This window comes from Lepus europaeus, chromosome X, assembly GCF_033115175.1.
Source record: "Lepus europaeus isolate LE1 chromosome X, mLepTim1.pri, whole genome shotgun sequence".
Taxonomy (NCBI): domain Eukaryota; kingdom Metazoa; phylum Chordata; class Mammalia; order Lagomorpha; family Leporidae; genus Lepus; species Lepus europaeus.
The window spans coordinates 24,667,476-24,739,564 of record NC_084850.1 but is presented as its reverse complement, the minus strand read 5'-3'; the positions used below and the strand labels follow the sequence as shown (position 1 = coordinate 24,739,564).

The 72,089-nt window shown below is 39.8% G+C and overlaps 1 protein-coding gene and 1 pseudogene across 1 annotated transcript; both read left to right on the top strand.

Annotated features, from left to right (window-relative positions):
- The first annotated feature begins 21,469 nt into the window (after positions 1-21,469).
- On the top strand, positions 21,470-42,922 carry LOC133753067 (coiled-coil domain-containing protein 50-like; annotated as a pseudogene).
- LOC133752517 (olfactory receptor 13H1) lies at positions 26,351-27,424 on the top strand. The gene has a single exon (XM_062183012.1). It carries the CDS (start codon positions 26,351-26,353, stop codon positions 27,275-27,277), a length of 927 nt encoding a protein of 308 aa, XP_062038996.1. The 3' UTR covers positions 27,278-27,424.
- Positions 42,923-72,089: the final 29,167 nt, after the last annotated feature.

Below are 72,089 nucleotides of genomic sequence, written 5' to 3'. Positions count from 1 at the left end.
ATAAATCTTTTAAAAAAAGACATGTATCTTATTTCTAATGTCCAACTGAACATTTTTGCTTTTTGTTTTACTTTTAATGTTATCTTTCTCCAATCAGAATATGATTTGTATTTTTCTACTATTTTGAATTTATTGAACTTTTCTTTGAAGTGAGTTATTACAAATTTACCAAGCTACCCAAAGGAAGTTATATTTTCTGTTTTTAGGATATGTACTTCAATGATTATTTTATTAAATTTGTTGAAATTATGTAAGTCCTCTGCATTATTACCTATTTTATATGTGATTTTTCCTTGGCTGAAGGAAATATGCTAAAAATTCCTAGAAATTAATATATTTCTATTTTACTTTGTGTCTCATATAATTTTTTATTTATTTATTCTGGAAGGGGGAATTAAAGGTTTGTGGGAAGGAGGGAAGTGTGGTTATCTTCTTAGAATTGTATCTAAAAAAAGAATTGTGTTTATGAAATATATGAAATCTGTTCTCTTTATATTAATCATTTTTTAAAAATTCATGAAAATTAGACCTACCTAGTCTTATTTATAGCTTTCTGTCCTAAATTCAAACTTCCATGCTATTATGATGATCCTCCCTTTCAAATTTACGTTTGACTACTGTGTTTTTGATCATCACTTTTAGTTGTCATTTCTATCAGCTGTATTGAGGAATAATTGACATACAATAAACTGAATGTACTGAAGGAATTTAGGACATAATTTACTACACTAGTCCAAATATCCATTTATCCCACCATTCCATCACAAATTTGCTGTTATTTGTTTTAAAATTAAGTATAGTACTTTGATCATTTCGTTGAACTTCACCCTGTGAGGATTTCCATATATGTGTAAATTTAATAAAACCTGTGTGCTTTTCTCTAATTTTTCAGATCATATATTAATTGAGTTCTCGGATCCAGCCAAACACCCAAATATCAAGTAAGGAATGTAAGAGTTGAAATTTCTATCCCCTATAGTATTTAAAGTGTATCATTTCATAGTTTTGAAATACATTTATACATGTATAAATGTATTTTTAACTGTCTATGAAACCAGACAGACAATGAAGATAATGCACATACCCATCATCCACAAAAGTTTCTCACTTTAAGACATTTCCTCTCAACAGGTTATGCACAGGAATAATTTTATGCAAATTACAATGCAAATAATTACACATTAAATTTTTTGTACTCTATTGGTTACCATAGATCAGGGAAAACATGGTATTTCTCTTTTTGGGATTGCTTTATTTCACAAAGTATAATGATTTATCTTATAACCACACAGAAAATATTTAGATATTACAATGTCTTTGGTTCTACTTCATTGAAAGAAATTATGAATGACCAAAATTGACCAAAAATACTGTATATGAGTGAAATGGTTATTTTTCCATTCAAATATTGTTTATAGCCATAGTGTTAACTAGGGTCCTATTCCTTTTTGCCTGTTAAACTTCTACCCTTGCTCTTAGCCAGAAGACCGAGAAGCAATTTCTTGTTAAATTTCTTATTTGGTGAAGTATTAAGGTTTTTTTTTTTTACTGTAATATAAATTTAAAATACATTATCTCAAAATCCAAAAAAAGGTAGAAGGAAGTAGGGTGTAAGGGAGGGAAAGAGGAATGAAGTATCATTATGTTCTTAGACTTGTATCCATAAATCATATTGAATCTGTTAAAATGTAATTAAAATTGGGGCCAGCCCTGAGGCATAGTGGGAAAAGTTGCCACCTACAATGCCAGCATCCCATATGGGTGCTGGTTCATGTCCCAGCTGCTCCATTTCTGATCCAGCTCCCTGTTAATGCACCTGGGAAAACAGCGGAGGGTAGCCCAAACATGTGGGCTCCGATACCCACGTAGGAGACCCAGAAAAAACTCCTGGCTCCTGGCTGCAGTTGTGGCCATTTGGGAAGTGAACCAGGGGATGGAGAACCTTTTTCTCTGTCTCTCAGCCTCTGCTTCTCTATAACTCTGCCTCTCTAATAAATAAATCAACATATTTTTAAAAAGAAGTTTTCTTGTAAAAATGAATTAAAATAAAAATAAAAATGAAAATGAAATGAAAAAGTTTTCTTCTAACCATTGGTAATCTCTCCTTCTATTCTTAAGCCTTCCTTGACCAGTTTATTATTTATTATTTAGTAAAGAATAATATATTGTAGAATTTTATGTAACTAGAATCATACACTATAGTTGACCCTCCATACCCACGTGCATTTTTTTATGGGATGCCAGTGATTTTATTTGCTTATTTGAAAGAGAGAGTTACACAGAGAAGGAGGCAAGATTTCCTTACATGATCACAAAATGTAAATTTTTCCCTTCTACTTTGTTTTTTTTAACTTACATTTAATGAATATAAATTTCCAAAGTACAGCTTATGGATTACAATGGCTTCCCCCCTCCCATAACTTCCCTCCCACACGCAAGCCTCCCCTTTCCCACTCCCTCTCCCCTTCCATTCACATCAAGATTCATTTTCAATTCTCTTTATATACAGAAGATCATTTTAGTATATATTAAGTAAAGATTTCAACAGTTTGCCCCCACATAGCAACACAAAGTGAAAAATACTGTTGGAGTACTAGATATAGCATTACATAACAGTGTACAGCACATTAAGGACAGAGATCCTACATGATATTTATTAAAAATTAATTAATTTTCTATGCAATTTCCAATTTAACACCAGGTTTTTTTTTTTCATTTTCAATTATCTTTATATACAGAAGAACAATTCAGTATATACTAAGCAAAGATTTCATCAGTTTGCACCCACATAGAAACACAAAGTGTAAAAATACTGTTTCAGTACTAGTTATAGCATCAATGCACATTAGACAACACATTAAGAACAGATCCCACATGAGACATTAAGTACACAGTGAATCCTGTTGTTGACTTCACAATTTGACACTCTTGTTTATGGCGTCAGTAATCTCCCTAGGCTCTAGTCATGAGTTGCCAAGGCTATGGAAGCCTTTAGGGTTTACCGACTTTGATCTTATTCCGATAGGGTCATAGTCAAAGTGGAAGTTCTCTCCTCCCTTCAGAGAAAGGTACCTCCTTCTTTGATGGCCCCGTAATTTGCACTGGAATCTCACTCGCTGAGATCTTTAGTTAAGTCTTGTTCTTTTTTTTCCAGAGTGTCTTTTCCTTCCATGCCTACAATACTCTCATGGGCTCTTCAGTCAGATCCAAATGCCTTAAGGGCTGATTCTGAGCCCAGAGTGCTATTTAGGACATCTGCCATTTTATGAGTCTGCTGTGTCTCCCACTTCCCATGTTGGATCGTTGTCTCCCTTTTTGATTTTATGAGTTAGTATTAGCAGACACTAGTCTTGTTTGTGTGATCCCTTTGACTCTTAGACCGATCAGAGCCATCAATTGTGAACTGAAATTGATCACCTGGACTAGTGAGATGGCATTGGTACATGCCACCTTGATGGGATTGTATTGGAATCCCCTGGCACGTTTCTAACTCCATCATTTGGGGCAAGTCCGATTGAGCATGTCCCAAATTGTACATCTCCTCCCTCTCTTTTTTCCCACTATTATATTTAACAGGGATCACTTTTCAGTTAAAATTTAAACACTTAAGAACAATTGTGTGTTAATTACAGAGTTCAAACAATAGTACTAGAACAACAACAACAACAAAAAATACTAAAAAGGATAAAGTATTACATTGTACATCAAGAGTCAGGACAAGAGCTGATCAGGTCATTGTTTCTTATAGTGTCCATTTCACTTCAACAGGTTTCCCCTTTGGTGCTCAGTTAGTTGTCACCGATCAGGGAGAGCATATGATATTTGTCTCTTTGGAACTGGCTTAATTCACTCTGCATGATGTTTTACAGATTCCTCCATCTTGTTGCAAATGACTGGGTTTCATTGTTTCTTACTGCTGTATAGTATTCTATGGAGTACATGTCCCATAATTTCTTTATCCAGTCTACTGTTGATGGGCATTTGGGTTAGTTCCAGGTCTTAGCTATTGTGAATTGAGCTGCAATAAACATTAATGTGCAGGTTTCCAAAGTATAGCTTATGGGTTACAATGGCTTCCCCCCTCCCATAACTTCCCTCCCGCCCGCAACCCTCCCCTTTCCCGCTCCCTTTCCCCTTCCATTCATGTAAAGATTCATTTTCAATTCTCTTTGTATACAGAAGATCAGTTTAGTATATATTAGGTAAAGATTTCAACATTTTGCCCATATTATCAACTGTAATAACACATTAGTGACTACCCATTATGGTAGATTAGAAAACTACTACATAACACTTTTTCCCACTTTAAAACCACACTCAGTTTCTGATTTTAGGGCTTATGTTCATATTATTAGCCATTCTAATGGTTGTCTTTGTGTATATAAATACACAAAATAAAGTTATTTACGCAGCTTTTTAAGCAGCTCCTATGAAAGGTAAGAGAATCATATACTTAAATATTGTCCCCACTTCTGTCCCTGTTTACACCCGCTGATTTAGATCAGAAAGAGCATCAACATTATTATTTCTGTATTTTGTGGCAGAAAGTGAATATGCAACAAATTCTTGCCCTTTCCTAGAAACATAGAAAGTGTACATTCCCCAGTGATTAAGTTACCTCTTGTGAGCAATTAAGCTAAAGGATTATGAACAGAAATGATGCATACAACTTCAAGATCTGGCCCTTGTGAAAGTTTCTCTCTCTCTCTCTCTCTCTCTCTCTCTCTCTCTCTCTCTCCCCTCCCTTCCTCCCTCCCTCTCCCCTCCATGTTTATTTGAAAATGACAGATTCCAAGACCGTGCAGGCACGTGCTGGACAGAGCCCTGTATTTTTGAGGCACTATGTGGATGTGGAAAGTATCCAGACAGAGTAGCCACTTAAGGCAGGCATTTCACCTGCAGCAGACAGTGAGATGAGCAAGAAACAATGCTTTAGTTAGTTAAACCTCTGACTTTCTGATGTTGCCCCTTGTAGGAACAATCATTCTTCTAAATGATATCATTGTTTTTATATTTTGGTCTGTAACCACATTCTATTTCAAAATGTATTCCATGTTTGTCACCCATATTTCTATTAATTTCTTCATGTGTATCTGAGTTGTCATAAAGAACACCTTAGAAATTTTTACTGCATACTTTAATAATACAATGTCCATTTCCAAAAAGTATCCATCACCTAAGCCTGTTGTCCTTAGAATATGCTATATGAAATTGCAGGAGACACTCTCCTAATGAAGTTAAGGTTATTAATCAGCTGACATTAAGATAAGTAAGTTATCCTAGGTTATCCAGGAGTGCCAGATGTAATCACATGAGTCTCTTGAGACTCTAAGCAAAAAACCGAGCCAAGATATGCTCATCTCGACTTTGGAAGTATAGAAACTGGGATCATATATGTATGTTGTTTCAAAGCTTAGAGTGTGTGGTAATTTGTTACAACGAAGACAAATAACTGTTATACCTACACTCTCACACATACCTGTGATCATCATACTTGAGTGAAAGTTTGGCTATTTTCAATTTCTTTTTGGTCTCATTTTTCTCTCTCTCTTAAGACATTTAAGACATTCAATCACTGTTTTCTAGCATTCGCTAGTATAGTGTGGAAGTCTGATGCTAGGCTGATATATTTGCCTTTATAATTAATTTGATGGGAGTAGGAGTCAAGAAGGATGGTCTAGGAACTCATGACAACTTTTAAGTCTATAATTGAAAAGCAGTAACTTTAGTAGACTATGCCTTGGTACAGATACATTATATGACACAAAAGCCCAAACCAAAGGGAAGATGAGGTTTTGTATGGCTAAGAAACTATGAGCAGTTTGTACTCCATCCAAGGTGTATGTTATGAATTTGTGAAAGAAAGAGTGGAATTTGCAAACAGCATTTCTGCTGGACCTTGATTTTCAAGAAGCCTTCTGAAAATTATCAGTCAAGACAGGCTTTTTACCTCTTACACACAGGTTTATATCTTCCTTTATTACTACTTTTTTTGTTTTTTTTTCTTTTTATATTCTCTTCTTCAGAAATATCAACTAAGCATGAGTTTCGTGTCTATTATTTTCCATATTTATCACTTGCTGCCAAGGGTTTTTTAGTTTGCTGCTCTTTCATTTCAACTTGATCGTATTCAAGCCACTGATGTGCATGAGTATACCATGATCCTTATGATATTGTCAGCAGTGCCTAGCTGCTCATTTCTGTTCTTCTTGTACTTTTCATTTCTTCCATATATTTTTATAATTCCCTCTTCTTCAATATCTTTCCAGAGCTCTACCCGTTCATTGGCTATTTCTGGTGTTTTTATTGGTATTTCTTCTTTGAATTTGTATAGGTCATCTTTGAAGTTCTGTTTGAGAAATCTCATATTTTCTTTTAATTTATTTAATTTTATGGAAAAGTCTCTGTTCACCATTTTCTTCTGATTTGCATAATAGTATTTGTTAAAAATTCTCCACCTATCTCTCATTTATTATATTTCATTCCTCACATCCATTATAGTATCTTGGCATACATTACCTGCTGATTACTTTTTGCTAGTTATTCATCTATTAATTGGGACCGATCTTTGGTTAAGAAAATACTTTGAAGATAGGTGCTTGAATAATGAACTTTGACAACTGGAAACTTGTTTATTTTTTGAAGGAGAATGTTAATTTTATTTTAATAACCATTTATTGCAAACCCTATTTTGCATTACTTTGCCAGGGAACCAGTTGTTAAGAGGAATTTTTATATAAAATCAAATATTTATTCCCTGCTGATGATGGGCAGGTAATAGATGATGGCACAAGTGCTTGAGCCCTTGCCACCCATATGGGTGAACAGGTTGGAGTTCCTGGCTCTTGCCTTTGGTTTGGCTCAGATCCAGCTGTTGTGGCCATTCAGGGAGAGAACCAATGGATGGAAGTTTCCTCTCTCTCTCTCTCTCTCTCTCTCTCCCTTTCAAATAAAAAAAGTTTATGGAAAAAGAATGAAATATTTGTACATGAGTTTTCCCCGTTATACACTGTATCTTCTGTTAAATTGCCTTAGAATTATGCAATCATGTGCCTAGACATGAGGGCAAGGGTTGTCTCTTCACATTATACATGAGGATCCCAAAGCCCAAACATGTTACATGTTGTGTTCAGAATCAGTTTAATGGCATGATTTGAATCAAATATCAAGATGCTTATTTTTTTTCCATTCTCAATCCATTATATTCTTTATAAATCCAAGGTATTTTTCAAAAAATTCATGGAAAGTGCATATTATGAAAAGATTTCATGGATTTCAAAATAAACTTATCATTTGATTCTATTTGCTTATAAATTTTTAAAAGATTTATTTGTGTATTCTATCTTACTGTATGATTATTTTAAGGAATTTATTAATACATAAAGAAGAATATAGAAAGAAAGGGAGAAAGAAGAAAAGTGAGAAAGGGAAGTATCATTACATTATTAGAATTATATCCATGAACTACATTGAATCTGTTCTTTTTGTGTTACTATCACATTTACATGAGAATTGCGTTGTAGTAATTATGGATTCACTGGGACTTTGAGACTCTAATGTATAATAGTCTGTATTGATGGGAGAATGCCTGTTCTGAGGAAGCAGTGAATCCATAGCTCACATATTCTACATGTGGTGATTTCATATCCACTTTGTTTTCCATTGGCTTAGATGAAAAAGGAACAGGGTAGATTGCAAACAAATCAATAAATGTATGCCATGTCCATCCTCTGCCCTGTGGTCCTTTCTGAATCCAAGCCTCTGGTAGTTCTGAGCATGAAGTTTTTCCAGGAATTTGCGAAGTATTTTTTTTTAATTTCCCTGTCCTTTCATTTGTGTTTTAAAAGATTTATTTTATTTATTTGAATGGCAGCATGACAGTGAGTGAGAGGGAGAGACAAAGAGAAAGAGATCTTCCTTCTAATGGCTCACTCCCCAAAATGGCCACAATAGGAGGAGTTTGTCCAGGGTGAAGCCAGGCACCTGGAAATCCATCCAAGCCTCCCACATAGATGGCAGAAGCTCAAGTACTTGGGCCATCTTCTGCTGTTTTCCCAGATGTATTATCAAGGAGCTGAATGAGAAGTAGAGCAGCTGGAATTCCAAATCTGCACTCATGTGGGATACAGGTATCAGAGGAGGGAACTTAATCCTCTGCACCACAATGCCGCCCCTCAAATCTCTAAATAATACACGAAGATCCTTACCTCTTTTCACTTTCTTCATTAACACCAGCCCAGATATGGTATTTCCTGAAATGATCTTGAAATCATTTATTCTCTTAACACGTTTACTTCTAAAAAGCTTTATTGTCTTTTCCCTATGGTTAATGCAGATTTATTTCATTTTCACAATTCTGACTTTTGGACAGTATTTTTAAAATATAGTGAGGGTGGGGCCGGTGCTGTGGCGCAGCAGGTTAATGCCCTGGCCTGAAGCGCCGGCATCCCATATGGGCTCCGGTTCTAGTCCTGGATGCTCCTCTTACAATCCAGCTCTCTGCTATGGCCTGGGAAAACAGGAGAAGATGGCCCAAGTCTTTAGGCCCCTGAACCCACGTGGGAGACCTGGAGGAAGCTCCTGGCTCCTGGCTTCAGATCCGTGCAGCTCTGGCCGTTGGGGCCAACTGGAGAGTGAACCATCGGATGGAAGACCTCTCTTTCTCTCTGCCTCTCCTCTCTCTGTGTGACTCTGACTTTCAAATAAATAAACAAATCTTAAAATATAGTGAGGTGTCATCAAGGACTCTACTTGGCTTTCTAATACCAAAGATTCTTTAAACATTTTTAAATAGATTTATTTATTCACTTGAAAGTAAGAGTTGCACAGAAAAAGAGAGAGCTAGATCTTTCATCCACTGCAATTGCTGGGACTGGGCCAATCTGAAGTCAGGAGCCAGGAGCTTCTTTTGGATTTCCCATATGGGTACAGGGACCCAAGCACTTAGGCCATCTTCCACTGCTTTCCCAGGCACATTAGCAGGGAGCTGGATCGGAAGTACAGCAGCTGGGCCTCGAATCGGCACCCATACAGGATGCCGGCATCACAGGTGGTGATTTTACCCATGATGCCACAACACTGGCCCCTGTTTCTACATTTTTAAATCATTTAGCTTACCTGACCCAGAGAAGTCTGTTAATACAGAGGCAAAACTTTTTAATGGGATAGAAAGAGACATTGAAGCAACATGAACCTTTGACCACTCACAATTTCTCAGGAAACATAGATTTTCTCTGAACCAAAAAGCTGTCTTCTCTGCTTTCCAAAAGAAAGGACAACAAAACAGCCCAAACACCTGCTGTGGCAAAGTCTTTTTCATCGGCCTCTGAAATCTCTACTTCACGCTGACTTTCATAAGAAGTATCAAATCTTCCCTACTCCGTTACCTGGGCAGTTACGATGTTAACTGCCCAGCACCTGCGTGACCAAAAAGCAGAAATCCAAGGACAAGAAGAGGCTACATGTGGATAAGCCAGCAAGGGCAGTGGCAGCCCCATCGCAGGCATGCATTGTGAGTTCGCAAGAAGAGTGCAGGGACTGGCAGGTGGTATTTCTCCTGGCCCTTAGTTTGCAGAAGGCTCCCTGCAAACTCACAGCAGAGAAAATGGCAGCAGTGATGAGCCAATTTCCAAAGCCCTTTCCAGCAACCCTCCGATTTCACGCATTCAGATTGCACTTAAAAATATCAGTCAACTCACCAGTCTTTTCAGGAGCCTTCCAAATGGGTCACCTTTCAAAGACATAATTGGAGGCAGGCTGAGAAAACAGCAGGCCCTAGATAATGCTTCTATGAATGAATGAGTCAAGTGAATGAATGTGTGAGGAGGTGAATGAAAAACCTACAAACTTCTAGAGTCTAAATCTGTAAATGACCAGAAAAGTGCATTTCCTGAGGGACCCATTTCATCTCAGTTTGGAAATACTAATTTCTTTTTTAAGATTTATTTATTTGAGGTACCGGCATTGTTGGCACAGCAGGTAAAGCCATCTGCTGCAACACCAGCATCCCATATGGGTGCTAGTTGCCGCCCTGCTGCTCAACTTCTTATCCCGCTGGGAAAGCAGCAGATGATGGCCCATGTGGTTGGACCCGTGATACCCACGTGGAAGACCCAGAGGAAGGTCCTGGCTCCTGGCTCCTGGCTTCAGCCTGGCCTAGCCCTGGCCATTGTGGCCATTTGGGGAATGAACACCAAATGGAAGATCTCTCTGTCTCCCCTTCTTTCTCTGTCACTCTGCCTTTCAAATAAATGAATATATCTTTTTTTTAAAAAAAAAAAGTCTTATTTTTTGAAAGCCAGCATGATAGAGACAGAAGGAGAAAGGAGAGAGAGAGAGAGAGAGAGAGAGAGAGAGAAATGAATTCATCTGCTCAATATCCAAATGGCCTCAAGAGCCAGGATTGAAGCCATGACCATGGAACCCCATCCAGATCTCCCCCATGAGTTACAGGAGCCCATGACTTGGGTTATCTTTTTCTGCATTACCAAGCACATGAGCAGGGAGCTGTATTTGAAATGGAACAGCCAGGACTCAAACTAGTGTACCTATGTGGAATGCTGGCAATTGCAGGCACTGGCTTAACCTACTGGGCCAAAATGTTGGCCCCAGGACACACTGATTGTAGACCTCAGAGTGTCTATGTAGTATATTGTCCCATCTCATCAACTTATATTCTTTTTTTAAATAAAGATTTATTTATTTGAAAGTCAGATACACAGAGAAGGAGAGGCGGAGAGAGAGAGAGAGAGAAAGAGAGAGAGAGACAGAGAGAGACAGAGAGAGAGGTCTTCCATCCACTGGTTCACTCCCCAGATGACTGCAACGGCCAGAACTGGGCCAATCTGAATCCAGGAGCCAGGAGCTTCTTCCCGGTCTCCCACATTGGTGCAGGGGTCCAAGGACTTGGGACATCTTCTCCTGCTTTCCCAGGCCATAGCAAAGAGCTGAATTGGAAGTGCAGCAGCCAGGACTGTAGAACTGGTGCCCATATGGGATGCTGGCACTGCAGGTTGAAGCTTTTCCCACTACGCCACAGTGCCAGCCCCATAAGCTTATATTCTTAAAAATATCTTTACAGATAAAACTCATTATTGGAAAAAGTAAGAATTTGTAACTTTCCATATTTGTGCTATATTGATGTTCAGTCTTTTGGGTGGAGTTTACATTCTTTTGTTTGTCTAGAAGAATTGTTTATACTGCTTCATAAGTTCCAAGCAGTGTTCTAGCCTGTTTAACCCTCACAAAACCCTATGAACTACTATTTTTCCCTTTAACTTATGATGACACAACTGAAACCTAGAGAAGTTAAGAATTATGTCCAAGATCACAAAGCTAATTCTCTTCGGATGATCTCATTTATCTCATTGCTTCAGTTTGCTTTTATGTAGCAATGGACCCTGCATTCATATAATCAGACCGCCACTTGCTTTTGTACTCAAAATGTATGTATCTGAATCTGAGTTTCTATTAGACATGTTCACCCAAATATCTCTCAAAGTGAATACCCGCAAAACTGAAACATTATCTCTTCCTCCAAACTCCTTTTCCGCTTACATTGTCTACATTAGTGAACATAATCAGTCACTTTCTCCTTCTATTTCACACTCCTCCCTCTATTTTTCTACCACTATTATCACTCAAATCCATTGAATGACAAAGTTTGCCAGTTTTGTCTTGAAATATTTTATCTGCTTCCTCATTTCTATCTTTACTGATATATCTTGATTCTAGCCTCCCCTGGACTCCCTCAGAAGCTTTCTAATGAACCTCACTGTCTCCAAACGTAGCCCTCCCATTCCACCTTCCATATGCTTCCAGGGTGACCACTCTAAAACAAAAACTAACCTAATTAGTCTTCATCTTTAAACTGTGCCATGGTTTTTCATTACTTTTAAAACCATGTCCAAATAATCCTTAGTCTGGGAAACAAGGCTTTTCAATTCCTGACCCCTGCCTAACTCTGCAACCTAACAACTTAAGTCAGTTTCTCTTACAGGGTAGGCTTAAGCTACACTGAGCTGCTTATGGTTTTCCAAACTAGGATCGAAGTCTCATATCTATGGGCCTTAATACTCATTTCTCTACAATATTCTTTTCTATTTTCCAAAATTCTTGCTGCTGAGCACCTACTTACCTTAAAGACTGAACTCAATTATTTCTTCCTCTATTACACTTGCCTGGCATCTTCTCATCCCCAGTAAAACTGACTGGTTCCCTTGTGTCTCTCACTATAGCTCATATTCCAATAAAGCATCTCTTATACTTTTTTGCATTAACTTTTAAAAATGCCTGTATCTCCTTTCTAAATAATAAGAACATTGATGTTAAGGATCTGGACTTGTTTATTTCTGAACATTGAACTCCTGTTATATTTCTGAAACCATAGTAGAGTCTATATCTGTTTATTTATTAACCGAACATATGACCAAATTAATAAATCAGTGTATCAAGTAATTTGAGTATTCATGAATAAATTAGTTGACAAATGAATCAACAGATTTAGTAACCTGAATATTGTAGAAAGTTGACTTCTGCATGAAGTTCAATATCCCACCTCTCTACTAGTTTTACTGAGTCCATAAGCTTTCATCAAGTTATGGTCTTCCTAAAGAGATTTTATTGTTAATTACCTGAATATATAAATTACAATATAAAAAAGAATGTGCACAATATTAGCTATCATTTGTTGAGTGTTCATTAAGCTATAGGCACATTGCCTATGACTTGCATATAAGTTACTTCCTTTCTTCAACCTGCTTCTTAATCTATAAAACAAAGATGTTTTATCTATTCTACAGGTCCATTGTGAAATGAAGTTAGCTGTTGTGCTATGCGCTATGTGCTATGGATGCTATCCCCTACCCCAAGTCAGAGCAGGCACAGTGGGTCATATGTTCAACCCAAAATTTAGACCTAATCCTAAATTCTATTGACCTTCTTTGTTTCCATTCGAACCCTGAGTTTAAAATAATCCCACGAACTATATGAGGGTACTTCAAAAAGTTCATGGAAAATGAAATTGAAAGATGAGTAAAATTTTAAAATCCATGCACACAGAGGATCTTCAAAAAGTTCACAAAAATATATATTATGAAAAACTATCCTTGGATTTCAAAAATTTTGACCCAAATAAATTTATCTTTTAATTACATTGTCCACTAAATTTATGTAGTACCCTCATCTCTTCAAGTGTCTCTTGCACTATGTCTGTGACTGACTCCTCACAACAGCCATGTACAGTATCTAAAACAAGGGTCCCTGCTACCTGCTTCTCAAATAGGAAGATGACTACTATAGGCACTCATATATTTGTGACAGAGTCCAAGACTAGAACTCCCCATAGGCCATATGTATTTGTATGTTTGAGGTCATCTGTGATAGACCCATATTCTAAATATGTATCATTTAGATGAGCACATGTGTTATAATTCCCTTGTGTCAAGCTCATACAAAGTTTTTGAAGTTAATTCCCACAGCTTGGCTCCTGTTTGCTTAGAACAATTTTTTTTTCATTGTTTTCAAGTCTTCAACGTTCCTCTACTCTAACCTTAAGGAAGCATTCTACATTTCCCCTACTGTTTATAATTAGTGTGTCATTATGGGACTAGAAGTTTCAGGTAAAGTTCACTGCCAAGTCTGCCAACTTCTTAACAATGCCCAGTGTGGTATCTTTGGAGGTTTGAAAGAAATAGTTTTTAATTGCTCAACTTTGAGCATTACACTGAAGCTAATCATGCCCCTAGAGCCTGGAAGAATCTCTGAGATACAAAGCTATTAGAAGTATTCTGTTTATCTGAGACCCACCCAAAAGAACACAAGCAAGAAGAGTGTTTTTTCCAGCTCAGGCTGGGAACATCATTTTTGAATGTTGAGACAAAGTGCCTTAGACCTCTGCTTAAAGGCTAATAGGACATGTTTGGCTGGTCATTCCTCTCTAGTACCTGATTTTCTTTTTTTTTCATCTGGTTCATGCCTCCTAATCCATGGCTCAGGCCTATTTCATAACATAAGAGACAGATGTCAGAGTTGTCACTTTCTATATTAGAATTAGGAATTTGTACATAACTCCAGACAAATACTCAAAGACAATAACAATGAATTGCCCCAGCCACAGTTAGACTTTTGGAATAAACTTCACACTGTTTCTTTTACACATCTCTTTTGACTAAGCATTTTTGAGTGCATCAGAAACAGAGTTCATGAAGGGGAAGGAGTCTTTCATTGGTCACAGTTTTTCCTAAGAAGCTAAAGATATTTCCATACACTTGGTCCCCAACTCCTACTTCTTTCCCTTTGCTCTCAATAACTCTTGCAATTCAGTGTCCTAAGGTATTTGCTTGACTTTTAGGATACCTCCCCACACCAAGCTACAGAACTCATTAGTATTTACTTCTCCTTTCATCTTAACCCAGATCTTCCCTGGCACCTTTTTACTAGGCCTTAACGATAACTTCCTTAGTTGTCTTCCATATGTAAGAAAAAAATTTATGACCTAATCTCAAAAGGAATGCTTTGAATTGGAACTATTTTTTAGAACCAAGAATGTCATAAATGGAATAAGGCTCAAAGACAGTCTCTATAGTGAAACAAGCTGAGGCCCAGAAATTTGAAGTCACTCACCCAAAGCCAGACAGCTTGTGACCTCTTCATTCTCCTTAGGTCTTTCCTTCTGGCCAACTTGAGAAATTACATATTAGGGATTCATTCAGTAGCCATGAGGCTGACAAAGATAAATTATTCTCAAAGAAACTCATGTCTTAATCTAAATATTACCATGCCATGATTGGCAATGAAACTAACCTCAGCTAAAGACGTGTGTATTAACGTGGTATACATTTCGTGTCACAGTGTGTTATCCAAGGATCCAGACAAAATCTTGCTGAATACAAAGTCTGAGTCATTTCTCTCAAAGCACACATCAAGCAAAAGACCACATGAGTAATTTCTCAAAAAGGCACTGGTTTGAAAGTAAGAAAACCTGAGTTTTCTATCTCTTTTCTAATTGTGTGACCTTTCACCAAAAACGAGATTGCTCTAAGCCTCAGTTGTATCATCTACAAATTGAAAGTATCAATTTGTGTGAATCCATTTGGAAAAGTAAATGTAGCTAACATGTTGGCACTGTTGACACCTATATGTGCTGGGCACTGTTCTAAACATTTTACATTCATAATTTACATACATATATGGATATTTACTCATTACATAAACAAGCAAAATTAGGCTCAAATTCTTTGGATTACTTGGAAAAGTTCAAAACAGAGCTAATAAAACATGAGTACATAGCCTTAACCACTACTCCAACTACCTCCCACTGCCTTGTATTGTACCTTCTACCAGAATCGTCTGTCTTCAGGTGAAGAATCACATAACACAGAAGCACAAAAAAAGTCAAGAGAACTGGGTTGAGCCTTGAAACATACATTAAATAGATTTTGGATTTCCAAAATTAGCACTGTTAGAGGAGTGGCAGAAGACATGAGGGTATTTGTGGAGCAACAGGGAAACTAACCCAGGTGGAGAGGTTATTATTGTTACTGAGAAGGCATGGGGCACACAGGTGGCTGTGGGCATCAATATCACATCCTATATTGAGGTCTGTTCTGCTTGTATAGAACCCATCACGGAGAGCAGCAAGATGGCGTAATAGGAAGGGAGCACTCTATTAGTCCGGGCAAGAGACAGGTTAATAAAAGTGGAGATACTGCATGGTCAAGGAAGAGTAGGGGAAGAAACAGCAGAGGAAACTCTTCTGGAACTAGTGATTCACAGTGGACCTGCGTGGAGAGCATGGGAGCCCAAGTTCGGGACACCAGCGGCAGACTCAACACACCAGCGCTGGAATGTGAGGTAAGCCGAAACTTATAGCCCGAAACACCAGCGGGCAAGCAGAAAGAGGAGACTAGAGGGAACGAGGCTTGAAACTCCGTGGGGAAAAGTTCAACAGGCTAACTAGAAGAGAGAGAGGGAAAAAAAAAAGTGACCGATATGGACACAAGTTTCTCTCTCTCCGCTCACCTCTCAAAGGCAAGCAAGACAAAGAGCAGGCGCCATTTTGGACATACGTCATAAGCAAGGTGATCTCAGGTATGCACCGACCCTGAGCCTAGTAGAAAAACCTGACCCTGGGGGGAGGGGTGAAATAACAGGAGATTAGCATCTAACTTGACAACCCAGTGGGAGACTGCAGGAGAATTGGAGCCCACACTGAGGGCAGCACAGATTCCCTGTGTGGTCCTTGGGAAAGAGCTTCCAATCTCTGGCTCCTGTGGGTATATCATTCGCCTGCTAACTACCTCCAATTACGTTCAGCTGTGCGGAATTACTTCCCTTTTGAATCAAAAAAAGAAAGAGAGATTTACCACACCTAACCTGGGAGTGTCATCTTTGACACACCCTCAACCCTGAGGAACCAAACACAGCTCTCAGTCCACACTCATCTCAAGCCTCTAAGGCTCCAGCGAAAGCAGACAGTCCACTTAATATAGAGCCATAGGGTAACAAGAAAAAACACCACAGTGAAGAAACCAAATATCTCCAACATGCCAAACAACAAACGCAAAAACGGAGGTAACAAGAACAAGGAAGACACTATGACGCCCCCAAATGAAAAAGACACCCCAATTCAAGATTATGAAGATGATCAGATAGAAGAAATGCAAGAAGCGGATCTCAAACAATTGATAAGAACATTAAGAAGTTCTCAAAAACAAATTCTTGAACTACAGAAATCCTTAATGGACAAGATAGAAAATCTCTCTCGTGAAAATGAAATATTAAGGAGGAATCAAAATGAAATGAAACAACTAGTAGAACAAGAAACTGTGATAGTGACAAAAACCACAATGAAATGAAGAACTCAATAGATCAAATGACCAACACATTAGAGAGCCTTAAAAACAGAATGGGCGAAGCAGAAGAGAGAATATCAGACTTAGAAGACAGAGAACAGGAAACAGGCAAACCAAAGAAAAGAAGAAGAAATTAGAAATCTAAAAAATATTGTTGGGAATCTACAGGATACTATTAAAAAACCCAACATTCGGGTTCTAGGAGTTCCTGAAGGCATGGAGAGGGAGAAAGGATAAGAAGGCATTTTCAGTGACATACTAGCAGAAAATTTCCCAGGTTTGGAGAAGGACAGAGGCATCTTAGTACAGGAAGCTTATAGAACCCCTAATAAACATGACCAAAAGAGATCCTCACTACGACACGTCGTAATCAAACTCACCACAGTGAAACATAAATAAAAGATCCTAAAATGTGCAAGAGAGAAACGTCAGATTACTCTGAGAGGATCTCCAATTAGACTCACAGCAGACTTCTCATCAGAAACCCTACAAGCTAGAAAGGAATAGCGAGACATAGCCTAGGTACTAAGAGAAAAACTGCCAGCCCAGAATATTATATCCTGCAAAACTCTCATTTGTGAATGAAGGTGAAATTAAGACTTTTCATAGCAAACAGAAACTGAAAGAATTTGTTGCCACTCATCCTGCCCTGCAAAAGATGCTTAAAGATGTGTTACACACAGAAACACAGAAACATGGTCACCAATATGAAAGAAAGTAAAGGAAGGAAACCTCACAGCAAAAGATCACAGGAAGCTCAATTTCTCTTTGACATAGAATTAAACTCTGATGCTCTGTTAAAGCAATGTGTTCAAGTAATCTATTATGTTCTCTTGATGTCTGTTAAATCCTAATTGTTCAAAAACAGCTGAATTTTTATTAAGAGCTATGGGTTATTTAAATATGTGCTTATTTTCAAAGATTTGAATAATCACCTGTAACAATGAGCAAATTTGGTCTATGTTATGTCATGAATTTAAGGAATCTTATTTCAACCAGATATTTTGGATTTTGAGCCTTCTTGGCATTCTTGACAGGCATTCAAAAAATCAAAGTTTCAAACAATCTGATCTCTAAAATTTCCAGTAAATCCAGGACTTTGGGTTTTCCAGTTTGGACCCAACTGAAAAAATCGAAAGACCTATGTCTCTCATCTTATAGAGACACCAACTAATCAGGCTATTTGGATTATAGAAGTTCTGTCAAGATGTGATGTGGTACCAGACTTTAAGTTTCTATAATGGAAAATGCTATTAATACAAATGTTTGAGAATTAAAAAGTCTAATGATATTGTGTTACTAGACATGATAGTTATATTAATGAGAAAGTCCCAGAGGCCTAAAGGGTTAAATACTTGTAAAATCCTACAGGTGCTTTCAAAAATACTGTGAAGTAAGCAAATACCTCTTGTTGGTTGATGAGTTTATAATTTTAAACATGGCGACTTAAAGTCTTTTGTCATCCACAGTTATATATGATGTGCTGCTCATAAAACTAAAGCGTTGTTGGTTCTGTGTTTAGCTGTCCTCCTATAGGTTCCTATGGACTTTTTCCAGCCACTTCTATTGTATTCAGTACTTAGGGATGGCTCTGTAAACAGATGAAGCCAATAATGTATTAACAGTACCAACTGAGAGAAAGTATGGTTAACTGAGGTTACTAAAAACAAAAAGCAATTCAAATCAATTGGCAATCTACAAAAAGAGTTAAAGATTTTAAAAGCTATATTAAAATTGCTATATTCGTCTATTATGCTATGTTATATGTGTGTACATATTGTATGTCCACATGGGGAAATTTTATTAAGAGTTTTATTTTAAATGGCTTATGGATAAGATTGTCCATAAATTTAAGCTGCTAAAATCAATCAAAGATACATTTCAATTTGTGTGACCTGAATCTGTGTATCATATGTTTTAAACTTGTTGGTAGAAAGAAACTAAAAACATTTTATATGGTTGTGCTTAAGTTTACTGGTTAAACAAAGGACACCATGTTAGATATTTAAGAGGTGTTTTCAAATACATGATTCTTAAAATTTATAGAAGGCATTCGACTTTCTGGTAAATGTTTTCTTAAGTTGTTATCTAATGGTTGAAACTGTTTGCTAAGTATTCATGTGATATTGCTATTGTCAGCAAGCGATCTAGGACTTGCTCCCTCATTTCTCTATTCTAAGCCCAACTTGTTCTTTCATTTCTCTATTCTCCTCAAGGTAGGAAACTAATTCTATTATGAAGGAATCTGTAGGATGCACAATTTAATCTTTAGACCTTATACAAGAGATGGCTAACATTTTTCTGTAATAGCATAGCCAAAATAAGAACTTAAATAATAATCTCATAGCTAGATTCACTTCGCCATCAGCCAAGTATACAGTAAGTAGAAAGAACCTCCCTTTCAGTCCAAAGGGAAAGAAAGTTTTCAAGTGAGAATATAATTTTCCTCATGGGCATTGTCTACCTTAGAAAAACTAGTACAGAACATGCCTGTGAATATAGACTTGTAGTTCAGGCCACCGAAGATTAGAGATGGGACTTGGGTACTCCCTTGACTTGCATCCTCTGGTCTGCTTTAACACAAACCAGGAGGAAAAGAAAGCTCGGCATCAGAAGCAATGGGTGGCAGGCCTATTAATGGCTGCTCTGTACAGTGATCTGCCCTCAAGGAGACCCAACAGGCCAGTCCACTGCAGTGGCTTTCAAAATGGTAAGCCTGGGCTTCAGCAGAAGTCAGCTTGTGAAGAGCCCTGGCAGCTCTGCCAAGAGTTGGATCACTGGAAATGGACCTGCCCTGGAGTCGAAGGATGCCCAGGTCAGAGCCACAGATCTTATTGGCTCTAAGCTGAAAAGCCCTTCACTCAGCCCAACTTCCAAAGTGACCACTGCAGCTGAGGGGATGGTCAAGTAGGGTCAGCAACATTGCAGGCAGAACTGTAAATTTCTTGTTAGAGATGCCCCCTGCCTTTACCTGTCCAGCTCTCCTCCCAGGCCAGCCAAGTAATGAAAGGCAACAGAGTGCCTTCCCCTAGGAGGTTCACACCTCCCTTAGGATGTACCCCACGTGAAGAGATAGATAGGTCTGGGCCTCTTAACTTACAAGGCCTAAAGCCCACCAGATTATTATCAAGCCTCTTCTGTTAGGTTCTATTTGCCTCTCAATCAGAAAACTTCATTGTTGCTTAGACAGCACCTTTCTTAGCTCCTCTAATAATGACTCTGTCCTTTGTTCTAGACCCTGTCTAGCACACTTGGGCCTCATTCCTTTGTAATCATAACCTCTACTCTACCACCAATGGCTCTACTCCCAACATGTGTGTACTGATGGTCCTCTTCCCCACTTAATGCTGTATAATTGTTCAAACCTGGTAAATGCCACTCTTAGGATCATTGGTTACTATCCTCACTCTGTCTTTTATGACCTTGTCTAAATATGATCAGAGTCGGCAAACTTGGAAGGCTTCCATAGCCTTGGCAACTCATGACGAGAGCCTAGGATGGTTGCTGGCGCCATAAACTAGAGTGTCAATTTGTTGGGTCAACAACAGGAATCACTGTGCACTTGCTCCTCATGTGGGATCTCTGTCCTTAATGTGCTGTACATTGTGATTTAATGCTATAACTAGTACTCAAACAGTATGTTTCACTTTGTGTTTCTATGTGGGTGCAAACTGTTGAAATCTTTATACTAAATTGATCTTCTGTATATAAAGAGAATTGAAATGAATCTTGATGTGAATGGAAGGGAAGAGGGAGTGGGAGAGGGGAGGGTTGTGGGTGGGCGGGAAGTTATGGGAGGGGGAAGCCATTGTAATCCATAAGCTGTACACTGGAAATTTATATTCATTAAATAAAAGTTAAAAAAAAAAACCTATCACAGGCCCACACTTATATCTTTGATTGGTTAGTATCAGTTTTCCACACAAAACTGCAAGATCCCTGAAAGTAGGAACACTGTGTCTGGAATTTTCGTGTGTGCCATTGTATCCTCAGTGCCACACATGTTGACTGATGCACTGTGGACATTCATTAAATATTTGTGGAATCGATATAGTCATGTATGAATAAATGAATGAGAAATAACTCAGTGGTCGACCTTTCATGTCGGATGAGGGCATACAGGCTTGAAAAGTTGAAAAAGGAGCCCATGGAGGCTGTTTGAACAGGCTGCAGTGCCGGCAGTGGAACTGGAAAAGCAAGCACAAGGGCTATTTCAATGTGCGGATCAATAACACACGCGTTCTCTGTTGTGCACTCTCCATTCCATCTGTTCCCTAGAGACATTTCTCTCCCAGCTGAAGGCTCAGTCAGGACACCAATTTTATACAGAAAAAAATGTGAGGAAACTATGGACCAAACTAAAGAAAAATTATTTGTTAGTTCTCCGGAACCCAGCAGTGGTACATGAAAGTCCCATGGTCCCAGATGTCTCCTTTCACTTTTCTTTGTTTTCCCTACACAAATGCCACTTTGTTTTTTTTTTTTCTTTCATCAGACAGCTCTGGTTTGGCAATATTTAATTGCATGTTTTGGATGAGGTCCCTGAAGCTCTTAGAAGTTAATTATTTCTTTCTGGTGAAGATCAGAAACTTTGAACTCTACTTGTGAGACAAATGGTCTGGTAGCACTTTGGAACTTCAACTTACTTAAATTACTGAACAGCTCGTCAGCTTACTCCCTGCATGTGCAATTGAATCTGGAAGAGAATCGGACCCCAGACACCATGTACAGGCCAAGGATGTGGGATTTATAGATTAAGTTCAGAGTAAAACAATCTCCCAGAGATAGAGACCTGGTGATAGCGTCCAGGTAAACTTGTAGTTCAGTGGGGTTAAGCTTAGATGGAGAAATGATATGGTACATTTTCTGTAAACCAAACTGCTCAGTGAAAGGCAGATTCTGGTTAGTCATATTTTCTCAATTTTCTGGTTCTGCCAGGTACAATGAATACCATTAGACATCTTTGCTTACCAAGGCATGCGCAGGACCTTGGAGGTATCGGATTGTATGGTGTTATTCTCCGGCAGTGAAAATAGATGATGGAGAAAGAGCAAGAAACCAGGTAAGCTATCTAGAGAGCACCTCTTCTGAAAGTCATTCAATTTAATTTAGAATTCAAGGTGAAGAATATTTTGTTAGTGTGTTATCATTTTCTGTTTTTAAAAATTAGGTGACACTTTGGTTTAGCAGGATTCCAGTTCGTTGAGATAAGATAATAGATGGATAAATATTGCTAACAGGCAAAAGATAGCTAAACCAGCAGGTTGCACATTGAAATAACCTAAAGGAAAGGTCTTGATGCAGAGCATTTAAATGACTCTTCTACATGTTGTAGCTTTTGCAGGGGAGACTGAATGAGGACATGTGTGCATCAAACGTCAGTGCAAAAAATGTTTGCCTAAAAATATGAAAGGCTTTAATTAGCTCTCATCACCCAGGGTTGTAGATCAAAGGGTTTGCCAATTGAGATTTGACCTAACGTAAAATATTTTTTTTTCTTCAGAGATTTCCAGGATTTGGGGAGTTTGCTAAGCTGTAAAGGCTTTTGAAATCCTGTCAGGAAAGTTTGCAAGGAGATCGCCGCAGTTCCAAACCTGGAAATACTTGGAGACGTGTTCTTTTGGACAGTCCCATTCTGCTGCATCTACTAGTACTTGGAAAGGACTTCCAATGGCAAGCAGGTAACAAGAAAAATCTCTAATTTATTTTCTTTTCCCCTGTTCTCCATTTTTTTTGAGAGGAGGGGTGGCTCTGCAGTCATCTAGTTGGCATGGAAAATCTCCAGAAAGGTGAGGGAGGGGGCAGCCATTAGGTAAAAGAAAGTTAGGCTATGTCAGGATACTTCCAAAAGTTTGTGGGAAAATTGAATGAAAGTGTGAGTTTATTTCGGTGCAAATTTTTTTGATAATATGAAGAAAATATGTATTATGTAAAAGCCATGCATGGATTTCCAAAAAAAAAAATGCACCAAAATAAACTCGCATTTGTACTTCTGTTTTTCAGCAAACTTTTTGAAGTGCCCTTGTATAAATAATTGCAGGTAACAGGACTGAGATGGAAAACATGCTGGACACAGTTTGCCAGGAATTTCTTAATGGTAATTCTGGGATGACACAATCAGCACTGTTGTTGGAGGGTGGGGCCCAGGCTAAATGCAAAACAAGTCCCTCAGTTTAAAAGCTGAGTAGCCTTTAAATGTGAGAAGGAAAATGTCATCAATTTTAGTTCTATGGAACCCAACAGTACTAATGGAAGCAAGGTCATGGGTTCAATCCCAATCTCTACCAGTGAACTTAACATCACTTCAAAACAAGTCTGTCTTATGGCCATAAACCGGTCACCAATTATTAGTCAAATGGCACAGCAATTTATTCTCCCGGGCTTGCGAGGGACTGAGTGATAGACTATAAACTTTCCCTCAGTACTGGAGGAACAAAATAGTTTGGGGCTCATTATGGAGAATATCCTATAAGGAGGAGAAACATCTATTTATCGATACTGAATATTTAACATCAGAAGCAGTGTGTTTCATAGAGTACTAGGAGCAACATACACATTTAAATGGTGCATTAATCATCTACCCACTTCTTTGTATAACCAGTTTATCCTCCCATCTAAAGTTTGCCCATCACAGTTTTAGATAAGGTGCATGTGTAGGTAATTGGGAACTGAGCATACTTTCAATTAGTCAAAATATTTTAAGGTATGACTGTGTTAATTTCAAATATAATAGGTTTTTTTTTTCATGTAGCCATTTGACTCTTCTCCTTGCCCATTATCTCTCTGTGGGGGTGATTGTCTCAATTTTCACTGGGAAAGGTGCAGGCAGACCAAGGAATAACCTCTTTGTCAGGGTTTCAAGATAATTGAAAGCAGAAGCAGCATTAAGCCTCTCCAGCTCTGAGGACACTCTTGTGAAGGCAAGTCGCCACCTTTCCATCCCTTATATTCGTCTGCCTCATCACAAGTGGCAAATACTTTCAGCTCCAAGGATTTACCTTTTTGTGTGTACTTTGCCTGTTTTAGAGGCTGAGAAAAGCAGAGAGTGACACACAGGGACAGGACACAGGAGGCCAGGGCAGGAAAGGGGAAAGTAATGGGACCTTCTTTCGTGCAAACTTGTAAAGACAAGTGAGTATCCGATCTCAGAGGTGGTTAGAGAAATGTCATGCCTTAGCCAGACCCCTTCTCTCACCCAGATACTTTCCAACAAAAGAGCAAAATGTAATCGAGTCCCCGTGCTCTGAGTAGTAGAGTTGCTTTCTTTTCATTTTATCTGAAGGAAATCAGAGAATCCTAGGATGTTAGAACTAGTTTTCTGAAGAACAAAAAGTATTTGACCTATAAAGAGCCATGTTGGGGGAAGAGGCAGATGGGAACAACACAAAAGTTGCTTTTCAATATGGAGCAGCTAGAATGGTTCATTCACACCTTCACTCAACAAATAATTGTTGAGCACTTATACCAGACACTCTTCTAGGTTTGGGGTATACAACAATGAACAAACAAGATAAAACTCCCTAACTTGATTGAATGTACATTCTAGTTGAGATAGACAATGAATAAACAGCATTAATAGAAAAGGTATACAGTATACTAGAAATGGTTCTAAGAAGAAAGCAGGCAGAAAAAGAGGATATCCAATATCAGGGGATAGAAATGAACTTCTAGACAGGGTGACCATGGAATGACTCACTGAACAAATGCCCTGTGAATGAAGACCTGAAGGAACTGAGAAGATAAACTAGGCAAGGGTGTGGGTCCCATAATTATGGAGCAACAGGATCAAAGGCTCTGACACAAGGTTGTGGTTTGGGCGTTTGGAGAATAATTAGGAGGCTAGTGTGACCAGAGTGGAGTGAGCAAGGGAACAGGTAGTACGAAATAACAGGGAAACAAGCTTTGAAGGACCTTAATAGGCATAGTAAGAAGACTTGTGCTTAATGAGGTTGAAATGAGAAGCTATAGTTAGTCAATGTGGTATTGTATACTTAAAAAATGAGGGTAGATATGATGTTAAATTTTCTTTTTTAAAATTTTTAGTTAGATAAGGTGAACAAATTTCATGTATTTCATACATACAGATTTGGTGTTAAGCTTTATCATAAAATAAAAGAGGGAGGGAGAAAACTTTTGGACAAAACAGTTGTATTTGTGACATTATTAATAGGGACTATTTTGTGGATGTATGCTCACCTTCAAACTCATCAAGATATATCCATTAAGTACATATACTTTTTGGTATGTCAATTACCTTAATGAAAGAAAGAAATTTTTAATTGAAAATTTGTGACCCGATCTAACTTAAAATTTAATGGGATCATTTGAAATGAATGAAGACAAGGCCAAACACAAAGAAACCAATTAAGATATTACTCACAAAATCTAGATGAGTAATGGCTGTCTTGGATTAAAAAAAATAGAAGTTCAAGTGGCAAGAGGAATATTTAGATTCAGGATAACACCTATGAATGCTTCAAACTTAATATATTCATTTAATAGCTATTGGTTCCTATGATGCTCCAGGCACTCTTCTAGGTGCTAGGAATACACCAGGAAACAAAGAAGACAAAATCCCTGTCCTCAATAAATTTACATTTGATTGGGAGACCAACAATAAATGAGGAATCAAGTTATTGATGTAGTTTCAGGTATTGAAATGTGCTATAAAAAATAAAGCAAGGTGAGGGAAAAGAGTGATGAGGGTGGGAAAAGAAAGCCTTTTCAGATAGGCTGTTCACTCATGTCCTCCCCTAATCAATGACACATTAAGAAGCATCAGATTGGGTTGACACACTCCTAACTGGGGCTCAGCAACCACAGCACAGCAAACACAGGAGAAACTAGAAATGTTACTTCAACTAGGGATATTGGCAGAGGGTTCTCATAGACTTCAAGGGCTTCACCTACTACTGCATTCACATATTGGGTCAGGTTGAAGAGGTGCTATGGGCCCACTGTCAGACACAGTGATAAATCCTGGCATTATGGAAAAATAAAGGCATTCACAGATTAGGAGTGAGTCACAGCCACAAAAGTAGACAGTATTTTAGCCAAGACAACTCATCTGTCACTAAATATCCTCTTGATGGAGAATAGTAACTCATGTTACACACACCAGATATGTCTTGAAAAAAAGCAGAACAAGTGAGAGAGTCAGGAAGATGATCTCCCTTTCTTCTCTTAGTTGGGAAAAAATATTCAAAGAAGGAATTTGGTGGGATAAGGCTAAAGAGCTTTTCATGTCACTATTTTCAAAAGGGTGGGGAATTTTCCATTTTTTCAGTCAAGAAAGAGATTTTTTTTTTAGGTTTGTCTCTAATCCCATGACAGATATCCCCTTTGTGTTCAGGGTCTTTTGAAAGGGATAAAAATAATGATCGTGCGTGCTCATTCTTTCCAATTTTCTCACACCCTCCATCTCTACTCCTACTCTTTCAGGTAGCATTTGAAAGTTGCAGTGGCACACATTCCATCAATAGTGGCAAGAGGGAAGGATGGTCATGGGCAATGCCACAGCAGTGCTTGAGTTTTTCCTTATTGGCATCTCCAACTATCCTGAGTTGAGAGGTACATTTTTCACATTGGTTCTGATAACTTACCTCAGCACATTGTTGGGAAATGGACTGATCATCTTTCTGATACACTTTGACCACCACCTCCACACGCCAATGTACTTCTTCCTCAGTCACCTGTCTTTCTTAGACCTTTGCTATGGAACAGCTTCCATGCCCCAGGCCTTGGTGCATTGTTTTTCCACCCATCCCTACCTATCTTATTCACAATGTTTGACCCAAATGAGTGTCTCCCTGGCTTTGGCTACAGCAGAGTGTTTCTTGCTGGCCATCATGGCCTATGATCGTGTGGTTGCTATCAGCAATCCTCTGCGCTATACTGTAGTCATGAATGGACCAATGTGTGTCTGGTTGGCGGCTGCATCATGGGGGGCAGCACTTGTGCTCACTGCCATGCTTGTTTTATCTCTAAGGCTTCATTTCTGTGGAGCTAATGTCATCAACCATTTTGTCTGTGAAATTCTCTCCCTCATTAAGCTGGCCTGTTCTGACACCCGCCTCAATGAACTCATGATCTTCACCACTGGCATCTTCACCCTGCTCCTACCCTTTGGGTTTGTTCTCCTCTCCTATATCCAGATTGCTGCTGCTGTCCTTAGGATTCACTCAGCCCAGGGTAGGTTCAAGGCCTTTTCCACTTGTGGTTCTCATCTGATGGTGGTGACAATCTTTTATGGAGCAGCCATATCCATGTACATGAAACCTCAGTCCAAGTCCTCCCCTGACCAGGACAAGTTTGTCTCAGTGTTTTATGGAGCCTTGACACCCATGCTGAACCCCCTGATATATAGCCTAAGAAACAAAGATGTTAAAGGGGCAATGAGGAAAGTTATGGCTAAAAGGGCATAAGCCTCCTTTGTTTCTAAATTTGTAAAACAACACTCAGCTAGCTGCATATTTAATTCCGATGAAAATTGTTTAAAGATTCTGGCTTTAACCTTGGAAGAGCAGGTGACTGATTTATAAGAAGCTTCCCATCCAAAAATATTATCATTTACTGAGGCTTGAATTTACATTAGAAGTTTCATATTATTTTTTGCTCTTTCAAAACATAACACTGTTAGTGGTCATCCATTAGGTTAATCACCTTCAGGTAAACAAGCTTATTTGAATCATTGCCTCACTGACAGAAAGGACCTAAGCAAAAAAGAATCTCCTATGATCATTGGTGGCAGGTAAGGCATAACTGAAATTGCAAAATAGGACAAAGAGTGGGGTAATAAAAGGCTTGAAGACAAATGTCAGAAACTTCACAATTCACAATGTTCCTAAATCTGTATATATGAAATACATGAAACTTGTATAAATTAAATAAAATTTTTAAAAAAGAAACTTCACACTTTTTATAAGAGAAAATCCTGTTGTGTATGCACAATCTCCTTTGTTCCACTTAAGCTCAGAATCATGAGAAAATTGTATCATTGCTATTTCCTATAATGATGTAGACTTTTCTTTCTGTTTTCCCAAACTTCTTTCTAATCTGTTAGCTTATTGTGTTTTCCTAACATGTCAGTTCATAAGAAAGATCCTCAAATTCCCCATCTGTATTAACAATGAGGAAAGGGAAGCTCAGAGAACGTGTTGAGGTACACAACTGGTAGGGACTCAAAACTAGAATTTAGAAGACAGTTGTTTGACAGTGTTTAAGACATCAGTTGGGATGCCTGAGTTCCATATCAGAGTGCCTGGATTAGACTTATGTCTCTGCTTCCAATTCCAGATTCCTGCTAATGTAGACCTTGAGAGACAGCACGTATGGGCTCAATTACTTGAGTTCCTGCCACCCATATGTAAGTCCTGGATTTAGTTCTGGGCTCCTGGCTTCAGCCTAACCCAGCCCCAGCGGTGTGGGCATTTGGAGAGTAAACCAGCAGATGGAAGATATCTCTCTCTTTCTCTCTCTCTCTCTCTCTCAAATTAAAAATAAGTAAAATTATTTAAAAAATAGAATTCAGACCACGTATATGCCACTTCTTGGTTTATTTCAACTAGGTCTATAAAATTATTTGGAATTATAGAATTATAAATGCAGTTAACATTTGCTGGGCACTTGCTATAAGCCAGACACTGAGCTAAGGTCTCAACAACCATTATCACATAGAATTCTCACAACAGCTCAGTAGAGTATTGCTATTTTCAACTCATATGAGAAATGAAGAAACTGGAACAGGCATTTGGTGCAGCAGTTAAAATGCCATTTCGGATGCTTGCATCCCATATTTCAGTGTCTGGTTAGAATCCCGGCTACTCTGCTTCTGATCCAACTTCCTGTTAGTGTACATCCTAGGAGACAGTGAATAAATGGCTCAAGTGTTTGGGCTTCTGCCTCCCAAATGGGAGACATAGATTGAGTTTCAGGCTTCTGGGTTTTGCCTGGCCCAGTGCTGGCTCTTGCAGGCATTTGGGAGTGAACCAACATACAGTTCACTCTGTCTCTCATCCCTCTTTCAAATAAAATGAAAATTTAATAGAAAGGAATGAGGGGCCGGCGCCGTGGCTCACTTGGTAAACCCTCCACCTACAGCACCGGCATCCCATATGGGCACCAGGTTCTAGTATCGGTTGCTCCTCTTCCAGTCCAGGTCTGTGCTGTGGCCTGGGAAGGCAGTGGAGGATGGCCCAAGTGCTTGGGCCCTGCACCCGCATGGGAGACCAGGAGGAAGCACGTGGCTCCTGGCCTCGGATCAGTGCAGTGCGCCAGCCGTAGCGGCCATTTCGGGGGTGAACCAACGGAAAAGAAAGACCTTTCTCTCTGTCTCTCTCTCTCTAACTTTGCCTGTCAAAACAAAACAAAACAAAACAAAAAACAAAAAAAAAAAAGGAATGAGGAAACTAAGGCTCATAGAAAGTTCCATGATTTGCCCAGAGCCACACAGATGGTAAATATCAAAACCAGTGTTTAAATCTATGTCTGCTTGATTCCTAATTGCACTTACTGTTTCTGAACCATAAGAGAATCTGGCTGTGATTAAATGCTATGATTTTTAAAATCATCTTTATTGTGATGTACCTTATGTACAATAAACTTTATCTAATACAGTGAGTTTTGATGTATGCCCACAGAATCACCACACAATCAAACAACTTCATTACAACAATTTCATTAAACCCAAAAGTTTACTTGTACTGCTTTGTAGTCCATATCACCCTCGACAGCAAACCCTGGCAACCACTGAACTGATTTCCTTCATTACATGTTAATTTTCATTTTCTAAAATGGCCTAGAAATGGAATCATACAGCATGTACTGATTTGTATCTGGATTTAGTCAAATTGCTTTTGAGATTGATCTATGTTGTTGTACGTAGCAGTAATTAGCTCCCCTTTTTAAAAAAAGATTTATTTATTTATTTGAAAGTCAGAGTTACACAGAGAAAGAGAGGCAGAAAGAGAGAGAGAGAGAGAGAGATCTCATCTGCTGGTTCACTCCCCAAATGGCCACAACGGCCGGAGCTGCGCTGATCCAAAGCCAGGAGCCAGGCACTTCTTCCTGGTCTCTCACGTGGGTGCAGGGGCCCAAGGACTTGGGTCATCTTCCACTGCTTTCCCAGGCCATAGCAGAGAGCTGGATCATAAGTGGACCAGCTGGGACTCGAACCTGTGCCCATATGGGATGCCGGCACTGCAGACAGCGGCTTTACGTACTATTGCTGGATAATATTCTATTATAAAAGTTTACTACATATTTAAAAATCCATTCCTTATTGATGGACAGAATATAGTGGTTTTTTAAATTTTTTTAAGGTTTTTAACAGGTTCAATTTAGTTCATATATACAATTCTAAGAATATAATGATAGTCCCATTTTCCCTCCTTCCCTCCCTTGCTATCCCTTTCACCCTCCCTTTCTCTGTCTTTCCCCCTTTTCTTCTTCACTTTTGAATTAACATATCTTTAATTTATATTACAGTTAAGGGCTTAATGCTCCAATAAATAAATAGTTCAACAAGTAAAAAGCAAAAAGACCCTAGTTAAGAGAAAATATAGGCAAGCGTTATAGACAATAATCAAATGGAAAAAAGACTATTTCACTCATATACAGTAAATTTCAAAGTAATCATAGATAATAAAAAAACTGTAGTAGGATAATATTGTTAATCATTAGTTTGACAAAAGTATAAATCCAGGTTTGGTAAAAGTATATTTGCAGCAATACTGATACACACAGGCATTTCTTTAGTTTTTTGTTTTTGCTTTTTGCTTTCCATTTTTCTAAATTTTAGCTCCCACATTTAAGGCAGGACATATGATATTTGTCTCTTGGTGTCTGGCTTATTGCATTCTACATGATGTTTTCCAGTTTAATCAATTTTACCGCAGATTTTGGAATTTCATTCTTTCTAATACCTGAGTAAAACTCCTTTGTGTCTATGTGCCACATTTTCTTTACCCATTCGACTGATGATGGACACCTTGGCTGATTCCATATTTTGGCTATTGTGAACAGTGCTGCTATAAACATTGTGGTGCAGTTATTTCTTTGATATAATGTATTCAAGTTTTTTTGGGTATATTCCCAGTAGTGGGATTGCTGGCTCATATGGCACGTCTATTTTTAGCTTTTTAAGAAATCTCCACACTATTTTTCACAGTGGTTAAGCTAATTCACAATCCCACCAATGGTGCTTAAGCATTCCTCTTTCTTCACATCCTTGTCAGCATTTGTTATTCTCTGTATTTTGGATTTCAGCCACAGAATACAGTGGTTTTCAAACCTTAAGGCACATAGTCTTATGAAAATGGAGCTCTAAAATTAGAAGAAAACATTTCATGAAACCGTGATCTACTACAGATATTTCATTTCTAGATGAGAAATTTAAGTCTCTGTGAATAAGGCATAAATTTCCCCAAAGTCATGAAAGTATCTGGAGATAGATCTAGTACCAAGATATAGGGATTCTGTCTGCTTCTTTTTTAAGATTTGTGTATTTATTTGAGAGGCAGAATTACAGACAGAGAGAGGGAGAGAGAGAGAGAGAGAGAGAGAGAGGTCTTCCCTCTGCTGGTTCAATCCTCAAGAGGCCGCAATGGTTGGGGCTGGGCCGATCTGAAGCCAGAAGCCAGGAACTTTCCTGGGTCTCCCACGTGGGTGCAGGGGCCCAAGGATTTGGGCCACCTTCTACTGCTTTCCCAGGCCATAGCAGAGAGCTGGATCTGAAGATGAGCAACCAAAACTCGAACCGGTGCCCATATGGGATGTCAGCGCCGCAGGCATAGGCTTAGCCTACTATGCCACAGTGCCAGCTGCAGATTCTGACTTCCAATCTCACCTTATCTTGGGCAATTCCAGCAAACGTGATGAAATCATATCTCAAGCAGTGTAATGGGGAACCTGAGATAAATAGGTAGGAAAAATTATAATGCACAATATCTACATCAGAAGTAAGGCACTGCTGAGAAATGGATAGTAGATGTGTTCCTCATCCCCTGACTGTTGGAGGTTGATGTGACCTTGCGTGGTGCTGCAAAGAGAGTTCCAGGCATATAAAGGGACTGTCTTACTCATTACATGAAAACAACAACAACAACAACAACCTGAGGATGAATAAGCCACTTATCAAGAGAGCTCAATTTTAAAATAATGCAACATTTATTCAAATTTCACTTATTATACATTTTTAAAGGAACAGTCATTCCTTGGTGTCCATGAGGGACCGGTTCCAGGAGCCCTCACAGATACCAAGATCTGTAGATGTTCAAGTTTCTTATATATGATGGTATAATGCTTGCATACAATCTACACAGCTCTTCCCTGTGTACTTTAAATTGTCTCTAGATGAGTTACAAGACATTGCATAATGCTATATAAACAATTGCTAGACTGTGTTTTGGGGGGCAATGATGATAAGAAAATTCTGTACATGTTCAATCAGATGCATTTTTAAAATAGTTTTGATCCTCAGTTGGTTGAATCCACGAACACAAATCAATTTTATATGGTATTCATAGCCACCAAAACTATTCTATAATATCAAAAAGAAAAAATAATTCTTGGTAAAAAGGCAAATGAATTCAATCTTTAATTTATTCATCCAACAAATACAAAATTTCTATTTTCAACCAGACATTATGCTAGATGCTGAGGTAAGTTTCCTACTTTGTGCAAAATGTTCCTTGCTATTGAGAGAAACATTTCACATTGACACTGTGAAATAAACATAAATGGGTGAAATAAATAAAATATTAAAAGAAAAATCAAGAGAGCATTCAGGCAGAGAGAAATGCAGAAATTAGAAGGAATGTTAAGGGTACTCATTTTAATGATGCTACTTTTGGAAAGGAGAAATAATCTACTCTCTGTTACAGGTCAGTTTACAGCTTAAAATGAGAAGCATATTTTAATAATGCCCCTACCACAAAATGGTAGCTGTGTCACTACGTTCTTTATCTCTTTATTGATTTGGTTCAGACACAGCCTGCAGAGTGACATAGCGGAGTCTGGAGACAGGGGTTGTAGAATTGATTCTGCTACTAACTAGTTGTTTGACCTTCGTTATATCACTCACTGACCTTCAAATTTGCTCATCAATGTAACAAGAAGGTTGTATTTAGTTACCCAAAGGCCTCTCTATTTCTGGCATTCTGTATCCAGGTGTTATTTTACAGAGGTTTTTTCTTAAAAGAAATGGAATTACATCATCAATTTACTGTGCAACTTACGTTTTCCACTTCACAATATATCATGAACATTTCTCCAGATCAATATATATAGATCAGTCTCCCTGACATTAAATGTTAGCTTTGATTGAGAAAAAGAAAAAAGTGGGTGAACATAGTAGCTAGTTAACATGGCTCTGGCCCTTCCAGCACTAATGTTTTGTTTGCATACATTTAAGCATTAAAAGCTATCTAATTAAACATTAATATTTTAAATTTTTAAATATAAAAATGAACTCTATGTGGATGTTCTGAAGTTAAATCAATGCTGGTTTTTCGACAACCCCTAGGGTTAAATACTGTTCTCCACTTGGTCAATTACAAACATCCCAAGAAGCCTTACACTGGGCTCCTCCCCTTTCCCCTGCCCCGCCCCACCTCCCATTCAAGCAGATGAGTACTGAAGCTTACCTTGTTTCATCCTGGAAACTGAGATTGGATGATTGGTTTAAAGCTAAGATAACTGTCGGAAATTGAGGAGAATGTTCGCAGACTGACAAACAGGCTCCAAATTATACTTCCTATTGAAATATTCAAGGGGATTTAAGGAAAAGAGTGGCCCATGCATAGGAGTTGTGTTTTCAGTTGAAGAGATCAGTTAAGCGTAGAACACAAGCCCTGGAGAGAAATGTGTTGGATTCAATCCTTCAATCCACCACTTCTTTGCTCAAGTTCCTCTCTGGGCTTTGGTCTCTTCGGCTATAATGTGGGGCTAATAATAAGACCTACCTGTAGTATGCAATTTGATCAGGTAAACAGAAACTATTCTAGTTATCTGAGGTGGGAACACATTGACTACAGAGAGTTGCAAGAATTATAGTAAGTTTAGGAACTGTTGCCAGTTACATCACTGAAACAGGTGTTTCACAGATGTTCAGAAGACACTTAAAGCAGAGATAGAAAAGCAATGGTGGTGTCTATTTCTGTAACTCTGCCTTTCCAATAATTAAAAAATAAATCTTCAAAACAGTTCAATAAATGTTAGCCATTATAATGGGGTCTGAGTTGCATGGGCCTACCATACTAAGAAATGAAGTGCCTACTTCATAAGTAGCGAATCACAGGGCTACTCATTGACTTGTGCATTCTAGCACACATGGGTGCAGGGGCCTATGCATCTGGGCCATCCTCCACTGCTTTCCCAGGCCACAAGCAGAGAGCAGGATCGGAAGTGGAGCAACCAGGACAAGAACCAGAGCCCTTATGGGAAGCCGGCCCTGCAGGTAGAGGCTTAACCTACTGTGCCATAGCTATAGCCCCAGATTGCTTATATTCTACAACTATGACCCTGAAACTAGCTCTATGACCTTGGGCAAATTTCTGCCTCAGTTTCTTCATTTATGATGCAAAAACAATCATAAAAATGATCTCATAAGTTTGCAAAGAAAATCAGTAAATATGTATAAAATTATGAGTACTATGGTTGGCATATATTAAGTCCTCAATTAATATTACCTATTTTTAATGTTATTACAGAACTGATTTTTTAAACTGAATTCTCACTTAACCAAAAAGTAATTGGTGTTCATCTGACTCAGTACCTTCTCTTTCTTCTCTTTTTCACCACTAGTAATATGACCAGTAACTGTTTCTAGTTAAGTGTGAGCAGCAGGTCAAGCACTTGTACAGGGCAACATCATGATGGAGTGGAAAAAAATCACATGCTTCGGAGTCAGGAAGTCTGGTTTCTAGTCTGGGTCCTGCCATTAATGAGCTATGAAACTCTGGGCCAATCACTTAACCTCTCTGGACTGCATCTGTCAAACAGGGGGAAATATATTCCTTAACCTGCCCCACAGAATGGTTGAAAGATCAAATGAGATCATAGATGTTAGATGTTAAAAAGTTAAAAGCACATCACAAATGCTACACGATGGTATTGTCATTATCCTGAGAGCTAGCCTCTACATCTCCTTTCTTACCCTTGTCAACCATTCACTCAGTGAACTTTATTGAAACTTCCTCTGAAATGTCTCCCAAATCCTTCCCCTCTCCTTGGTCCTCAATGCATCTGTCCTAGCTCTCAGCCTCATCAATCCTTACCAGGATACCTATAACATGTTCCTAAACAGTTTTCTTTGGTCCAGTCTTACTTCCCTCTAAATTAGCCATTTGATCAATGTATCCAAAGTGAATTTTTCTGAAGGGAAAAATCTCATCCTGCTACTTCCTTTCTCTATCATACTACCCCCAAACTGGAAACTTCCAGTGGCTGCTTACTGCCTGTAAGAAATGTAACATTATTTAAGGCCCCTGCTGACCACTCCATCATCTTCATCCACCTCATCTTCACAGATCTCATACTCCAGAAAAACGGTGCTTTTTTTCTGTGAACCTTTTATGTAATTATGTTCCTGTGTACCCTGTTCCCTCTAGCACAGTTCCTGGCACAGAGTACACACACAATAAGAACTGACTACATTAATAAGTACCAAAGGAATGCTTTTCAGACAATCAATGCTAAATAAGTGTTTTAAATTTACAAACTGCTGAGGAGTGATATTTTATAAAATACAATAGAAATATCACAGCAGCGTCAAAGCACTTTAAAAGTTACAAAATGTTGGGGCTGGCACTGTGGCTTAGCAGGTAAAGCTGCCGCCTGCACTGCCAGCATCCCATATGGGCACAGGTTCAAGTCCCAGCTGCTCCACTTATGATCCAGCTCTCTGCTATGGCCTGGGAAAGCAATAGAAGATGGCCCAGGTCCTTGGGTGCCGGGACCCATGTAGGAGACCCAGAAGAAGCTCCTGGCTCCTGGCCCCTGGCATTGGATCAGCGCAGCTCTGGCAGTTGCGACAACTGGGAAGTGAGACAGTGGATGGAAGGCCTCTCTCTTGCTCGCTCTCTCACTCTCTGCCTCTCCTTCTCTCTGTGTGTAACTCTTTCAAATAAATAAATAAATCTTTTAAAAGTGTTACCAAATATTTACCTCCATTTCTGCTCATATTTCACTGGAAACTTCTTAAGTAACACTCAGCTAGAGTGGAAAGATGCTTTAGTCCGTCTCCTAAAATTTGGGTATTTAAGTTAGAATTTTTAACAAAGATACATGTAAAAATGATAAACAAGTGCATCATGTATTCAGAGCACAACTGAGCAAGAAATAAGTAAACTAAAGCTGTGGTAATTAGGCACATGTACAGATGAAGTATATTATTGGGGCTGTGGATGAGAGGGTGCAGTATAGTATGTAGACAGTGACAGTTTGTATGACACCTCAGAACTGATCTATGAAGGCTTTAGGGGCAAGGGCAATTTGCAGAAATATTCAAATCAACGATGGCTGAGATAGAGTGGGGGAAAGTAAAGAAAGAGAAATCTCCAGTAAACTCTTTTTATAGAATTGCACTTACATGACTGCTTAATTGAAAGCTTTCATAGCATCACTATAGATTGTGGCCACTCGTGTCTCATTCACTCATTATCCTCTTGAGTGACTGTGTTGGAAACTCTCCCAATAACTGGGGACTCAGAGTAATTATCCTAGAAATGGCTCTATACCCTGGTAACTTAAGAGCAGAAATGGAGTTCACAATCATAGTCAAAGTTTTATCACATTGTCACTAATGGACTCTTGGAATTAGTGGGCAAAAGCTACATGCATTTTAATGACTTAGAAATAACATTCTTAAATGGATAAACAACTTCAACTCAGTCATGGGATTTAAATTCCTTTTAGAGAACTATTCTCTAAAATCACTGCTTTGGAACCACAGTGAATAAATGCAGAAGGTAGCAGAAAAGAATGTTTAAAATTTGCCTCTTCTGCTGTTCATATGTTGGAACATTTGGATCCGATTTCTAAAATGTTGTACAGAGTCAAAGCATAATCCATTGTCAGAAGAATCATACATTTCAGCAAGAAGAAAAGAAGCCATGTTATCTGTTGTAACAAACCAACTGAATATGTAGAATGGTCAGTGCTGATACAAATCTTCCTACATACACCTGCAACTCACTCCCAATTAAAAAACTCCAACACTTCAGTGAGCTGAAGATGCTGCAATACACAAGGAGTTACATCAGTGCAACTCACGGAGAGCTTAGTGATTTGTGTTTTTGCTTGCTTTCTTGTTGTTGTTCCTTGCTATTTAGGTAAATATAATAAATTCAATTCCAAAAACATTCAGTGTATTCCTTCCATGTATCAGGAACTGAGCCACATAATGGAGTTAGAGAAATAAATATGATGTAAATTCTACTTTCAGAGGGCTTATAGTTTAATCTGACCAGCGTCTTGTGTCTGCCCTCATTTCTTGAATTCGCCTTCCCACCTGCCAGAGAAGAAAGACAACCAATCTGGCCACTTTACCACAGGTGCTACTTCTTGAGTGTGGCCTTATTTTAAAATAGTAGCTAATTACCTTGATCTGATCATCACACATGCTATACATGTACCAAAATATACTATACCTCATAAATACAGATAACTATTTTGAGTCAAATAAAAATAAACTTTTAAAAGATAAGAAAATAATAATAGATAATACATACATAGCACTAAAATTCTGAGATGGTAACTATAATTATCTCAATTTTATCTTTGAGAAAGCTAAAGGTGTTAGACAAGTTATGAATGCTAAATGGTGGTTCAGAAACGCATCCTGAATTCAAACCTGCACTATAATATCTAATATAGATAATATAAATGCTTATCTTCAAGCACTATCCATTATACAAAGTATATCTTGAGCTCATGGGAACTTTCTGAACAACTTGGGGTACAGAGAAAATGCACCAAGTGTCCCTTAATTTTAATATTGGAAAGGAAATGATTCCTCCTGGGATGTAGGATCTTCCATGGTATGTGAGATTAGGAAAGCCTTCTTTAGGAAACCTGTGTGAAGAAAAGCTATGAAGTGTGACCAAAATATTTCTAAAAAGATAAAAATGCATGAATAAGTGTGTGGGTATTGCCACATATGTCTACGTAGTTTCAGAAGATTCTGGCCTACACAGTGTTAAAACACTGAATTATGCAATAAAAAAATACAGTTAGTCTGGTAGGATTCCCTCAAATCATGTAAGCACAAAAATGTGCTGGTTTCCAGCTATTTACACTGGCATTTGTTTTGAGATCTCTAAGACTATAAGATAGTGAGGAATGCCAGCCAACCTAGGACTCTATGATTAAACATGTTGTCATTCTAGTGTGAGCTTTTAGTAGCCCTTGGAACAGTGTATGTTCTGAAAATTTCATTCTTGTAATACTACTAGGAAACTAAAGCTGGGCTGTCACCATTGCATAAAGGCCAGGTCAACTGGTCACTGCTTTAGAGTAAGTCTAACAACTCTACTCCAAGAACCTTCTTTCCCTTCATATTGATTCTGTTTTGTGATTCCAAACTTGAGGGTTTCTGTAGAACCAAAGGAAGCCTTCTAATTCTCATTAGAGGCAACCAAGTATCTTCTAAAAGGCTTACTCTCTGTAATAAGGGAAAGGCAATTCTAGAAGTTACAAGGCAGCTAAGTATTTGTTTCAGTTGTCTGCTCTTGGTTCTGATTCCTATTCAGAGCTATCTTATTAAGCTTATCTTTTTTTTACATTTTTTAGAATTCTTTTTTTTTAACTTTTATTTAATGAATATAAATTTCCAGTGTACACCTTATGGATTACAATGGCTTCCCCCCCCCATAACTTCCCTCCCACCCGCAACCCTCCCCTTTCCCACTCCCTCTCCCCTTCCATTCACATCAAGATTCATTTTCAATTCTCTTTATATACAGAAGATCAGTTCAGTATATATTAAGTAAAGATTTCAACAGTTTTCCCCCACATAGCAACACAAAGTGAAAAATACTGTTGGAATACTAGTTATAGCACTAAATAACAGTGTACAGCACATTAAAGACAGAGATCCTACATGATATTTTTTAAAAATTAATTAATTTTCTATGCAATTTCAAATTTAACACCAGGGTTTTTTTTTCATTTTCAATTATCTTTATATACAGAAGATCAATTCAGTATATACTAAGTAAAGATTTCATCAGTTTGCACCCACACAGAAACACAAAGTGTAAAAATACTATTTTACTATTAAGCTTATCTTAATAAAGCATCAGGCTTTATTAAGGATCCTGTTATTATCTCTTACTCTATCTCCTACATTACTTGTCCATCAAGATCTTCTGCCTTGCAAGATTCAGAGTGTGTTTTGGGTAGAGAAGCCAGACATATTACCCACATCATTAGCCAGGAAGATCCTTACTCCACCCAGCTCCTAAGACAAATCATCCATTTACAACCTGCTCTCATTAAGGCCTGATACCTGCTTCATGAATCTGTAGCTATATACTATAAATGCTCCCAAATCCTGACTTGTTGCTGGAACTCAATGGAGATACTACAGAATATCCAGGAAAATGTCTTGACTTTAATAATGAGCTTGACAGTGACAGCATTCTTAAGTGATGGAACTAGACAAAACAAATAAGCATTTAGATGAAGGACAAAAGATTAAAACATATTTCCCATTCCCATTTCCTCTCTTCACCACAGCACTTTCTCTCAAAGGGGGTAAAAAAGTTAAGCTGTTGAATTTCATTTCTGACTTACAAGGCATTATTAATAAGAATAAATATCATATAATGCTATTTCTCATCATAGGATTTTTACCTTCAAATGTCTATTGCTTTCAGCCAATGCAATACAGTTTCAATCAGATCAATTTCATGAGAAAAGACAGAAGAGTCACACAGCTGGCATTGATTCATTCAACCAAAATGTACTGAACCCATATAGTATCCCAGGCACTGTGTGAAGTAGATGAGAGACCAGTGCGTGAGACAGTCAAGGTCTCTCTCCTCTCACAGCTTCCAGGTTAATAAGAGTGCAGAAATTGAATAGCCAGTCAAATATATAAAAAGAAACTTTAATAAGGGTCATAAAGGAAAAGCTTAGTGTGTTATCAACAATTGGAACAAAGAGATCTGATTTTCATTGCGGCAGGGGCAACGTTAGGGAAAAGCTTCATATAAGCTGACATATCAAGGGTGACCAGGAGTTTACCAAGCAAAGAATAGACCGAGTATTTCCATCAGAAAAACTACAACGTGCGAAAGTCCTTAGGTGGAAACAAGTTTGGAGTACTTCATAAAGACAATATGCCTGGGACAGGGTGAACTCAAGAGGAGATAATACAAGTTAAGTTTCAGATAAGATTATTTAGAATCCTGTAGGTCATGGTAAATCAGTTAGATTTTGTTCTTGTAGGTCATGGTAAATCAAGCCTAGGGAGCTCTAGGATGGTTTCTGAGCATGAGATGGATATGGTCATTATTAAGTATGATTCTAGATGCCATGTGGAAAATAAACTATAGAGAAAGAATGGATGTAGGAAGCCCAATAAGGCAGCCAACATATGAGGCCAAATGAGAGATGATGATGACTCTCATTAGATAAGATTTGTTAATAGATTTGAAATTTAAGTAATAAGAAGAGATGATAAGACTTGGAGGGCTGGCTCTGCGGCTCACTAGGCTAATCCTCCGCCTGCTGCGCCGGCACCCTCGATTCTAGTCCTGGTCGGGGCGCCGGATTCTGTCCCGGTTGCCCCTCTTCCAGGCCAGCTCTCTGCTGTGGCCCGGGAGTGCAGTGGAGGATGGCCCAAGTGCTTGGGCCCCTGCACCCGCATGGGACACCAGGAGAAGCAACTGGCTCCTGCCTTCGGATCAGGGCGGTGTGCTGGCAGCAGCGTGCCGCCGGAGCGGCCATTGGAGGGTGAACCAACAGTAAAGGAAGACCTTTTTCTCTGTCTCTCTCTCTCACTGTCCACTCTGCCTGTCAAAAAAAAATTTAAAAAAAAAAAGAAAAGAAAAAGACTTGGCGATTCATTTGCTGCTCAGGGCAAGGGAGAAGTAAGAATGAACTGGGAACACATTTTATGTCATAGAGGTGAACCAACTAAAGACGAATATCCCCAGCAGGACAGGACAATTAGTAATTCCCTGACTGATTACATTTGGGCTGTAAAAGAGCACATTTTCTCTAAGGAGAGTGTTCAAAGCACTTTTCAGGTGGAGTCCAACCCCCTTGTTTTATAGATAAAGGAATTAAGGCACACAATAGATTGAACTAGTTTGCAAATTAATCTTGTGCTGAAAAGAATGCTTTATCTCCCAAATTAGAACATAAACCTTCAAGTGGCATCCCTTATTTTGTCCACATGCTCTAATAGCACCTGATAAAGGGACTGAGAACACAGCAAATAATAAATATTTCCAAAATTAAAATGAATTAAATGTCTTCTTTCTCAGCAGACAGAATAGAATGGATATTCTGATTACTGATAATGATACTGAAGAGACAAGAGTTCATCCTGATGTGTTTGTCCAACCATCCAAAATTCCAGATTGCCTTTTATTGTGCCATTCAGGAGAAGAAGGATGAGGACATAGCTCGCCGTTTGCAAGAAAAAGAGTTACAGGATGAGAAAAGGCAAAAGAAACACATTCCAGAGTTCTCTGGAGCCAATGAATATGGAGATGGTTACTATTATGAAGATGGAGGAACGAAGCAATGAGTGATGAACGATGCTATGTCTACTCCATCACGAGTAACCCACAGGGATCAGGAATGGTATGATGCTGAAATAGCTAGAAAACTGCAAGAAGAACTTCTGGCTACCCAAGTAGACATGAGAGCAGCTCAGGTCGCCCAGGATGAAGAAATTGCTCGACTCCTAATGGCTGAAGCAAAGAAAGCTTACAAGAAAGCCAGGGAACGGGAAAAATCATCTTTGGAAAAAAGAAAGCATGATCCGGAATGGAAGCTAAAATCGGCTAAAACAGTGCATCCAAAGTCAAAAGAGAGTGATGAACCTCACCATTCTACAGGCCAGCACGACCACCACCACCTACCACAACAGAAGCTGAGGATACGGAGTATACTCATTTTACAAAGCAGCACAGTTCTACCCGTCATTTCTCAAAAGCAGAGTCCTCTCATAAAGGTTTACATTACAAGCAGTAAAAAACAGGAATCTGCCTTGAAAATGGACTCACTGTAGCAGATATTGCTGGATGATACAGAATGCATTCCACACTTTTTTCCCTCCATTGTTTGCAGTCCTGAGATTTATCTCAGGCTTTTGTCTGATCATAAATATTTTTAATTCATTTCAAATGCTTTGGTTACTCCTGATCACTTGGGCAGTGTAAGAAAATGTAGCTTCTGACTAATGGCAACCTCTATGCTGCATTTCCTTCCTGGGATATAGTATCCAAGAGCACTGTAAAATGCCCTTTTGTTAAGTATGGAATATTGGTCTCTAGGGACTAGACTTTGTTTAGCAATTAGAATTATATGGAGATGAGTGGATAAAGTAAAGTATGTTTGGATGCAGTACAGAATAAAAGGATGTAAGAAGTAAAAAAAAAATTATTATAATGGGGTCCATGCAAAAGGAGGTGGAGGGCGGGCGGGGAGCACGCAGGGGACACAGGAACACAATGACACAGCCAGGGCCATAGCTCTGTCATAGCGAAAAGGGATGAAGAGACCAGGGGTGGAGCTGGGGTGGAGAGGGAAGGGGGAGACACTGTGGCTGCATTCTCCCCGCCCCCGGAAGCACCTCTAGTCCCCGGATCCTCTCACCCTGGCCCCTAGGACTCCATCTCGTTCTGCCTCTGGCCCTAGCAGCTCCCTCTTTTGCTCCCCAGGCCTCCCCGCCCCCCGACCCCGAAAGATTCCCAAGTAGGTACACCCTCTGCTTTTCATGCGTCTGCCCTTCTCAAATCTCACCTTTCCCTCCCCAGGACAGAACTGTTTGATTCTCTCCTTCCTCTCCTCCCTCCCCCTGAAGAAAAAAGAGAGAAAGGAAGAAAGAAAGGAAGGAAGGAAGGAAGGAAGGAAGGAAGGAAGGAAGGAAGGAAGGAAGGAAGGAAGGAAAGAAAGAAAAGAAAAGAAAGAAAGAAAGAAAGAAAGAAAAGAAAAAAGAAAGAATGAATGAATGAAAGAAAGAAAGAGAAAGAAAGAAAGAAAGAAAAAGAAAGAAAGAAAGAAAGAAAGAAAGAAAAGAAAAAAGAAAGAATGAATGAATGAAAGAAAGAAAGAGAAAGAAAGAAAGAAAAAGAAAGAAAGAAAGAAAGAAAGAAAGAAAGAAAGAAAGAAAGAAAGAAAGAAAGAAAGAAAGAAAGAAAGAAAGAAAGAAAGAAAAGAAACAAAAAAGAAAGCACCAGCTCCCCGGGAGGGGCAGCAGACAGAAGTGGGGGAGAGGACTGGAAGGAGGAGAGCGAGGGCCAGGAGGGGAGAGGCTCACACAGCCCTGGGAGGGCAGGGCAGGGCAGTGGCTGCTCCTGACTTCTGCCATCCCCGCCCACTGTCCAGGAGACTTCAACACAACCAAGGGGACAGGTGTGTGTAGGGTCATCTCTGACAGGGAGGAGAGAGGAGCAAAAGAAACAAGTCGTGAAAACCTACCAGATCACATGGGGTAACAGTCTCATTATCATTGGAGTTAGAGTTGATTGGAGGCTTCACACCTCAGCATATGTTTTTCTTAAGCAATCTGTCCCTCTTTAACATCTGCTACTCCAGCAGTTCAGTGCTTTGTGTTATTCAATGGCTTAAGAGACTATCCTACCATTTCCTGTTATAGCTGTTATGGCCAGATGATCGTCACTCTTTTTCTGGGCATAATGAAGTGTCTCCTCCTGGCTGTCCTGGTTTACGCAAATTTGGTGTCATCTCAAATCTCCTACATTATAGCATCTTTACAAACAACCAGGAAGGCATACAACTGACCATGATGAACTGGGCCCATGCCTTCCTTTTGCCAATAACATCAATCATAATTCCCACTCATTTTTTAAGGACCCAATGTCATCAGGCATTTGACTTAGGAGATGCTGAGTCTGGTGGAACTCCTGCTTAGATAACCCAGGCAGACTTATTCTGGATCTGGTAACCAACACAGTCACAATGCCCATGCCCTTCACCTCCATTCTTATCCTCACATCCTCACATATGCTGCAGAAGCCAGGTTCAAAGCTTCCACCACCTGTGAATCCCATCTGACTGTGGTCACCGTATTTTATGGGACAGCCATCTACATATAGTTAAAGCAGTAAACAGCGTCCATGAGCAGTGTAATATTTCTACATTTTATGGATTTGTGACCCCTTGAGGAACCCTCTTATTTACACATTGAAGAACAACATTGTGAAACATGTTCTAAGAAAATTATTTATGGTGGAAGATTCCTAAAAGGATGAAGATGTTCCAAGCAGGCTCACCTAACCAGCAGTTTGATATTGACCTATAAAAATAACAAGGTAGAAATACTAAAGATTATGTTAGTAAGGTAATTAGCTCCAGGCATTTTTTTTTTCTTTTTCCAACAGGCATGTAAAACAGATCATCCTTCCACTGAGAAAAGCATGTTAAACTTTTATAATGCCACACATTTAAGCGGTATATTACACAGGACAATCTCACCAGAGAGCTTTTTAAAAATGAAATAATAAGGCCGGCGCCGCGGCTCACTAGGCTAATCCTCCGCCTTGCGGCGCCTGCACACCGGGTTCTAGTCCCGGTTGGGGCACCGATCCTGTCCCGGTTGCCCCACTTCCAGGCCAGCTCTCTGCTGTGGCCCGAGAGTGCAGTGGAGGATGGCCCAAGTGCTTAGGCCCTGCACCCCATGGGAGACCAGGAGAAGCACCTGGCTCCTGGCTTTGGATCAGCGCGGTGCGCCGGCCGCAGCGCGCCAACCGCGGCGGCCATTGGAGGGTGAACCAACGGCAAAGGAAGACCTTTCTCTCTGTATCCCTCTCTCACTGTCCACTCTGCCTGTCAAAAAAAAATGAAATAATAATTGGTATGCTTTAAGCTTCAATAGTTTGACTTTATTTTATAAAGTGGCAAATATTCCAATATTTTAAGATTCATTTTAATAGGTGATGGAAAAGAAAGTTGCAAAATGGACAATTCTCATTTTCATACTTTTTTTGACAGGCAGAGTGGACAGTGAGAGAGAGAGAGACAGAGAGAAAGGTCTTCCTTTTTCTGTTGGTTCTCCCCCCAATGGCCGCTGCAGCCAGCGCTGATCCGAAGCCAGGAGCCAGGTGCTTCTCCTGGTCTCCCATGGGGTGCAGGGCCCAAGCACTTGGGCCATCCTCCACTGTACTCCTGGGCCACAGCAGAGAGCTGGCCTGGAAGAGGGGCAACCGGGACAGAATCTCGTGCCCCAACCAGGACTAGAACCCAGGGTGCTGGAGCCACAGGCGGAGGATTTGCCTGTTGAGCTGCGGCTCCAACCATTTTCATACTTTTGTTCAAAGTATGCATGACCCAGGATTTTAAGTGATGAATGTGAATGAGTAGAGAGAGGAAATTACTCCACTGGGGAGAGTCTGCATAGAACATCCTTTGCTGAAGCAAGGTGTCCCTCTATACAAGTGTCCATACTGAGTGTCAGACCAGATGACTGTACGGAACCTGAAACTGCTTGCCTTGATCAGAAGATAGGAAGATATTTTCTCTCATTGTACACTACTCCTTCCAACTTTCAAAGATTTCCTGTAGGTGTTTTTCTTTAAAAATTTATTTTATTTATTTGAAAGATAGAGTTAGAGAGAGAGGTAGAGACAGAGAGAGGTCTTCCATCCACTGGTTCACTCCTCAAATGGCCGCAACGGCTGGAACTGCACCGATCCAAAGCCAGGAGCCAGGAGCTTCTTCCGGGTCTCCAGTGCAGGTGCAGGGGCCCAAGGACTTGGGCCATCTTCTACTGCTCTCCCAGGCATTAGCAGAGAGCTGGATTGGAAGAGGAGCAGCCAGGACCAGAACCGGCACCCATGTGGGATGCCAGCGCTTCAGGCCAGGGCGTTAAACCGCTGCACCACAGCGCCAGCCCCTCCTATAGGTGTTGACCTTGCAAACAGATTAAATTGAACTCAGGGAGAGCATCTTTAAAAACATGAAAATATTGGCCGGTGCCGCGGCTCACTAGGCTAATCCTCCGCCTTGCGGCGCTGGCACACAGGGTTCTAGTCCCGGTCGGGGCACCGATTCTGTCCCGGTTGCCCCTCTTCCAGGCCAGCTCTCTGCTGTGGCCAGGGAGTGCAGTGGAGGATGGTCCAAGTGCTTGGGCCCTGCACCCCATGGGAGACCAGGAGAAGCACCTGGCTCCTGGCTTTGGATCAGCACGGTGCGCTGGCCGCAGCGCGCCAACCGCGGCGGCCATTGGAGGGTGAATCAATGGCAAAGGAAGACCTTTCTCTCTGTCTCTCTCTCACTGTCCACTCTGCCTGTCAAAAAAAAAAAGCATGAAAATATTAAACTATATAAACTATATTTTTGGATTATAAAAATTATCATTTTAAAATAGAGGAATACCGAAAAAACTAAAAATCAAAAACTCATCTGTAACCCAGGACTCAGTGAGGGTTGCACAGGCTTTACAATCAGACAAATAGGGCCGGCGCCGTGGCTCAACAGGCTAATCCTCCGCCTAGCGGCGCCGGCACACTGGGTTCTAGTCCCGGTCAGGGCACCGGATTCTGTCCCGGTTGCCCCTCTTCCAGGCCAGCTCTCTGCTGTGGCCAGGGAGTGCAGTGGAGGATGGCCCAAGTGCTTGGGCCCTGCACCCCATGGGAGACCAGGAGAAGCACCTGGCTCCTGGCTTCGGATCAGCGCAGTGCGCCGGCAGTAGCGCGCCAGCTGCGGCAGCCATTGGAGGGTGAACCAATGGCAAAAGGAAGACCTTTCTCTCTGTCTCTCTCTCTCACTGTCCACTCTGCCTGTAAAAAAAAAAGAGAGAGAGAGAATCAGGCAAATATCGGGGCTGGTGCTGCGGCACAGCAGGTAAGCCACTGCCTGCAGTGCTGGCATCCCATATGGGTGCCAGTTTGAGTCCCAGCTGCTCCACTTCTGATCCAGCTCTCTGCTGGGAAAAGCAGTGAAAGATGGCCCAAGTCTTTGGGCCCCTGCACCTGCATGGGAGACCCGGAAGAAGCTCCTGGCTCCTGGCTTCAGATCGGCTCAGCTCTGGCTATTGCAGCCATTTAGGTAGTAAACCAGTGGATGGAAGACTCTCTCTCTCTCTCTCTCTCTCTCTCTCTCTCTCTGCCTCTCCTTCTCTCTCTGAGTAACTCTTTCAAATACAATAAATAAATCTTAAAAAAATAATCATGCAAACATGTATTTAAATTGGTCATTTATATTGAGTGAGATTTAGCTTATTAGTTGTCTTCTTTAAGCTTTCGTTTTCTCAACTATAAAATGGGGATTATAAGAGTGCTTACCTCCACAGTTGTTCTGGAAATTAAATGAGATAATATATGCTAATTTTCTATCACAACATCTAGCAGATGGTAGACAATAAATACAAGGCAGCCAAAAAAAACCTGTCAATTCACCCTTTTATAACCACAACCCTCTGTGTGGATAACCATTTGCCTGTGTCTATACTAGTAATAACTATATCATTTAAAAATAATCCAAAACAGCATGACACTGTAAAAAGTGATAGTCTCGTCTGTCTGCCTATCAAATAAACTGAAAATAAATAATTTTTTAAAAAATTATTTCATTTTTCCAGTTTTACTTCAATGTAAAGCATGCCTTTGAGCTGCTATTTGCTGACTTACTTGTTCACATGAATGTATTGGTTTTTAAACTCGGGTGTTCCCACTCCCACCAACTCACTCCAGCATGAAGGGGAACTATTCTATGATAAATTCAGAAACACAACTTGCAAAGTGTAACCTAGAATGACTTTAGATCATTTGTTGTGTGTGTGTGTGTGTGTGTGTATACAGTGATTAATAAGTCATCTGGGATTTCATTCAGAAAGAGAGAAATTTAGCAGTTTGTACTTATGATTACAGTATTTTTATGAGAGACCAGTGTAGTTTTCAGTCATATGTCTAATTTGTAAACATTCTAAATAAATGATACCAAAAGGTTGTATTGCTAACAGCCTGCTCAATTTGTTGTAAAGACTGATTTGTTGTCAGAAAAATTGTGCAAATTAGCCAGTATGCAGATAGACCACAGGTCAAAGTAAAACCCTAAGCTTTAGAGTACAAATTTGCCTAATGAACTAAAGAGTTAGGGTTTTAAAGACCATTACAATTTCACCTCCTGAGACAGTTGAATTTCGACAATGGTAGTTTCATTTTCCAGTTGTCAATCTTTGGCTTGCCAAATAATTTCCCGACTGAAGCCTACACAGCCACGTTTTCCCCCTCAGCCCAGCCAGTGCCCCCTGGGATATGAGGAAGCAGGGTCAGAGAGAGTAGATGCAAATATTCTTAGAATTCGGGCCCTGGGGCCAATACTGTGGCATAGCAGATAAAGCCGCCACCTGCAGTGCCGGCATCCCATATGGGCACAGGTTCGAGACCCAGCTGCTCCACTTCCGATCCAGCTCTCTGCTATGGCCTGGGAAAGCAGTAGAAGATGGCCCAAGCCCTTAGATCCCTGCACCCACATGGGAGACCTGGAAGAAGCTCCTGGCTTCTAGCTTCAGATTGGCACAGCTCCGGCCATTGCGGCGAATTGGGGAGTGAACCAACAGATGGAAGACCTCTCTCTCTCTCTCTTTCTCTGCCTCTCCTCTCTCTGTGTAACTCTGACATTCAAATAAATAAATAAATCTTTAACAAAGTGATAGTCTCAATGTTACCCTAATTTGAATTTATCTCATTAGAAATGAGGTTGCATATGTTTCTCATGCTCATTGGTCATTTGTATCTCAAAAGTCAGTCTTTAAATTTAGACCAAATGATGAGAACCAGCCCAATACTGGAAAAACAAAATATGTTGGCCGGCGCCGCGGCTCACTAGGCTAATCCTCCGCCTTGCGGCGCTGGCACACCGGGTTCTAGTCCCGGTCGGGGCACCGGATTCTGTCCCGGTTGCCCCTCTTCCAGGCCAGCTCTCTGCTGTGGCCAGGGAGTGCAGTGGAGGATGGCCCAAGTGCTTGGGCCCTGCACCCCATGGGAGACCAGGAGAAGCACCTGGCTCCTGCCATCGGATCAGCGCGGTGCACCAGCCGCAGCGCGCCAACCGCGGGGGCCATTGGAGGGTGAACCAACTGCAAAAGGAAGACCTTTCTCTCTGTCTCTCTCTCTCACTGTCCTCTCTGCCGGTCAAAAAAAAATTAAAAAAAAAATATGTTGCACTGAGTGATATATGATTAATAAAAAGCCTCCAAACTCATTTCAACCTTGATTGACTCCGTCATTGCTTCCAGATACATCCTGACAGAAAAACCCCCGATTCTATTTCACTCCACTAAACACACATGCAATTAGTACTTTACTGGTCAACGGCAGAAGCTCACTGGAAACTATTACAAGTGCAAACGGAAATGAGAAAACTATGAGAACCCCAACAGAGAACTCTTCAGAAATGTGATCTGTGATGTTCTAAAAGTTTTGTCATAAAATTGCTAATTTAACCCGGAACGTATTTTGGTGTCATTTTAATTTCTGATGGTTTCTAATCCTCATTTACCCCTGAAGCCCTTCTGAAACTAGAGGGGACACGCTTGGGGTGGGGGTGGGGTGGAGGTGGGGAACAAACCTGATTCCTCAAATTGAAGGGAAAAACGGAGTAAAACTACAAGGCTAAAACGTATTGACGTTTGATCTTTTTCATTAGGGACTAAGAGGTGGTAAAGAAGAACAAGCAACAAGATGTGCCTGGTGCTGACTGAGAGAAATTTATTGGGGAGAGGCAGAGACCTTTTTAGCTGTGAGAAAATTAGCCAGGTAAACTAATGTCTTTCCTTTTGATTACCTCTGGGAGAAGTTAGACAGGGCTCTCTCTCTCTTGAGAGAAATGTGTTACATCTGGAAGTGGAGAGCAAGCTGCAGGAAGCTTGCTGACATGAAGTCAAGACTCTGGATGAATAGAAAGCATAAGAGATTATAAGAACAACTAATCAGTCAGAGATGCAATGTGTTAGGTGCCTTTATGTTAAATGTTTACTGTGATAATTTAATTCCTCAATCTTCCCTGTATTACTAAATAAACAAGTCTGAAGTCTAATAAACAAGCAATACTTTGGAAGGACACCACACCTTGGAGACTTGCGTCAATGTCTTATCTCTGCCAAACAGCACTTATGACTTGCAGCTGATAATGGGCAACTCTGCCTCTCTGCCCATCATCTCCCCATAAGTTGTGCCAAAATCACAAGGCAGCATCTTAGAAGGTTGGATTGACCCCTTTAAAATCAACATCACTGGAAAAGAGAGCTTCTTGCTCTGTACTGGCAGCAGCAAAGAACATGCAATTGAGAGCCAGAACCACAACTTTTCTGAGATGTGTTTCACAGAGAGAAATTTAAAACTTGAAAAGGCTAGGATTATGTCATTAGTTTTGTAGTGAGTTTGTCAACAATGCCAGGGCTAAGTAGTAAGAGAATAAAATTAATTACTATGGAATGCTCCTGGAGCTTTAACAAGTCATGAAAGCATAACGATTAAAACTATCATTTTCATCATATGGAAAGGAGCACACAGAAGTGCTCCTTTGTTCCTGCAATTTGTTGTTGTTGTTGTTGGCTCAATTAAAATCATCACCAAATACAGCTTTCCACTAGCACATTTGAGTCACGGCCCTGTATGCCCATAGCGGCCTGCCCACACATAGACATTGACAAGCACACACAGACTTTGTTGTCAGAACGACCTGGATTTAAATCCAGACGTTTTGGAATCAAAAAGGCCAGTTTTTGGCTATGCAATCTTGGGCAATTTACTTTAACCTCTCTGACACTGCCATCTTCATCTGCATAGCAAGGATATCATGGTCTCTACTTCATAGATTTTCTATGAGGATCAAAAAAGATAAACCATGTAAAATATCCAGTATAGCACTGAATTAGTAAATAGGAGGTGTCTTAAAACAGTAGCTATCACTACCATTCTCACCATCATCACTAATGCTACATAATCCTGATACTAGAGATGCCTGTACATCAAAGGGTCTAGTTTATTCTGTATGCAGCAGGGTTATTAAATTTTTCTTTTTAAAGATTTATTTATTAAATTGTTTATTTTTCTGAAAGGCAGAGTTACATACAGAGTTAGAGAGAGAGAGAGAGAGAGAGAGAGAGAGAGAGATCTACTGATTCACTCCCCCAGATGGCTGCAACTGAGGTTACTCTGGGCAAAAGCCAGGACGCCAGAACTCCATTGGGTCTCCCAAATGGGTGACAGGAGCCCAAATACTTGGACCATCATCTACTGCTTTCCCAAGTACATTAGCAGAGATCTGGATAAGATATGGAATAGCCAGGACTGAAACCTAGGCTCTGATATGGGATGCCAGTGTCACAAGCATCAACTTATCCCGCTGGGTCACAGCACCAGGCCATAACCCACCTTCTTTTTTTATGGCTGCAGTGGCCAGGTCTGAGTCAAGTGGAAGCCAGGATACCAGAGCTTCATCCAGGTCTCCCATGTATTGCACTTTCCTTGACTGAAGTCTGAAACCAGAATTATGGACACACAAGCATTTGCATGGTAGAGGATATTTTGCACTTTGCCTTTGTCTATTCCTTACGTTGCTTACTCAGCAATGTTTATTGCACATCTTCTATGTGTTAGGCAGTTTGCTACCTTAGGAATCTACATTAGAAAAAGGAAAAGTTCTTGATCTTAGGGAATACAAATTTTAATAAAAAGGCAGATATTAAATTGGTTATCACATCAATCAAATAACAATTTAAAGAGCATAAGTACTCTGAAGGAAACAAACAGGAACCTGGAACAAAGAGTAATAGGTATGATTTATTTTTGAAATTATTATAAGGGAACAGTTCCCAAAATGAGTGATATTTAAAACTGGAATGAAGGATTCACTTTAAATACCTGGTGTTAAAATTGGATTTCCACATGAAGAAGTATGAAACAAGACCCCTACCTTACACCTTACACAAAAAACCACTCAAAATTTATCGGAGACTAAATCTACAAACTGATACCATCAAATTACTAAAGAACATTGGGAAAATTCTGCAAGACATTGGCATAGGCAAAGACTTCTTGGAAAAGATCCCAGAAGCAAAGGCAATCAAAGCCAAAATTGACAAATGGGATTACATCAAACTGAGAAACTTCTGCACTGCAAAAGAAACAGCCAGCAAAGTGAAGAGGCAACCAAGAGAATGGGGGAAAATATTTGCAAACTTCACAACTGATAAAGGGTTAATAAACAGAATCTATAAAGAGCTCAAGAAATTCAACAACAACAAAATGAACAATCCAGTTAAGAAATGGGCAAAGGACTTGAACAGGCATTTTTCAAAGGAGGAAACTCAAATGACCAATAGACACATGAAAAAATGCTCAGAATCACTAGCTATCAGGGAAATGGAGAAACGCAAATCAAAACCACAAGAAGATTTCACCTCACCCCAGTCAGAATGGTTCTCATACGGAAATCAACAAAGAACAAATGCTGGCAATGATGTGAGGAAAAAGGTACCCCGGTCCACTCTTGTTGGAAATGTAAATTGGCGCAGCCACTGTGGAAAACAGTATGGAGATACCTCAGAAATCTGAATATAGACCTACCACTGGGAATTTACCCAAAGGAAAATAAATCAGCATATGAAAGAATTATCTGTACCCCCATGTTTATTGAAGCTCAATTCACAATAGCTAAGATATGGAATCAACCCAGATGTCCATTAATTGAAGACTGGATAAAGAAATTATGATATAGGGGCCAGCACTGTGGCGTAGTGGGCCAGAATCCCATACGGTTGCCAGTTCGTGTCCCAGGTGCTCCATTTCCAATCCAGCTCTCTGTTATGGCCTGAGAAAGCAGTAGAAGATAGCCTAGGTGTTTGGGCCCCTGCACCTGAATGGAAGACCCAGAAAAATCTCCTGGCTCCTGGCTTCGGATCAGCCTTGCTCACGCTGTTGCAGCCATCTGGGGAGTCAACCAGCTGGTGGAAGAACTTTCTCTCTCTCGCTCTCTCTCTCCCTCTCCCTCTCTCTATTTCTGTCTCTGTAACTCTGCCTCTCAAATAAATAAAATCTTAAACAAAGAAATTATGGCATATATACACTATGGAATACTACACAACAATAAAAAAAAGAAATCCTGCCGCTCACAACAAAATGGGCACAATTAGAAACCATTATACTTAGTGGAATAAGCCAGTCCCAAAAAGATAAATAGCATATGCTCTCCCCAATCTGTAGTAACCAATATAGTACCTAAAAGGCAATCCATAGGAATGAAATTGACACTTTGAGATTCAATGATTTTTAACAGCCCTTGTCTTGACTGCTGATGAACAATGGTTTTTTCATACTATTTGTTGAATTCTTTATTTAGTGTAGGGTTTATCTTATGATTATAAAGTAAACTGAAAATAGATCTTTGTAAAAAGTAAAAATCTGAATAAAAGAAAGAAGAGGAAGAAGGGTGGGAGTGTAGGCACTAGGAAGGGTAAGGTGCAAAGTATCACTATGTCCATGAATCTGTACATAGGGAGTACATGAAATTTGTATACCTTAAATGACATTTTAAAAATAATAAAAAATAAATATTTAGTGTGATCTATGAAGAGTGATGAGATTAATATACTATAATAAAGGAAAAAAGTACCAAATCCCTAAAAAAAAAAAAAAACAAGCACTGGTTATGTCTAAGGAACAGAAATAGGTATAGGGCTATGTGAGCAAAGGTGTAGATGGGTGGTGTGACCTTCCTTCCTTCCTTTCCTCCTTCTGGCCTTCCCCCTTCCCTTCTTCTTTTATTCAATAATAACAACTGAACACAGATATACAAATGCGGATGTGTATACACACACACACAGACCTTACTATGTGTGTATTAGCCTAGGCATTGTGGATACATTAATGAAAAAATTATGTCTCCACAGTAATTAACCTTATATTATCAGGACAGGGGTAATAAACCATAACAATAAACCATGCAGTATTTTTTTAAAAAAATAAAAGCAATAGGAAGAGTCTAAAGAGAAACAGGATAGGGATTTCAATTTTAAACACAATGATCAGGAAAAGTCTAATCAAGAATTTGAATTTTGAGCAAGGATGGGAGGAATTATGTGAATGTGGAAGAAAACAACATTCCAGATAAAGACAGTAAGACAAAAGGATGCAAAATGAATTTGAGGAATACCAGGGAAGCTAGTGTGACTAGAGAGGAGTAAGCAAAACAGAGGAAAGGAGCAGATAAGTTCAGAAGGGAACAAGGGGTCAGATACTTTAGGTACTTGTAGACCATTGTAAGAACTTTAATTAAAACCCTTTATTGAGACGTAATTCCTGCACCATAAAATTTACATTTTAAATTATACAGTCTAGTGATGTTAAATACATTTGCAAATATGTGTAAATATACAATGCTTATTAGTATATTTGTCACAAGTAATGAACCATACTCAGCTTCCTGTGTTTTTATCCCCAAATCCTTTTATCCCCTCTATATGTCCAAATTTCTAATAATAGACATTGTGTTCAGATTGTCTTTTTAATTTTAGCTCCTACATATAAGACATAACATGCAGTATTTGTATTTCTGTGTCTGGCTTATTTCCCCTAACAGGTCCATCCATTTTGCTACAAGTGAGAAAATTTCATTCTTTTTATATAGCTGACCAATATTCCATTGTGTATATACCACATTTACTTTATCCATGCATCTGATAATGGATAACTTGATTGATTGATTTCAAGTTGTGAGTGTTGTGAATCATGCTGCTATAAACATGGTGGAGCAGCTACCTTTTCGATACAATGAGTACATGTTTTTCAAGTATATACCTGCTAGTGGGATTGCTGGATCTTGTGGCAGTATCACTTCTAGGTTTTGAAGAAATTTCCATTCTGTTGTCCTCAGTGGCTGCACTAATTTACATTCCAACCAACAGTGTATAAATGTTTCCCTTTCCTCTACATCCTCACAAATTTTGTTGCTCTCTGTCTTTTTGACAAGAGCCACTCTGCTGGCATCAAGTGATATCTCCCTGTAGTTTTGATTTCCATTGCCTGATGGCTAGTGATGTTGAGCATTTTTTAATATATTTGTTCGCTATTCTTTTGAGAACTGTCCATTCAGGACTTTTGCCCATTTCTTAACTGGATTGGTTGCTTTTTTCTGGTTGAGTTTTTTGAGTTGCTGATATGTTCTGTATATTAATCTTTTGTCAAATAAGTAGCTTGTTTCTCCCCTTATGTTGGATGTCTCTTCACTCTAATGATTGTTTCACTTACTGAAAGAAGCTTCAGGATTTGATATAATCCCATATATCTAGTACTGCTTTAGTTGCCTGCATCTTCAGGTCTTATCCAAGAAGTCATCACCTACATGAATGCTTTGAAGTGTGTGCCCTATGTTTTCTTCTAGCAATTTCATAGATTCAGGTGTTTAATTTAGGTATTTTATCCATTGTGAGTTGATTTTTGTATATGGCTAGAGGTAGGGATCTTATGCATTCTTCTACTTATACAAATCCAGTATTGTCTGCATTATCTTTTGGAAACACTAACCTTTCTCTAACATATGTTCTTGGCACACTTGTCACAAATCAGTTGGCTGTATTTATGTGGATTAATTTCTCGGCTCTCCATTCTGTTCCATTGATGTTTGTGCCAGTATTTAAGCCAGTACCATGCAGTTTTCTTTTCTTATTTTTTTAACTTTTATTTAATGAATATAAATTTCCAGTGTACAGCTTTGGATTACAATGGCTTCCCCCTCCCATAACTTCCCTCCCGCCCGCAACCCTCCCCTCTCCCGCTCCCTCTCACCTTCCATTCACATCAAGATTCATTTTCAATTCTCTTTATATACAGAAGATCAATTTAGCATAAAGATTTCAACAGTTTGCACCCACATAGCAACACAAAGTGAAACATACTGTTTGAGTACTAGTTATAGCATTAAATCACAATGTACAGCACATTAAGGACAGAGATCCCACATGAGGAGCAAGTGCACAGTGGCTCCTGTTGTTGACCCAACAAATTGACACTCTAGTTTATGGCGCCAGTAACCACCCTAGGCTGTCGTCATGAGTTGCCAAGGCTATGGAAGCCTTCCAAGTTTACCGACTCTGATCATATTTAGACAAGGTCATAAAAGACAGAGTGAGGATAGTAACCAATGATCCTAAGAGTGGCATTTACCAGGTTTGTACAATAATACAGCATTAAGTGGGGAAGAGGACCATCAGTACACACAGGTTGGGAGTAGAGCCATTGGTGGTAGAGGTTATGATTACAAAGGAATGAGGCCCAAGTGCACTAGACAGGGTCTAGAACAAAGGACAGAGTCATTATTAGAGGAGATAAGAAAGCTTTGTAGTATGTTTTTTTTTTTTTGACAGGCAGAGTTAGACAGTGAGAGAGAGAGAGAGAGACAGAAAGGTCTTCCTTCCGTTGGTTCACCCCCAAAACGGCCACTAAGGCCAGTGCGCTGCACCAATCCGAACCCAGGAGCCAGGTGCTTCCTCCTGGTCTACCATGCGGGTGCAGGGCCCAAGCACTTGGGCCATCCTCCACTGCACTCCCGGGCCACAGCAGAGAGCTGGACTGGAAGAGGAGCATCAGGAACAGAATCCGGCGCCCCGACCGGGACTAGAACCCGGGGTGCCAGTGCCACAGGCGGAGGATTAGCACAGTGAGCCGCGGTGCCGGCCTGTAGTATGCTTTGAAGTGAGTACTGTGGTGCCTCTAACTTGATTATTTTTCCCTTCAGGATCACTTCAGTGATTCTGGCTCTTTTATGACTCTATATAAATTTTTAATAGATTTTTTTTCTAATTCTGTAAAGAATATCATTGATATTTTGAAAAAGATTGCATTGAATCTGTAGATTGCTTTAGGTAGTACAGACATTTTAACAATATCAACTCTCCCAATCCATTAGCAAGGAACACCCTTCCAGTTTTTGTGTGTCCTTGATGATTTCCTTAATGTTTTATTATTAACATTGTAGATATCTTTCACTTCTTTGATTACACTTATTCCAAAATACTTGATTTTGTAGCTATTGTTAATAAGATTTCTTTTCTGATGATTTTCAGCAAGATCATTATTGGTGTATGAAACTGCTACTGCTGGGACCTGCACTGTGGCGTAGTGGGTAAAGCTGCCAGCTGCAGTGCTGGCATCCCATATGAGCACAAGTTCGAGTCCTGGCTGCTCCACTTCCTTTTTTTTTTTTTTTTTTTGACAGGCAGAGTTAGACAGTGAGAGAGAGAGACAGAGAGAAAGGTCTTCCTTTTGCCGTTGGTTCACCCTCCAATGGCCGCTGCGGCCGGCGCACCGCACTATTCCGAAGGCAGGAGCCAGGTGTTTATCCTGGTCTCCCATGGGGTGCAGGGCCCAAGCACTTGGGCCATCCTCCACTGCACTCCCTGGCCACAGCAGAGAGCTGGCCTGGAAGAGGGGCAACCGGGACAGAATCTGGCGCCCCGACCGGGACTAGAACCCTGTGTGCCAGCGCAGCAAGGTGGAGGATTAGCCTATTGAGCAGCAGTGCCGGCCTGCTCCACTTCCGATCCAGCTCTCTGCTATGGCTTGGGAAAGCAGTGGAGGATGGCCCAAGTGCTTGGGCCCCTGCACCTGCATGGGAGACTCGGAGGAAGCTCCTACCTTCAGATCGCCCCAGATCTGGCCATGTGGCCATTTGCAGAGTGAACCAGCAGATGTTAGATACTCTCCCTCTCTCTACCTCTGCTTCTGCCTCTCTGTAACTCTGGCTTTCAAGTAAATAAATAAATCTTTCAAAAAATTCTAGTGTTTTGTATGTTGATTTTATGTTCACTGATTTTTCTAAATTGCTTTATCATTTCAAGCAGCTTCTTGGTGTAGTCTTTAGATTTTGTCATGTACATATTTGGTGAAAAATTATTACATTTTCCTTAATTCTTTGGACATGATTTCTTTACTTCTTTGAATATACTTACAATACCTGATTTGTAATCTTTGTTTGATCAAGTCAAGTATCCATACTTCCTCAGGGACAGTTTCTACTGACACTTTTTTTCCCTGTACATATAATATGCTTGTGATGCTTAAAGTTTTTGGTTAAAATCTGGATATTTTCAATAATACAGTGTTGCAACTATGAAAATAACATGTTTCCATAATCCCCAAGTTTGTTCTTTTTTTTTAGATTTAGTTATTTATTTGAAAGGCAAAGTTACAAAGAGGCAGAGGCAGAGAGAGAGAGAGAGAGAGAAAGTCTTCCATCTGTTGGTTCATTCCGCAAATGCTCGCAACAGCCGGAGCTGGGTGGATCCAAAGCCAGGAGCCAGAAGCTTCTCCCAGGTCTCCTACCAGGGTGCAGGAGCCTAAGGATTTGGGACATCTTCTGCTGGATCAGATGTGGAGCAGCTGGTACTTGAAGCGGTGCCCATTTGGGATGCTGGCATTGCCTGCCGTGGTTTTGTCAGCTAAGCCATAGCGCTGGCCCCGAGTTTTGTTCTTTTTATGTCTTGCTTTTGTTCTTATGGATGTTTTATTGTATGTGACTTGCAGAGTGAATTTGGAGTCAACTCAAGTAAAAAGAACCCCAGAGAACAGAACTTTTCAGAAATATGCCAAACAGGTCAAATACTGGCAATACACTGGAAATGGGGTTTTGGGGGAAGTTCAAACATGTTACACCTTTTTCTGTGATTGCTAGGCTTTTGGGTTTTTTTTTAGATACCATAGTTGTGAGATAGTTGGTTTTGGTTTTCAGGCTATCACAAAGTAAGGGAGAAGAGATGGAATCAGGGCAAGTAAAAACCCCACAGAGTTAGAGTCCTAAATATGTTTATTGTGATGATTGTTGCCAATGTGTTCATTGCTTTTTATCAAGAAACAGATTTTTGGGTTTACTTACTCTGCCATTTTGGAAGTTCTTCTCAAAGACTCTAAGTTTTACTCCAAAAGGAATGGTAGATTTCGTAAGGAGCTTGAGCTGTGATGTATCTTGATCTGACTTACCTTTCAAAAGTGTCACAGACGATTGTGCAAAAATTGACTTTAATGGGTCAAAGACAGAGTATAGAGACTATTTAAATGGATGTTGCAATAGCCTATGGTAAAAAAAAAGATCATGTAGAATAAGATGGTAATAAAAATAGCGATAATTGTCATGATTTTAAAAATAATTTGAAAGAAAGATCAGGAGGAGTCAATGATGAATTGGATCAGGAGTATGAAAAAAAGAGTCAAGGATGAGTTTAATGTGTACGTTGTAACACTAGGAGTAGGGAGTAGATATAATGAAGATGGGGAAGGCCAAGAAATGTTTTGGACAGGTGAAGTACATGAAAAATGACAGCTCAATTTTTCACATGTTAATTTTTGGATAGTTAATAAAGAAAAAAGAGATGATGTCACTTAAGGATTTAAATATGTGAGTCTGGAGTTCAAGGGGAGATATGGGTTGGAAATATAAATATGAGAATTACCAATATATAGAGTATGCATAAAACTATGGTAATGGATGAGATCATCAAGGAACACATAGCTAAAGAAGACCAAGGGTCCAAGAACTAAGACTCAGGGAACTCCAACCTTAAGAAGTCATACAGGGGCCGTCGCCGTGGTGCACTAGGTTAATCCTCTGCCTGTGGCACAGCATCCCATGTGGGTGCCGGGTTCTAGTCCCAGTTGCTCCTCTTCCAGTCCAGCTCTCTGCTGTGGCCCGGGAGGGCAGTGGAGGATGGTCCAAGTGCTTGGGCCCTGCACCTGCATGGGAGACCAGGAAGAAGCACTTGGCTCCTGGCTTCAGATGGGTGCAGCACCAACTGTAGCGGCCATTTGGGGAGTGAACCAACGAAAGGAAGACCTTTCTCTCTGTTTCTCTCTCACACTGTCTGTAACTCTACCTGAAAAATAAAAAAGAAGCCATAGAGAAAAATAATATCAAAGGTTTTTAGTTTATTTTTAAGGTAATAGAGAAAGAAAGATTAGGGTGGCGTCGGTTGGTGTATACTTCTCAAAGTACAACCTAGGTCAGGACTCAGGAACTTCAGTGAGGATCTCCCAAGTGAGTGACAGGAATACAATACCTTGAGCCATCACCTTCGTTCTCCCATGGTGTGCATTCTCAGGAAGCTAGAATAAGAAGCAAATCTGTGACTTGAATTTAGGAAATGTGATTTGGGTTGCAAGTATCCCAAAGCAGCAGCTTAAGTGCTGTTCCAGACATCCTCCCCTACCCCTCCACACACTGGCTTAAGATATTGACATGGAACGGTTAGTGAGCTAGAAAGTAAATACGGAGAGTGTATTGTTTTGTAAAACAAATGTTATGAAGGAGAAAGAGTTCAAATCTACCCAATACTAGCAACAGGCTTAACAAAATCAGAACTGACAAGACAAATTTGCATTTTCCACGTAATAAAATGGAGATAAACACTACACTGGATTTTATAAATAGGTTATTGAGAAAATAAATACAATTACACAACCCTCCACCTCTGAGATAGAGATGCATACTAAGACCATAGATCACATTTGATGTGTTCAGTTTTTGCATGCAAACACATCTACACATTTCATCCTGTGAGACATATAATGCAATTGTTATTTTATCTCCTTGGAATATTTTTCAAAAAGAAAATCAATTTGGAATCTGCTAATGGCAGAGTGACCTGTTTTGGACAATTGTCTCATAGGTTTAAAAAAGAAACCTCTTTACAAAGCATGAAAAATGAACTATTTGAAAATATTGGAGAGCACCCAAAAGCAGGCAGAAACTGGAGTGCATTCAAATGTTGAAATAAAGAAACCACACTGGGCCAAATCCATAGCTAAAAAATCCCTTAGGGGATTTTTCCCCTAAGGGTGCTTCTCAGGAGACTTGATGTGAGGTAGCCAGTACACAAGCAGAAATCTCAAGTGATATTGATGCTTGAAGGTATAAGAGTATGGGGTTGAGGCTTACCAGAGTAGCTAGAAATGTAAGGGAATAATTTTAAAAAGGAGAGTGCAACAGAGAGGTGAGCCCCAATTCTTATGTGAAACACCCACCAGTTTAGAGGACCCCTGAAATAGACATGTCCAGAGAAAATAATAAGAAAACTTGCAGCAAACAACAAGTCAGCTGTTGCTGAATTTGTCACAATAAGGGAGTAGAGCTGGAATTCAAACAATTTAGAGAACGGTACTAAATACTGTAGGCTTTCTTTTTTTGAAACTAAAGAAGGATCATTCCTTAGGCATACAGGTTATACTCAAAGAATAAGGATTCATCATGACACTAAGCACACCTGAGTAAGACTCACACCAGCAAAGTGTAAAATAAAGGCATGGAAAGTTCAAGATGGGGCCAGAGTTGTGGCATAGCAGGTACGTGGAGGACTCAGGCACCCATGGCTCGGGACCCCAGCCACCGAGTCTATGCAGCAGTACTGGAAAGGGAGGTGAGGCGAAACCACAGTAGCCCAACACACTGGCAGAAAAGCAGCAAGAATAGCCTAGAGGGAAGGAGGCTTGAAGCCCCATGGGGGAAGTACACCAGCCTAACTAGAGGAGAGAAAAAACAAATAAAAGGGACCTGTACTGACACGATTCTCTCTCTCCACTCACCTTACAAAGGCGGGGAAGAAAATAGAGCAGGAGCCATTTACGATGTACATAACAGCTGTGCCAGCTCAGGGCTGCGCCCACCCTCGCCCAAGCAGAAAAACATGACTCTGGTGGTGAGAAATAACAGGAGATTAAGACCTAGTGAATGTGTGCAGCATATGAACCGGGACTGTGGGGAAAAAAAAAAACTGAGGGTGTGTGGGACAACTCACGGTGTGGCTGAGACGTGAGTAGTCTCTGTGGGAGACACCACAAACTCAGTAACCTAGGTAGCCTGGTGAGAGACATTGCAGGGGAACCTGAGCTTACACTAAGGACTGCACAGATCCTTTGTGTGGTCCTTGGGACAGAGCAGACAAATATTATACCCACTGGGGCTAGCACTCAGGCACTGATTGCCATCAAGGAGAAGAGCTCAGCTGAGCGGAATTACTTCCCTTCTGAAGAAAAGAGAGAGAGAGAGAGAGAGAGAGAGAGAGAGAGAGTAACCCTGAAGAACTGAACACAGCTCTCTGGCCACATGCACCACAAGCTTCTAGAGATTCACCAAAAACAGACAGTCCACTTAATCTACAGTCATAGTATAAAGACAAAAACCACCATAGTGAAAAAAAAGAAATCAAAGAATATCTCCACAATGCCAAACAACAAACACAGAAACTGAGGAAACAAAAACAAGGAAGACATCATAAAGTTCCCAAATGAACATGACACTCCAATGCAAGATTATGAAGATTATTAGATAGAAGAAATGCAAGATATGAATTTCAAAAAATTTATGATAAGAACATTTAGAAGTTATCAAAAACTAATGTGTGAACTACAGAAATCCATACAGGACAGGACAGAAAATCTCTCTCATGAAAATGAAATCTTAAGAAGGAATCAAAATGAAATTAGGAATTTAGTAGAACATGAAATTGAGATATTGAAGAGAAATCAAAATGAAATGAAATATTCAATAGAACAAATGAAAAATACATTTGAGAGCCTTAAAAACATAATCAGTGAGATAGATGTGAGAATATCGGACTTAGAAGACAGAACACATGAAAGTATACAGCCAAACCAAAGAAAAGAAGAGGAAATTAGAAATCTAAAAAATATTGTTGGGAATCTACAGGGTACTATTAAAAAACCCAACATTTGGGTTCTAATAGTTCCTGAAGGCATGGAGAGGGAGAAAGGATTCAAAGGCCTTTTTAGTGAGATACTAGCAGAAAACTTCCCGGATTTGCAGAAGGAAAGAGACATCCAAGTTCAGGAAGCTTATAGAACCCCTAATAAACATGACCAAAAGAGATCCTCACCACGACACATTGTAATTAAACTCACCACAGTAAACATAAAAAAAAAAGATTCTAAAATGTGCAAGAGAGAAACGTCAGATTACTCTCAGAGGATCTCCAATTAGACTCACAGCAGACTTCTCATCAGAAACCCTACAAGCTAGAAGGGAATGGCGAGACATAGCCCAGGCACTAAGAGAGAAAAACTGCCAACCCAGAATATTATATCCTGCAAAGCTCTCATTTGTGAATGAAGGTGAAATAAAGACCTTTCATAGAAACAGAAACTGGAGAGAGGGGCAAGATGGCAGAATAGGAAGGGAGCACACTATTAGACCAGGGGAGAGACAGTTTAATAAAAGTGGAGATACTGCAGGGTCAAGGAAGAGTAGGGGATGAAACAGCAGAGGAAACTCTTCCGGAACTGGTGATTCACAGTGGACCTGCGTGGAGAGTGTGGGAGCCCAAGTTTGGGACACCAGCGGCAGAATCAACACACCAGCGCTGGAACGCGAGGTGAGCTGAACCTCAATAGCCCAAGACACCAGCGGGCAAGCAGAAAGAGGAGACTAGAGGGAACGAGGCTTGAAACTCCGTGGGGAAAAGTTCACCAGGCTAACTAGAAGAGAGAGAGAAAAAAAAAAAGTGACCGATACAGACACAAGTTTCTCTCTCTCTGCTCACCTCTCAAAGGCGAGCAAGACAGAGCAGGCGCCATTTTGAAATATGTCATAAGCAGGGCGACCTCAGGTCTGCACCGGCCCTGAGCCTAGCAGAAAAACCTGACTCTGGGGGGGAGGGGTGACATAACAGGAGATTAGCATCTAACTTGGCAACCCAGTGGGAGACTGCAGGAGAATTGGAGCCCACACTGAGGGCAGCACAGATTCCCTGTGTGGTCCTTGGGAAAGAGCTTCCAATCTCTGGCTCCTGTGGGTATATCATTCGCCTGCTAACTACCTCCAATTACGTTCAGCTGTGCGGAATTACTTCCCTTTTGAATCAAAAAAAGAAAGAAAGAAAGAGAGATTTACCACACCTAACCTGGGAGTGTCATCTTTGACACACCCTCAACCCTGAGGAACCAAACACAGCTCTCAGTCCACACTCATCTCAAGCCTCTAAGGCTCCACCGAAAGCAGACAGTCCACTTAATATAGAACCGTAGTGTAACAAGAAAAAACACCACAGTGAAGAAACCAAATATCTCCAACATGCCAAACAACAAACGCAAAAACCGAGGTAACGAACAAGGAAGACACTATGACGCCCCCAAATGAAAAAGACACCCCAATTCAAGATTATGAAGATGATGAGATCGAAGAAATGCAAGAAGCAGATCTCAAACAATTGATAAGAACATTAAGAAGTTCTCAAAAACAAATTCTTGAACTACAGAAATCCTTAATGGACAAGATAGAAAATCTCTCCCGTGAAAATGAAATATTTAGGAGGAATCAAAATGAAATGAAACAACTAGTGGAACAAGAAACTGTGATAGTGACGAGAAATCATAATGAAATGAAGAACTCAATAGATCAAATGACAAACACATTAGAGAGCCTTAAAAACAGAATGGGCGAAGCAGAAGAGAGAACATCAGACTTAGAAGACAGAGAGCAGGAAAGGAAACAGGCAAACCAAAGAAAAGAAGAAGAAATTAGAAATCTAAAAAATATTGTCGGGAATCTACAGGATACTATTAAAAAACCCAACATTCGGGTTCTAGGAGTTCCTGAAGGCATGGAGAGGGAGAAAGGATTAGAAGGCATTTTCAGTGACATACTAGCAGAAAATTTCCCAGGTTCGGAGAAGGACAGAGACATCCAAGTTCAGGAAGCTTATAGAACCCCTAATAAACATGACCAAAAGAGATCCTCACCACGACACATCGTAATCAAACTCACCACAGTGAAACATAAAGAAAAGATCCTAAAATGTGCAAGAGAGAAACGTCAGATTACTCTCAGAGGATCTCCAATTAGACTCACAGCAGACTTCTCATCAGAAACCCTACAAGCTAGAAGGGAATGGCGAGACATAGCCCAGGTACTAAGAGAGAAAAACTGCCAGCCCAGAATATTATATCCTGCAAAGCTCTCATTTGTGAATGAAGGTGAAATTAAGACTTTTCATAGCAAACAGAAACTGAAAGAATTTGTTGCCACTCATCCTGCCCTGCAAAAGATGCTTAAAGATTTGTTACACACAGAAACACAGAAACATGGTCACCAATATGAAAGAAGGTAAAGGAAGGAAACCTCACAGCAAAAGATCACAGGAAGCTCAATTTCTCTTTGACATAGAATTAAACTCTGATGCTCTGATAAAGCAATGTGTTAAAGTAATCTATTATGTTCTCTTGATGTCTGTTAAATACTAATTGTTCAAAAACAGCTGAATTTTTATTAAGAGCTATGGGTTATTTAAATATGTGCTATTTTCAAAGATTTGAATAATCACCTTCTAACAATGATCAAATTTGGTCTATGTTATGTCATGATTTTAAGGAATCTTACTTCAACCAGATATTTTGGATTTTGAGCCTTTTGGCATTCTTGACAGGCATTCAAAAAATCAAAGTTTCAAACCATCTGGTCTCTAAAATTTCCAGTAAATCCTGGACTTTGGTTTTTCCAGTTTGGGCCCAACTGAAAAATCGAAGGACCTATGTCTCTCATCTTATAGAGACACCAACTAATCAGGCTATTTGGATTATAGTAGAAGTACTGTCAAGAGGTGATGTGGTACCAAACTTTAAGTCTCTATAATGGAAAATGCTATTAATACAAATGTTTGAGAATTAAAAATTCTAATGATCTTGTGTTACTAGACATGATAGTTATCTGAATGAGAAAGCCACAGAGGTCTAAAGGGTTAAATACATGTAAAATCCTACAGGTGCTTTCAAAAATACTGTGAAGTAAGCAAGTGTCTCTTGTTGGTTGATGAGTTTATAATGTTAAACATGGCGACTTAAAGTCTTTTGTCATCCACAGTTATATATGACTCGCTGCTCATAAAACTAAAGCGTTGTTGGTTCTGTGTTTAGCTGTCCTCCTATAGGTTCCTATGGACTTTTTCCAGCCACTTCTATTGTATTCAGTACTTTGGGATGGCTCTGTAAACAATTGAAGCCAATAATGTATTAACAGTACCAACTGAGAGAAAGTATGGTTAACTGAGGTTACTAAAAACAAAAAGCAATTCAAATCAATTGGCAATCGACAAAAAGAGTTAAAGATTTTAAAAGCTATTATTAAAATTGCTATATTAGTCTATTATGCTATGTTATATGTGTGTACATATTGTATGTCCACATGGGGAAATTTTATTAAGAGTTTTATTTTACATGGCTTATAGATAAGATTGTCCATAAATTTAAGCTGCTAAAATCAATCAAAGATACATCTCAACTTGTGTGACCTGAATCTGTGTATCATATGTTTTAAACTCCTTGGTAGAAAGAAACTAAAAACATTTTATATGGTTGTGCTTAAGTTTACTGGTTAAACAAAGTACACCATGTTAGATATTTAAGAGGTGTTTTCAAATACATGATTCTTAAAATTTATAGAAGGCATTGTACCTTCTGGTAAATGTTCTCTTAAGTTGTTATCTAATGGTTGAAACTGTTTGCTAAGTATTCATGTGATATTGCTATTGTCAGCAAGCGATCTAGGACTTGCTCCCTCATTTCTCTATTCTAAGCCCAACTTGTTCTTTCATTTCTCTATTCTCCTCAAGGTAGGAAACTAATTCTATTATGAAGGAATCTGTAGGACGCACAATTTAATCTTTAGACCTTATAAAAGAGATGGCTAACATTTTTCTGTAATAGCATAGCCAAAATAAGAACTTAAATAATAATCTCATAGCTAGATTCACTTCGCCATCAGCCAATTATACAGTAAGTAGAAAAAACCTCCCTTTCAGACCAAAGGGAAAGAAAGTTTTCAAGTGAGAATATAATTTTCCTCATGGGCATTGTCTACCTTAGAAAAACTGCTACAGAACGTGCCTGTGACTATAGACTTGTAGTTCAGGCCACAGAAGATTAGAGATGGGACACGGGCACGCCCTTGACTTGCATCCTCTGGTCTGCTTTAACACAAACCAGGAAGAAAAGAAACCTAGGCATCAGAAGCAATGGGTGGCAGGCCTATTAATGGCTGATCTGTACAGTGATCTGCCCTCAAGGAGACCCAACAGGCCAGTCCACTGCAGTGGCTTTCAATGTGGTAAGCCTGGGCTTCAGCAGAAGTCAGCTTGTGAAGAGCCCTGGCAGCTCTGCCAAGAGTTGGATCACTGGAAATGGACCTGCCCTGGAGTCGAAGGATGCCCAGGTCAGAGCCACAGATCTTATTGGCTCTAAGCTGAAAAGCCCTTCACTCAGCCCAACTTCCAAAGTGACCACTGCAGCTGAGGGGATGGTCAAGTAGGGTCAGCAACATTGCAGGCAGAACTGTAAATTTCTTGTTACAGATGCCCCCTGCCTTGACCTGGCCAGCTCTCCTCCCAGGCCAGCCAAGTAATGAAAGTCAACAGAGTGCCTTCCCCTAGGAGGTTCACACCTCCCTTAGGATATACCCCATGTGAAGAGATAGATAGGTCTGGGCCTCTTAACTTACAAGGCCTAAAGCCCACCAGATTATTATCAAGCCCCTTCTATCAGGTTCTATTTGCCTCTCAATCAGAAAACTTCATTGTTGCTTAGACAGCACCTTTCTTAGCTCCTCTAATAATGACTCTGTCCTTTGTTCTAGACCCTGTCTAGCGTACTTGGGCCTCATTCCTTTGTAATCATAACCTCTACTCTACCACCAATGGCTCTACTCCCAACCTGTGTGTACTGATGGTCCTCTTCCCCACTTCATGCTGTATAATTGTTCAAACCTGGTAAATGCCACTCTTAGGATCATTGGTTACTATCCTCACTCTGTCTTTTATGACCTTGTCTAAATATGATCAGAGTCGGTAAACTTGGAAGGCTTCCATAGCCTTGGCAACTCATGACGACAGCCTAGGGTGGTTACTGGCGCCATAAACTAGAGTGTCAATTTGTTGGGTCAACAACAGGAGCCACTGTGCACTTGCTCCTCATGTGGGATCTCTGTCCTTAATGTGCTGTACATTTTGATTTAATGCTATAACTAGTACTCAAACAGTATTTTTCACTTTGTGTTTCTATGTGGGTGCAAACTGTTGAAATCTTTATGCTAAATTGATCTTCTGTATATAAAGAGAATTGAAAATGAATCTTGATGCAAATGGAAGGGGAGAGGGTGTGGGAGAGGGGAGGGTTGCGGGTGGACGGGAAGTTATGGGAGGGGGAAGCCATTGTAATCCATAAGGTGTACACTGGAAATTTATATTCATTAAATAAAAGTTAAAAAAAAAAGAAACAGAAAAATGAAAGATTTTGTCACCACTCATCCAGCCCTGCAAAAGATGCTTAAAGATGTGTTACACACAGAAACACAGCCATCAATATGAAAGAAGGTAAAGGAAGAAAACCTCCCAGTAAAAGATCACAGGAAACCAAAGCATATATTAGAATCATCTTTAGGAAAATGGCAGGGCAAAGTCACTACTTATCAATAGTCACATTGAATGTAAATGACCTCAACTCTCCAGTTAAAAGACACAGACTGGCTGAATGGATTAAAAAACAAAACCCATCTATTTGCTGCTTACAAGAAACACATCTTTCCAACAAAGATGCACGCAGACTGAAAGTGAAAGGTTGAAAAAAGATATTCCATGCCAATAGAAACCAAAAAAGTAGTGTAGCCATCTTAATATCAGACAAAATAAACGTTACAACAAAAACTGTTAAGAGAGACAAAGAGGGGCATTACATAATGATTAAGGGATCAAGTCAACAGGAAGATGTAACTATTATAAATGTATATGCACCTAATTACAGGGCACCGGTTTATTTAAAAGATATGTTAAGGGATGTAAAGGGAGACTTAGACTCCAATACAATAGTATTGGGGGACTTCAATACTCCACTTTCAGAAATAGTCAGATCAACCAGACAGAAGATCAACAAGGAAACAGCAGATTTAATCGACACATTAAGGATCTCTGCCCTTAATATATTGTACTATGTGAATTAACGGTATAACTAGTACTCAAACAGTACTTTATACTTTGTGTTTCTGTGTGGGTGCAAACTGTTGAAATCTTTACTTAGTATATACTAAATCCATCTTCTGTATATAAAGGTAATTGAAAATGAATCTTGATGTGAATGGGATGGGAGAGGGAGTGGGAGAAGGGAGGGTCCCAGGTTGGAGGGAGGTTTTGGGGGAAAAAGCTGCTATAATCCAAAAGTTGTACTTTGGAAATTTATATTTATTAAATAAAAGTTTAAAAAAAAATAAGAAACAAGCAAAAAAAATAGTTAGAACAATGAATGCTGCCTGTGACATTGATAGTGAAACCACCATAACAGTTCATCCCTCTATGATGGGAGGGGAGGAGGGAGCAGATGATCACACTCAGGAAATTGTTTCAAGGAAAGTAAGGGGAGAATGGATTACTAGGGGAATCTGATTATCAAAATGTTTACCTGGGTAGTCTCAGTATCATGGTACAGCAGGCAAGGGAAATAAGAAGTTATTGTCCAAGGGACTCTGTCCCTTGAGTATCCAAAAGAAAGAACTTGATGGCAATTAAATTCATAACCATTAAATATTTGCTTTCTATTGCTGTGCATGTTTCCTTATTCAAGTGACTGACACCAGTTGGAAATACCTTGGGGACTCCCAGGTAAAGCCTCTATGGGAATGTGGTGTTACAGTAAGCAGGATATGAGGTGTGGCTTCTTCTTAGACACTACACAGAGGCAGTTTTGGGTCCAGCTACTAAAAGCTGATAGGTCTAACTTCATTTAGGCAGTGGAGCTATCATTTTTTTCAGAATCAGAAGAGATGTCTTTCAGTTTGTGCCAAAATTACAAAGAAGAGTTTTAGAAGCTTGCCTAAACACTTTTCCATATTTCTTGCAACAATAGTAGGCTATTCAAATTAACCTCACCTATTCAGGTATTTAATAGCAATATACTCTCTTTCAGAGATAAAAGGAGTCTTTCCTTCTGGAGAGCTTCTTATTAACTGTTCTTATCTGGTCAAATTTCACCAGGCAGACCACAGGAAGTTGCAGATCCTAGCACTGCCCGGATATTGGACTTTCTCCCACATCTCTGCCTAGGAACTGCCAGCTGAGTTATTGCTGTCGGAGAATTATGCAGTGTGTCTGGCCTTTGGGGTTATCTGATGAGCACAAGCATTGGGGAGTAAGTTTACCAACCCCCCATCCAAGGAATTGTAAACTCAGAGTCATGGGCTTGTAATAACCTAGAAGTTTATCTTTTTCAACTTACACCCAATGTCTCTGCCACTTAAGCAGCACATTTAGGCTCCTGTAATAAAAATAATAACAATAATAATAGAACAGAAGTAAATTTAAGTGCTTACTATGCATCAGGGGTAATATTTTATGTATAATCTAATTTAATGTTCTTAACCTCACTGAGATGGAGATTATTTTACAGATGACAAAACCTAAGCTAAGAGATGTAGGTGGTTTGGCCAAGTTCACATGGAAATGGCAAGGCCAAGATTCAAACCCAGGTCCATCTACAGAGATCATGACTCTAAAAACCATATTTTTTTCACAACTTAAATATCTAGGATAACATCAACCTTTAACATTTCATCATATTGTTTCTTAAAATTGACCCATACTTGTCACAAGGTCTATATTATGTTGTATTTAGAAAATTTGGTTACCATGCTTCAGATTTCTCATTTCCCCCCTTCCTTTCCCAGCAATAGTGTTACTGGAGAAGGCAGGGTTTTTGTCTTTGCGCAAGAAAGAATTCAGGCGTGAGACAGAGAGTAGTGGAAAGCAAAATAGCAAGTTTTATTAGGGTAGGGACATCCATAAGAACAGATGGGCACCTCTCCAGACAGAACCTGAGAGAGAGTGCCCAGCCACTCAGTCTGGGGGAGAGTGAGGTTACATGGTTGAGTAGAGAGAATACACCTGTGCAGGCCAGGCGGGTGGCTCAGCAAAGAGGCAGAGGGCAGGGGGTTTTTAAGGGGATGGGCCTTGCCTTCTCGCCTCTTTGTCTTCCAGCCTCTTCTCCTCCTGGAACAAAGGACATTTTGGATGCAAACACGAAAAATTCCTTTCTGAGTTTTCCCCATGATGTTATCAGACAGGGGGAAACCTGGGTAGCATCGCCTCACCTTAGAGGAGCCTTAGAGGAATGATGGTTAATGGGATAGAAGGGGCAAGGCGTTTGAACAGATACTGGGCTGCACCTGGAAGGTTATGGGGATGACTTTGAGATGCAGTATGCCCCTGTGTCTCTCCACCCTTTATTCCCCTCATAGTGATGACATCATAGATTCTCACAGTTACGCAGATTGGGCCTGCTGTAGCCTTTATTAAGATACAAAATATCCCTGTCCTATATTATAGCTGGCCAGACTGAAATTGAATGCGGCCTCAGTGAGGGAGTGAACACACTGATTCATGAAGCACCTTGTTCCATCCTAATTGGACAACTCTAGTCATTGACACAGAAAAATCTGTCTTCCTACTCAGCTGAACCCAGTCTCCCTTTCACTTTTCGCAGTCCTTGTTCTACCCTCCCCGTATCACACCAAAAACACTATAATTTTAAAATAAGGTAACACGTCAAGTTTCAGCCTTAGTTATTTTCGTTTTATTAAAGATTTATTTTATTTATTTGAAAGACAAAGTTACAGGGAGAGGTAGAGACAAAGAGAGAGGTCTTCCATCTGATGGTTCACTCCCCAGATGGCCACAACGGCAGGAGCTGCACTGATCCGAAGCCAGGAGCCAGGAGCTTCTTCTGGGTCTCCCATGTGTGTGCAGGGCCCCAAGGACTTGGGCCATCTTCTACTGCTATCCCAGGTCATAGAAGAGAGCTGGATCAGAAGACGAGCAGCCAGGACTAGAAGCGGTGCCCACCCATATGGGATGCTGTCACTTCTGGCCATGGCGTTAACCTGCTGCGCCACAGTGCTGGCCCCATGCCTTAGTTACTTTCAAGTGGTGCTGAACTATTTTCATATGGACAATTTATGAAAACATGTTAGCAAACCAAATACCTTTTCTTTAGAATAAGGTGC

What these genes read in the sequence shown, in the direction of transcription:
- LOC133752517 (XM_062183012.1), top strand. Translation starts at nt 26,351, where the DNA reads ATGGTCATGGGCAATGCCACAGCAGTGCTTGAGTTTTTCCTTATTGGC.